The 72,089-nt window shown below is 32.7% G+C and overlaps 1 protein-coding gene and 1 long non-coding RNA gene across 2 annotated transcripts; one reads left to right on the top strand and one right to left on the bottom strand.

Moving 5' to 3' along the window:
• The first annotated feature begins 11,857 nt into the window (after positions 1-11,857).
• On the top strand, positions 11,858-15,718 carry LOC120351784. The gene is made up of 5 exons (XR_005571525.1): positions 11,858-12,066; positions 12,651-12,725; positions 13,531-13,608; positions 14,758-14,843; positions 15,329-15,718. It is a non-coding gene; the product is annotated as an uncharacterized LOC120351784 (long non-coding RNA).
• A 5,595-nt stretch (positions 15,719-21,313) lies between these two features.
• Positions 21,314-56,587, bottom strand: LOC120351783. The gene is made up of 6 exons (XM_039430065.1): positions 56,449-56,587; positions 54,607-54,709; positions 39,778-39,862; positions 26,116-29,504; positions 25,900-26,001; positions 21,314-25,764 (listed from the first exon to the last, which is right to left on the bottom strand). The coding sequence occupies exons 4-6, from the start codon at positions 29,345-29,347 to the stop codon at positions 23,594-23,596; spliced, it is 5,505 nt and encodes a 1,834-aa protein (XP_039285999.1). The 5' UTR covers positions 29,348-29,504; positions 39,778-39,862; positions 54,607-54,709; positions 56,449-56,587; the 3' UTR covers positions 21,314-23,593.
• Positions 56,588-72,089: the final 15,502 nt, after the last annotated feature.

Genomic DNA, 72,089 nt, shown 5'->3' with positions numbered 1-72,089 from the left:
CATTTTTTTTATTGATCTCTATATTGATCACTTCCACTAGGGGATGCATTTTTGGAGTCTAGTTGTATAGTTTATTGAATATAATAATTGAAGCATAGTTAAGAATCTGTAGTTTAGTCATTCGATTTTAATTCTTGAAATATTTTTGTTAAAATCTGTGCAATTAAAGTACAAATTGCAGCCGCCGTGACGAGGTCAGTTATCTGCCAAAATACTAACCTTAATTATTGAATAGACTTAAAATGTTGTAAAAAATCCACTTTATTTAAATAAAAATCAATATTTTACAGGAGCATGCATTTGTGTGTGCTCACAAAAGCATGCTCCTGTAAAATATTGATTTTTATTTAATTAAAGTGGATTTTTGACAACATTTTAAGTCTATTCAATTATGGAAAAGTTCCACAACATCAACATTCACGCTACAAACTTAATTAAAATACTAACCTATATTCCATACAAAATATTACTTTTGACTTGCTTGGATATGCGGAGAAGAGAAACGTAGGGATACAGCTGCGGCAATGTAGCCGTTCTAAATAGCATCCAACAATCTCTAATTTCTAGTGACAAGTGTTCCAAGTGTTCATGATACACATACAAAGTTTCCTCTCTGGAAGCACTGAGTCGACTGAGTCAAATATTTGATTATATGTATACAAGGGTATCAATACTCTTTAACGTATCCATAATCAAAGGTCTAATCTACAAATTGACAATTGCGCTTCCTATGACTCTATTCATCACTGTAATTGGGATTTCGCCCGCCATTTCTCTGCTCTGCATATCTCTCCAATTCAAAAGTAATTTTGTAAGGACCATACTGTCATAAGTCGAGAGTCAACTATCGTAAGTCATTGTGACATGGAATTCCGGCACCACTGAAAAGTGGCTCAACCATATAGAACATCAGTGGCATACCGGTAGCCATTGCTTGAACCAGCTGGTTGTCCACATTTCGCATCGAAAGTGAAAGAAAGCTCTTGCATGTGTGTCAAGTAAATGTTTTCAAAATTTTTGACCTATGTTTTCAAAATTTTCGGCCGAAGAACAGAAAGATGGTCATGATTCAAGATCATTTTTTTATAATATTATGATTTAGCATTTAAATTTACCAGCTGTATAATAAACATGTCACCCTGTGATAAATTGTGTACTGGTATTAAAACGGTAGTTTGGAGTTGAAGTTAGTGTAGTTGATTGGTACCTACCAGATGTAGATATTCGTTCCTTAGAAGACCTACACAAATAATATTATCACTCCCCCATCATTGAGAAACTGGAAAATGTTGGAAAAAATTATCCACCTCATGAAAGAGAGGTTGTTCATTTTGTATTCATTAATTAGGCTACTGAAGAATGACAGGCTAGTTTACATTTTTTTGAATTTAGCTTAGCTTATACTCATCCTAAAATGGAAGATGGAAAGAATATGGAATTCTGTGCAATTAAAGTACAAATTGCAGCCGCCGTGACGAGGTCAGTTATCTGCCAAAATACTAACCTTAATTATTGAATAGACTTAAAATGTTGTAAAAAATCCACTTTATTTAAATAAAAATCAATATTTTACAGGAGCATGCATTGTGTGTGCTCACAAAAGCATGCAAATGTTATCTTCATCCTAAGCTGCTCTCCTAGATTTAAAAGAGGATTTTTTCTATAAAGGAGACAGGCTGCTTATAGATGGCTATTGATCTGTATGATATCAATACAGCTGGTTATGTATTGATATCCATGGAAATGTATTGATGTGTATGATATCAATACAGCTGGTTATGTATTGATATCCATGGATATGTATTGATTTGTATTGATATCAATAGGTATTTGGGCCAAAACACATCAATAGATATCCATGGAAATGTATTGATGTGTATTGATATGAATACAGCTGGTTATGTATTGATATCCATGGATATGTATTGATTTGAATTGATATCAATAGGTATTTGGGCCAATACACATCAATACATATCCATGGATACCTATTGATGTGTATTGGCCCAAATACCTATTGATATCAATACATTTTTTTATTGATCTCTATATTGATCACTTCCACTAGGGGATGCATTTTTGGAGTCTAGTTGTATAGTTTATTGAATATAGTAATTGAAGCATAGTTAAGAATCTGTAGTTTAGTCATTTGATTTTAATTCTTGAAATATTTTTGTTAAAATCTGTGCAATTAAAGTACAAATTGCAGCCGCCGTGACGAGGTCAGTTATCTGCCAAAATACTAACCTTAATTATTGAATAGACTTAAAATGTTGTAAAAAATCCACTTTATTTAAATAAAAATCAATATTTTACAGGAGCATGCATTTGTGTGTGCTCACAAAAGCATGCAAATGTTATCTTCATCCTAAGCTGCTCTCCTAGATTTAAAAGAGGATTTTTTCTATAAAGGAGACAGGCTGCTTATAGATGGCTATTGATCTGTATTGATATCAATACAGCTGGTTATGTATTGATATCCATGGAAATGTATTGATGTGTATTGATATCAATACAGCTGGTTATGTATTGATATCCATGGATATGTATTGATTTGTATTGATATCAATAGGTATTTGGGCCAAAACACATCAATAGATATCCATGGAAATGTATTGATGTGTATTGATATGAATACAGCTGGTTATGTATTGATATCCATGGATATGTATTGATTTGAATTGATATCAATAGGTATTTGGGCCAATACACATCAATACATATCCATGGATACCTATTGATGTGTATTGGCCCAAATACCTATTGATATCAATACATTTTTTTATTGATCTCTATATTGATCACTTCCACTAGGGGATGCATTTTTGGAGTCTAGTTGTATAGTTTATTGAATATAGTAATTGAAGCATAGTTAAGAATCTGTAGTTTAGTCATTTGATTTTAATTCTTGAAATATTTTTGTTAAAATCTGTGCAATAAAGTACAAATTGCAGCCGCCGTGACGAGGTCAGTTATCTGCCAAAATACTAACCTTAATTATTGAATAGACTTAAAATGTTGTAAAAAATCCACTTTATTTAAATAAAAATCAATATTTTACAGGAGCATGCATTTGTGTGTGCTCACAAAAGCATGCTCCTGTAAAATATTGATTTTTATTTAATTAAAGTGGATTTTTGACAACATTTTAAGTCTATTCAATTATGGAAAAGTTCCACAACATCAACATTCACGCTACAAACTTAATTAAAATACTAACCTATATTCCATACAAAATATTACTTTTGACTTGCTTGGATATGCGGAGAAGAGAAACGTAGGGATACAGCTGCGGCAATGTAGCCGTTCTAAATAGCATCCAACAATCTCTAATTAATAGTGACAAGTGTTCCAAGTGTTCATGATACACATACAAAGTTTCCTCTCTGGAAGCACTGAGTCGACTGAGTCAAATATTTGATTATATGTATACAAGGGTATCAATACTCTTTAACATATCCATAATCAAAGGTCTAATCTACAAATGACAATTGCGCTTCCTATGACTCTATTCATCACTGTAATTGGGATTTCGCCCGCCATTTCTCTGCTCTGCATATCTCTCCAATTCAAAAGTAATTTGTAAGGACCATACTGTCATAAGTCGAGAGTCAACTATCGTAAGTCATTGTGACATGGAATTCCGGCACCACTGAAAGTGGCTCAACCATATAGAACATCAGTGGCATACCGGTAGCCATTGCTTGAACCAGCTGGTTGTCCACATTTCGCATCGAAAGTGAAAGAAAGCTCTTGCATGTGTGTCAAGTAAATGTTTTCAAAATTTTTGACCTAGGTATGTTTTCAAAATTTTCGGCCGAAGAACAGAAAGATGGTCATGAATACAGGAAATACATTATTAAAAATTATTACAAAAAAATAGATATATATAAATACTAGAAAAGTAATAAAAGAGAATGATTAAAATGGTACATGTGAAAAACAGAAAAGAAAAATAGTATAATAGCTACTCTGAGAAAGAAAAGAACAATGTTAAAGGTAAATGATAAAATTTGAATTTTGATATTCAATAAGATCAATCATAACCACATAAAATAACAACATATAACCTACGTATTACATATGGTTCTAAGAGAAGTGATAAAATAACTAGACAAAAAGGGATCAAAAGGGAAGTGGAAAAAATATTAAAAGTTAGTTAGTGGAAAAAGGGTGACCATGGAGAGAACAAAAAAAAGGCCATTGTGAACCAGAGTAAATTAAGAACAACAGGTCTATATTACTCTTCAATTGAAGAATGGAGACATTTTTCTCTTGAAGCTCCATTTAGACAAGCAGAAGAGATCCACCTGACCATCACAGCAGAGGAATATACGAGGAATACGATTCATTGGTGAGTAATAATGACCAACCGTGTTACATCTACAGATTGAGAACTCTTGCCGATTACGATTATTGAAGACAGGAACCTTAAAATTCAGCCTTGCCAACAGATTAGGACTGCTCACGGAACCGTTCACAAGACCATAGAGGAATAAACAAGAAAGTACCTTCCGTCTGGATGCCAAAGTCTCAAAGCCGAACATGCTGCGCAACACACCAGTTGGAAACCCCAAAGGACAAGGACGATTCTGTTTTCTACAAAATAACAATCTCAAAAATTTATTCTGAACAATTTCAATCTCATGTATCAGACCCACCTGATGGGGATCCCAAACCACCGCGCAATATTCAAGCAAGCTCCGAACAAGGCTAGGAAAGAGAGCCATCAAGCCTTCAACATCTCTAAACCCAGCCGTAGATCTCATGATGAAACCCAGCATCCTATTAGCCCTACCAACCAAAGAATGGACATGGGGAGCAAAACTCAGAGAAGAATCAAACAATACACCCAGATCCTTGAAACTATCGACTCTAGAGAGTTGAAAGCCGTTAATTCTATAATTGAAAATAGGATAATTCAGCTTACGAGTGAAGACCATAAATTTACATTTGCCAACATTGAGATCGAGGCCGTTATCAGTGCACCACCCCGAGACAAAATCCAGGTCACTTTGCAGCAGAACAGAGTCATTATGGCAATCAATCCTCCTGTAGATCTTCAAGTCATCAGCAAACATCAAACAATTGGATTGCAACAGGCAGCCAGGTAGGTCATTAATAAACATTAAGAACAACAAAGGACCCAAATTACTACCCTGAGGCACACCAGAGGAACTGACATAAGTGCTAGATTTCAAATTCAAGACAGAAACATAATTAAGACGATCACTCAGGTAGTCAGAAAAGAAACTAACAAGCTGAGGCACCAAACCAAAACTAGATAATTTGCAAACAAGCCGCTTATGACTGATTCTATCAAAAGCCTTGGAAAAGTCAGTGTATACTACATCCACTCTACCCCCAACATCAAGCGCCTCTGAAACATCAGCTGTGAACTCAAGCAAGTTAGTTGTGGTTGAGCGACCCCTCAGGAAACCATGCTGACTATTAGATAAAAAGGGACCAATATGACAAATCACACAATCATAAAGCACTCTCTCAAATACCTTAGCAAAAGGTGACAATTGAGTTATTGGGCGGAAGTTGGATATGTCATTCCTTCTTCCAGACTTAAATATGGGAATAACCTTACCAATTTTCCATCTGGTGGGGAACACTGAAGACCTCAAGGACAGATCAAAGATGAACTTCATGGGAGGGCCCAGTATTTCAGCACAACCCTTTACAATAAATGCAGGAACATTGTCAGGGCCACAGCCAGAACTAGGTCTCAGATTACCTATTGCTGCCAATATTGTACTCAGGTCAATAGAACCAATTGAAAGGGAAGGGATATTAATTCCAGGATTGATGTTGCCATCGTCGACATCAGCCAAGTGTGTGTCATCAGAAAAAACTGAAGAAAAATATTGAGCGAAGCCATCCGGCAAATCATGCAAACCAAAAACCTGGTCACCCAAATGCATACCTTCATGAGTAGAGCCATTAGTTCTCCTTGAGTTGACAAAACCCCAAAAGCTCTTGACATCACTTTTGATACCCGACTCCACCCTGGATATATAGTTACTATATTGCCGAGCAATCAACTGCTTGACCCGAGTTCTCAAGCTTTTAAATTGTTCCAAGTGGTATAAAGAGAAACTCTTCTTTTTAGCACACCTATCCTTCCTTTTCATTAATCCTATTATTTCAGCATTAAACCATGGTGGATATTTAGTGCCTCCCGGCCTGACCCTCCTCTTTGGCACACAATTATCAAAGCACTCATAGATGAAGTTGTAAAATATATCAACAGCTTCATCCAGAAGAATTATAAATAAGTTCCCAATGACAATCTATCAACTGAGTATAAAGCATGAGATAGTCCGCCCTCCTGAAGTCATACAGTTCAATACAATTCGAACGGGAATTAGGAAATGTGGACAACATCTGAACTGTAATGACAAGCGATGGATGGTGAGCATCCTCTGGAACCAGGAAATAATCACAACGCTCGACATTAATTCAATGCTGGAAAAGACCAAGTCCAAGATACGATTATTACAATTGAGAACTGTATTACAGAGAGCCAGCTCATAAAAGTTAACGAAAGAGGCCAATCTTCTGGCAGAAGGAGAGCCCAGCTCCAAACAATACCTATCATTGGTAATTTCAGGTAAGTTAAAATCCCCCAAAAAGATCAACTTATCACCAATAGCTGCATAACAAGATTCCAGGTGACTCAAATAGGTATCGAAGTACTGAAAGCTAGAAGAGCAAGGAATGTAAACAGCGATTACTGTATGGCTAACACCCTCAAAGTTGATATTGACACCAAGACTCTCGTACGGATCAAGAGTTAAACAGGGACATAGATTAGAGCGAACCCTACGATTAACAGCAATCAGGACCCCACCGCCCATACCTTGTGGCCTATCTCTCCGATAAATAATATAGGAGTCGGTGAACAACTCACTGTCCATGATTCCATTACACAACCACGTCTCAGTGATAACAATAACATCATAATCAGAAGCCAAGAGTGAAGTCAGAAATGAGTGTGTCTTTGTCCTCAAACCTCTAACATTTTGATAGTATATTGATAAATATTTATGCTGCTCATTCACTCTCTCCATGAAAGTAACAATTTTTAATAAATAGAAGAAAAACAAATAGAATGATTGGATGGTAATAGTACTATTAAAATTGAAAGTACAAATTAAAATAGAATAAAAACAGTTAAGATATGGAATAAGATGAACGGATAAACCCATTCCGCACTCATCACCGATAATTGAGTAAACAAAACTAAACTAAATCTAGACATAACAACCAAAAATGAAATCCAAAATAAACATAGAAGGAATGGATAAGAAAAAAAACAAAATAAAGCAAGGGTTTGCTGACCCAAAATTAAATAACTTGATAGATAGAAACTCTGTGATAACTAAGTACCCCAAACCATGTACACTCTCTCATACTCCTTTCCTCGCTCACTCACACACACACACACACACAACACACACACACACACACACACACACACACACACACAAACTCACAACCAGACATAGCTAGCGCTCAATAGAAAAATATTTAAATCATGCAGAATTCAACAAAATAAAAAAGACAAAAATTTCAGTATTTAATTATTCATTGTTAATGCAGAAGATGAAGGAAGAGGCAATAGTAATAAACAAAATTGTAAAGCGAGAAACGAGAGAAAACTTATAGGAGTCAAAACAAGCCAGTCAAGATAACACTGAATGAAATGATAGAGATAGTGATTGTACGCAATTACGAGTTCAGCTATTCAACAAGTGCATAATAGTGGTGTTAATTCATTCCATGCACGAAACAAACTAATTTATAAAAATCGTTCACCTGCAACTGCATATTCACTCTCATTAGCATGGAAGAAAATTAATGAAGAGATCCACTAAATATGCACATAATATGAATAACGAGATATACAAAAACTGCTGAACAATAAGAATAATCATTCAAAATAATTCACTCAATGCACGAAATCAAACCGATTGTTAAAACCATTCACCCTCAACTGCATGTCCAAAGCATAGAAAAAAATTAATGAGGGGATCCACTAAATATGTGCATAAAATAGGCTAATTATATAAGATATATAAAAACTGATAAATAATGAGAACTTTCATTCAAAATAATTCATTAATGCATGAAATCAAACTGACTGATAAACCATTCACCTGCAGCAGAATATTAACTCTCATAAGCAAAGAAATAATATAAAAAAGGGAGCCAATAAAAATGAAACAAGATAAATACTATTATGAGATATTTAAAACAAATAAATAATAATAAGAACATTCATTCCATGCATGACATCAAACAGATTGTTAGAGCCATTCACCTGCAGTTGCATATTCACTTTCATAACCAAAGAAAGAATATTAATTATTAATAGAGACAGCCCATCAAATATGCATGCACACAATATAAAAACAAGAAATAAATAAAAACTGATAAACAATAACAAGAATACTCAATCAAAATAGTTCACTCAAAGCACGAGATCAAACTGATTGTTCATTTTACAGTTTATTCAATTAGAATAACCAATTATTGCGAAGTGTCAGCAAATCGAGAAAAGGGCAGCAAATCGTCGTCCGATTGAATCACAGATACAAGTCCACCGTCCACAACTCTTGCCTTGATTCTTCCAGCTCGATCCACCCACAGGTATTTGATTTTAGCGGCTTTCACCAGCTGTCTGGCCTTCCCGAACAGGACTCTACGCTTTGCCGTTAACGATGCGTTGATGAATATGTGATTGGATCCAGTCAGACCAATATCACGTGTAGTTAGAACTCCCTTATCCTTCTTCAACTGAATGAAGTCCTCCGCATCCTCCCTCCTCGTGAACTTTACTATTATCCCAGGTGTAGCTTGATTGTTACGCTTTTTCAGTCGATGACAACAGCTGACTGCCTCGTAGCCCTTTTTAAATTTAATTGCTTTCCCTACATCCTGGAATAGCTTTTGCAAATTTTCATTTCTCGCCTCGGGAACACCGTGTATTTCGATACATTCTCTACGCGAATATTGTTCCAAATCATCAAATTCACTACTGAGTTTTTTGAATTTAGCTTAGCTTATACTCATCCTAAAATGGAAGATGGAAAGAATATGGAATTCTGTGTAATTCATCGTACATCGCAAATTTCCAGGACCATCTATTGACAATTAACAACTATGGAAACATTAAATTTATCTTTGAAACACCGATATTTAATCCATCTATTTTTTGTTTTAATTCAACACTTTACTGATAGATATTACTACCAATTGATTGAGAAGAATATGTTTTCGGAATAATAAATGCTACATGACTAAGCAAATAGGAAGTCCGTACTGAGATGTAAATGAAAATATTGATTGTCAGATAAATTTCATGATTCACCAAATAATAAAGTCAAGTGTGACATGAGATAGCCTACATTGACTTTTTGGCGGTATGAAGTTCGCCAGGTAAGCTAGTTATATTACCGTATAAATTGAATGCATCATATCAAAGGGTTGCAGTTTCTTCTAATATTAAACTTGACCTAAAAGGCTGTATGAGCCTGTAAATTTCTATCCAATGAGGGATAGCTGAAAGGTTAAGGTTTTTGCTTTTAAATGGCGATATTATAATGCTGGTATCATTCCAAATTTTCCAATAATTTTAGATAATATACACACAAGAAACGGAAACGTTGACCAAAAAGCTGATTCGAGATAGAATTGATTTCATCCTATTGAAGTTTCTCCGTAGCTATATTATATTCTATTCAATAATGTTTCACCATCTGTTTCGAGTAACCAATAAGGCTGTCAAAGTTTCTGACGGAGAAATTTTTTGGCCACCATTCTTTATAGTTGTGCCACTTTTCAATGGTACGGTACCGGAATTCAGATGATTCTATTAATTATTACGAGCATGAAACTTTGGAGCATGCCACCACAGTATACATACAATAAGGAAACTTGGCTAGTCCCTGACGCCAAAATCCGCCATCTTGTTAGGAAGCGCCGCATTGTAATAGTCAGTGAACTCTAAACTAACTGGAATGGACTAGCAACACAAAAAAAGTGAGGCAGCTGGTAAAGATAGGCAACCCGCATTGCTGTGGGATTCGTTCATTTTGTTACGCATTGGCTCTTATGGGAGAATGCATTGCACAGTCTCAATTTCTATTTTATTTCTATATTGTATGTCTTATTCCATGGAAGCGTTATTTTTCCTTCATTAAACAGTTCATTGTTAACTTTTTGAGAGCAAAAATAATGAAATAGGTTGAATATTAATAAAGAAAAGAATTTTTTTATTTGTGACTGCTGTAGTTTTAGTATTGTCAACTTTTCACAAGCATGGGAATAACTTTGGGCCAGATTTAAGAGAAGCGTATTATTTATTTATTTTTATTTATTTAACAAGGACAAATATAAACTGTCATGAAATGATTGGAATGAAAAAACAGGCTCATAGTCCATCTCACATTTTTCACAATGAAAGTAGGTAAATAAAATAAATTATGATGATTCAATAACACAGGATTATTAAATTATGTAATGATAGCAATATACTAGGTATTCTGATAACATTTCAAATCAGTGTGGGAGTTTCAGAAATGATGCAAAGAAATCTATGAAGAAACATTATATCAATTGTATTATAATTATGACCATATGATAAGCAAACAGTAAAATATGCTAAATAATAATTATTTTATAATTATAAATTATATAAACAATAATACACATATAATTAAACACATAAAATTATTTTATAATTGTAAATTGAACAATTATTAAATTTATTTGAAATGGGAAAATTTCAAAAATTAATTACAATTCAGCTGATAGCAATATCATATTTTTCAAAATAAAAGTAGGTACCTAAAATGAATTATGTCATCTCATGATGATAACACAGAATTATTAATCATTATTGTAAAGCTGTGTTTACACAAAATTCATAAATGTTTATTTTTTCGTACTTATAGATTCTATTAGATTATAGTATTATACTATTAGATTCTATTAGTATTATATGCTGCTACTTACACTAAATTTATATATACATTATACATAAAATGTATGATACGCCTACCTACATAATATACCATATACTATTATGATAAATATACTATATTTATTATATGCTGATGCTTAACACCAAATTATATCCATAAATTACATCACATAGAATGTGTGATAGAATGAATGATAGTCTTTGTAGGGAAACATTCACAATTTCTGCATCGGATATTATTTATTCTTTTTTGAATAAGGATTAATTTGTTCTTCAACTATGTTTTTTATTTTAGATGCTATAAAGTAGGCCGAAATTTTCAATAAACATAGAAACTATCACAGTACGGTATAACTTACTAGGAATATAACCAAATTTGTTGTTTTATTTTTGGTCAAATAAACTGATCAATATAGAAAGAAGTATTGGAAATGTACCTATGTAAAACAAAAAGATTTCTTCAAATTAATTAACAGAATAAAAATGTTTGACTTACCTGTGAAATGGTATTTCATTTCCTTTAACATGCCCATTCTTGCAACCAAATGCAACACAATACATCACCATTTTTCGGTCGTATTTTTACAAAATGATCATGACAAATACATCACAATATTCAAGAGAAAAGGTTGTGATCTAATACTAATAGCCCTAATACTCATTCAAATCCGTTTTTAAACTTTAAAAATGAAAAATCATACTCAAGAGCTGCAAAAGCCTGCTTGAATGTATGAGTACGGAACGTCATCATTTTATATTATAGCATATACACTAGATCCGTGACGTTTTGAAGATTGATACTAGCGCTGCCTATAACATTCTTACCAGCTTTGTCTCTCTACATTTTTCTACTTGTTTCTATATTAAACTAAATTATTTTCATCATAAACAAAGCAATGGATTCTTTTCGTCCAAAGCTTCGATGTGATATTTTATTAAAATTTCAAGTTGAAAATTAGTTTTAAAGTTTAGTAACGTGTATAGTAAAACAAGATTTATATTACAATAATTTTTACTATTTATGTGGTTAACATAACAACACAGTGAGGTTAACAACAACAACAACACAGGTAACTCAGTGTTAGGCTTAGGCTAGAATTTTTTTCTAATCAGTAAGATTAATTTATTTATAATATAATATATTGTACAAAAGGTGAGACATGAATTATGAAATCTTCTAAGTAGAAAGAAAGAATAGAAAACACTAAATTGATCAAGATGGCCTCACTTTTATATATTTTTGTTTACTATTGTTGGACTAGCCCACTTTTAGGGATCCTACTGTTCATATTATAGCCAATAGCTTTTAGAAATTTTACTAATAAAAATATTCCTTTGCTCGTGAAGCGAGCCTGACGGCTAGTAAATAATATATCAGTTGAAGAATTTTACAGTCTATGATCACTTAGAATGAGATGAACAATTGCTTTGGTTAATGAGTTACTTTGTAGGTATTGAATTACTTATATAATTTTTTTAAACTATATTATATCATGGTCAATCTTATTGTAAACACAAGATGTATCTGTCATAGGCTACATAAAATTAAATAGGGTTTGAAGATTTTGTGTGTTTGTGTCATTATTGAAATAAGGCCTATTGAAACAGTAAGAATTGTCTAGAAGCTGTAAATCAAAATGATTTTTTTTTTCAGGTCTATCTTGTATGATGTGACTATCTTATTCAATATTTCTGGTTTTGAGGAAAGCATTTTCCCATAATTTCAAATGTAAGTAATATTTGAGGAGACATTATGCTTCTTTTACAATTATTATTATCAACACCTACTATTAACTATTGAGTTATAGTTATCAATAGTAACAGTTACTATTAACCATTTATGGCCTATCAAGCAGCATACTAAAACTAATATAATAGAACGGAATGTTCATTAACTTGCTGTATAACTATAAAAATGAGTGCCTAGAGGCAGTGGCGGCTCCAGGGGGGGTCCATAGAGGCCATGGCCCCCCGACAGCTCAGAAAATTTTATATTTTCAACAGGACTCTATCAAATGAAATTAATGTTACAAAAAAATTATTGTTTCATACAATTAGTACATAACAATTTTATAAGTATTCATAATTTGAATATAATTTTTTTAATAATATAAAATTTAATCCATTAAATAAATTTGCGAACCTATTCATAAAAATGTGATTACTGAGATTTTAGTTACGGTAATTCTGAAAATCCATGCGTGAGCTAAAGAAAATGATTCCTACCATTTTTCACTAAGCTGCAAGTTGTATTCATTATTTGTTTAGTGTTTCACCTTGTGATCCTTTGAGGATCACATGATCAAGAGATCATAAGTTTTGGTTCGCCTAATTTTTTCAGTTTACTGCAATTCCCGTGTCCAATAAAACTGGCGGACAGATAAAATTATTCCTGTCCCATCCATTGAATTTCAAAGAGAGAAAGAAATCTGTTGAATTCATCTCCATAAATTTAAAACTTTCAAGAGTAATAAGTTATCATTTTTTACAAGAGTGTTACATTTTCGGAAACCTGAATTAAGATATTTTTTCAGGTCTACCTTGTATGATGTGATCACCTTCTTATTCAATATTTCTGGTTTCGAGAAAAGCATTTGCCCGTCATATCAAACGTAAGTACTATTTGAGGTGACTTTAAAATGCTTCTCTTACAATTGTTATCAACTGTTACTACTAACTGTCAAGTCAATTGTAACAGTATTAACTATTAATTTATGGCCTATCAAGCAGTATACTTAAACTAATTGAATGAATGAATATTATTTGCCAAAAACAAAATACAAAAAAGCTTTACAAAAAATAAATATAAGTATATGCTACTACACTTAATCTAAGATACATACATAAAAATTAATTAACATCTGATGTCAATTTATTTAATTAGAAATAACGAAATTATTCATGATATTATAAATAATATTTATTAAATGAAGATTCAATTTATGCTCACATGCATACGTAGTAAGGAGGTAAAAAAAGTCCCCACCCCTACCCACTGTGCTAAGGGGGTGTGAGTGGTTCAAAGGTACCATTTTTTGGTTTCTCACATATAAACGAAAACTATGTATCTTATGTACATAATTGTTATTTACAAAATTGAAACTTACATAATTTCCTACAATATTCATCTCACAACTTTTTCTATACGGTATCTTCTCTAGTTTTCGAGATATCCGCTCTTGAAGGTGTAAAATGTTTTGAATATTGTAGGAAATTATGTAAGCTTCAATTTTGTAAATAACAATTATGTACGTAAGTTACATAGTTTTCGATTTATATGCGAGAAATCAAAAAAATGTATCTTTGAATCACCCATACCACCTTAGCACAGGGGGTAGGAGTGGGGACTTTTGATATGTTTACCTCCTTAATACCCTAAACAGAACTGCGGGGTCAAATCGAATCAAATCAAATAGTTCTTTATTTATCATTGCATTTTTACAATATAAATAGTGTCATAAAATAATAAAATAGTTAACAATAATTCACAATAATCAGTTGAGAAAGTCTTGTGTAGAATGAGGACTAATCGAAATTGAATATCTTTTCAATTCATTTTTGAAAATCGCACCATCCTTCTCTCTGATATTAATTGGTAGCTGGTTAAAGAACTTAGCTCCCATGTAGGAAGGACGTTTCTCAAAGAATTGTCTTCTATGTTGTTGAAGTGCATACGCTCTTCTTGAGCGTGTATTATATTGATGATTGACATATCCTTCATTTTTAAATTTTAGAGTCAGAATGCATTCTGATGCTTTCAGGGGGTGAAATTTCCATTGCTGAAACAAGTGTCAACTCAGCGGTTCCACACCTTCAGCAGAGGGGATGATAAAGATGCACACTTTCGGTATGTTCACTCACTAACTGGTCCAAATTAAGCTGCAAAATCCAAAATTGTTCCACAGACACTTCAAATGACATTTTCAAACGATCAATTTTGCAGCAATGAAAATTTCACCCCCTACATTAAAGCTGCTATGACAATGAAAGAAAAAGTTGGAATAGTGAAATAATACATCATTTCAAAGAGAATTGTTGGAGAGTTATAAGCCCTTGTATAATTCGTGATATACTGCTCTTGGAATACAATTTTGATTCAATTGGAATAGTGAAATAATACATCATTTCAAAGAGAATTCAATGCTCTACAAACCTGCGATAAGCATCAGTTTTTACGATGCATTGTTGGAGAGTTATAAGCCCTTGTATAAGTCGTGATATACTGCTCTTGGAATACAATTTTGATACAATTAATGGCACAAATGTTGGTGGCTGCCGAGATAGAAGAAAATCATATTAAATTTCTGGTACTGATATCAATTTATTTTTCAGATCAAGTTACTGAGGACAGTGGATAGAATTGATATGGTGTTTTGTGACAATGTTATGGAGGGTAATGGTGGATGAGTGAGGGATGACACTAGCAGGACAATAGGAATCGCGTTTGAGAGAACTGAAATGCATTTCAAGTGAGTATATTTCATCTTGGTCAAGTATTCAAGTGTATGAAACTACTGTCTGTAAGACAGGTATTACGAAGTAAGCAAATACAGTTGTAGCAAATAATATTATATGTTTGCTAAGTAAAATTAATTTAAATTCATTCATATCTGTGTTATTGATTAATATATTATCCTATTCCATTCTAGCACCTCTGTGAATTTAATATTCACAAGTCATATATTTTGATTTGTGTAAAGAATACCTTGACAAAAATGGAAATACATTTTGAAAGCTTGAAAAAATATATTGAAAAATTATACTTTCAAAATGTGTTCTGAATTTTCTAAACAAAAGTTTAAAAGTTAATCATACTCTGAATTTGGTTATGATATTTGCGCGCCTTTTTTGGAGAACGAAGCTTGGAACAAGGGATTCATAGAGCTACATATTTTGAAAGCAAATTATTCCACCTGGAGCGCTGAGAGCTGCCTACGTCATGGATTAGCTATATATAGTTTGTTTACAATGTCGACAGAGTGGTAAATGGTTTGTTTACAAAGTCGTCCGAGCGCTCCGTCGTCCGAGTGGCTGTCTCCCTATTAACGAGCATTAGTATCACAAATCGTATCATTGAATGATATTCGACTATCGGAATGTAATTCAAACGTTGATAGATTATAGGCTAAACAAAGTAGTTGTTCCCAGCCAAACAAAGAGGTATTATAGTACGGTATCACGATTTGTGATACTAATGCTCGTAATAATAATAGAGTCAATGGAATTCCACCTAGCAATCGTTATCAAAGAGAAAATAAATAATTTTGAAGATCAAGAGCTTTTGATATACAAATCCACATTGTTAGACAATATGCTCATTTAACTGAAATGTGTTGAATCTTTATGTAATAAGCACAACAAAAAGTTTAAGTAGGCCTATTCGCACTATTATATGGAGATATAAGCTTATCACACTTGGGAATGACACCCACATTTTTATTATAGTCCACAAAAAATTACTTTTGTACCCTATTTGGTTAAGTTTGGCCTAAACAACTTTTGACTTTGAGGAATAATATGTGGAGCATAGAAATCGATGAACATCAGCCAACTACAGTGATGGATAGTCATAGGTAGAAGCACAGCAGTTGCCAATTTGTTGATTAGACTCAGTTGACTCAGTGCTTTCAGAGAGGAAACTTCGTAAGTTTCCTCCAAGTTTAACCCAACCTATCCCACTGTGAACCGACTCAACCTAACCTAACTATACCAAACCCAACCCAACCTCATCGAATAGAAACTAACTTAACATGAGTGCTTGAACACTCACTAAAAAATAGAGGACACTGGCCAATTCAGAATGGCAACATCGCCGCCACTGTAGCCTATCCCTACCGCTGTATGCCTTCTCTGCTGCACATGTTCCTCCAAGTCGAAAGTAATTCTGTATGGACTATAGTAGAGTTACTTTATTCATTTATACAATAACTAGGCTACATTATCAAAATGATAGGAAGAGGGAAAATAAGGTAACTTTGTGCTATTGCTCTCCCAAATTTATATAACACATAGTCAAAAATAGGTTGTCTTGTAGTTCTTCAATTCACAAAATTTTCTAGTCCTCAAGTATTCAGATAATATATTATGTGTATATGAATTTACTTACCTGTTTCAACATATGGTATATACATGGTTGGATCAACAGTCAGAGCCGTATTTAATCGCTCAGATTAGATAAGCAACGTGCTCTCAGTTCTCTTGTTGGAAAGGTGTCTGCTTGAGACCAGCTCCACTGACATTGAATTTTTAGCTTCAAAATAGCTCCCCAGTGCTTCGGAACACATCTAAAACTATAGATCCATACACATCTCTCGTCATTATCAACATAATATTATTCTCCCATTACTCATTTTATGAATTGAATCTAATCAATTAGTCCTCCTTTGATACCTTTTACTACCAACAATATCATAGCCACCTGTAATACAAGGCCCCGGCCTACGATATTGCAACGTCGCAGCGTAGGTCTAGAATCTATAACAGGGTACCTACATGATTGGTGAAAAAGATCAGCTGGTATTTTTAAAAATCTTTTTCACCAATCATGTATTAGATTCTAGGCCTACACTGTGACGTTACAATAGGCTACCGTAGGCCGGGGCCTTGTATTAGAGGTGGCTATGACAATATACATTCTACTTGGACCACTACCGTAGGTACCTTTAATTAGGTACTATCAATAAGTTACCGTTTACCGTAATAGGCTACCTTCTAAATTTAATTAGGCTAGGTACTGTACTTTTATATCGCATTACTGTAAGCCTACTTTTATATTACTATAATACTTTGACGATAATTTATTCTCTACATCTACTGTAATACTTCAGTTTGACTACTATTAAATTTCGAACTGTCTACTTTAGTAGGCCTAATGTGGAACTCCTAAGCGACAACTGGAGCGACTCCAGCCGCACCGTTGCAGCAGCGTGGTGATAACAGTTGTAACCTTCAAGGCTAGAGTCGTTCCAGTCATCGCTTAGGAATTACGGTACACCTAAAGATTTAAGTTTTTCAGTCAATGACCCAGTTGTACAAAAGCCTGTTACATTTTAATCATGATTAAATTCCAGGAGAGCCAATCTGAGGTTCATCGGAGTTTAGTTTCTCGTGGCAGTTAACCAGGATTAAAAGTTAACTGACTTTTGAGCAACCGGGTGAATGGATTTCATAGGACAGCCTTATTGTGTTATTCACTGCCTTCTATTATAGAGAGTTGTGATTCAAATCTAATTTCAAAATAATTGTATCCAGTGTATGCCCTACATCCTACAATATCGAAAACATATCAGGCCTGGGTTGAATTTGAATGTCCAGTGGATATCCTTATTTCAAAATAATTATGATATGCAAAATATGTTTCTGTCATAGTCATTCAATCTCAGCTGTTTTCCATGCATGAAATCAAGCCGGTAAACAGCTATTTGTAGAACAAATAAGCATAATTATGATTCTCATTACAGCATACTCTACTGTAATGAAACCATATGTTTTCATTACAGTCTAGTATGTTTCCTTTATAGTTCCGAAATAGCAACAGCAAAACTGCTACAAAAAACACCTTCAGCGCTCCAGGTGGAAGTTTTGTCAACTTCCTCAACATTCCTGATTCCCAATTTGTAAACTAGGTTATGTTTATAGAATACATGTAGTAACTTAAGCACAAGCAGGTAATGTTTTCTATTTCTCAATAAATTGATATTCTTCTTTAGATTATTATGACAAAAAATAGTGTAACTTACTTGGACGTGAATGTCTTTTGCAGTGCTTGAATGAAACTCTAGTCTCGGCTGACGCCTTGACTAGAAACATCATTCTCGCCTGCAAAGGCCCCTTCCCGTCCATGTGACGTAAGATACTATTACAATATCCATGTCTAAAACATGATTACTATGTTCTACAAAATGCCAAACATGTCTGGTTTGGATCAAATTTAGAAATGTGTGTTTAGCTTTTGAAGGTGTGTGCTTAGCTAAGGAACACTATATTTTATAAATACAGCCCTTGATGTAGTTTTAAACAATGTTTTTGCAACTCAATACAGAAGACTAAGGGCCAAGCCACACGAAGCGTTTTTCAGACGAGTCGGAAGGGCAGGAAGCTCCCTGATTGGTTTAGCGTTTGGGAGTTAGCTGATTTGTCAGCCAATCAGGAAGCCTTCTGCCTTGAGGACTGTCTAAATACGTCTGGAAAAAATTCTTCGTGTGGCTTGAACCTTCCAAGTTGTGATTCTCCTGAATATAGTACTTGTTCAATATACAGAGTGGTCCAAAAGTACATGATCATCCTATCATGCTAATATCAATCATAACTTAGGCCTTAGGTTAGGCCTATACAACCCAATGACTTTTAGGCTCGGTTGCACAAAAGCCTGTTAAATTTCAACGTGATTAAATCGACAAGCACCAGTCAATCAGAGAAGGCTTCTCTGATTGGTTCTCGTGGCATTAATCACGGTTAAAATTTGACCGGCTTTTGTGCAACCGAGAATTTGACTTCAATGACTTCCAGAATAATTTTCATGAAAATAAACTAAGTAAAAATTTTTTATAAATAAAAATACAAATCTCAGTACCCTTTTTGAATTATTTTATCACAACATGTTTCGGAAATTCATGGCATTTTCAAGTCAAAAAATGTCCGAGACATGTTGTGATAAAATAATTCAAAAAGGATACTGAGATTTGTATTTCTATTTATATTACAAGTAGCCTTAAACAGAAAAGAGACAAAAATGTTTTGTATGCAATGCAGTAGGTTTACTAGGTGTAAAAAATACAAGTATTAGAAATAGAGAATATACCAAATTTATTACGTCTTACATACGTATTTTATCACAATGAATACTGTAATCAAGTTTTCAAAAATTAATCTTCTTTCATATCAGATCCTTTTGACTGAAGATGGACTGTATTATATTACAAATTTACATGGTAATATTATGTAGGCTATACATGCAGATGGAATGTACTGTTTAACAAATTTACATGGTAGTATACAAATAATTAATCATCTTTCATGTGACATCCATCCTTTGGACTCAAGATGTACGGTTTTTATTACAAATTTACATGTTATTTTCATGATACAAGTACAACTATTGAACACATCATGTTATTCACAATATTATACAAAAATTACAATATTTGGAAACAAGATCATTTGGTTGACCAAGATTCATCCTACTAAAACCGATCATACTGATCCTACAAGATAAGGCAAAATAATGGTAACTTAGTTACAAAACGCTCTAATCCAAGGATTAGCCAACTTTTAAGCATGGCTTTCAAATGAATTTCTGCTCTGTTGGGTAATAAGATAATGCCCATTGGTTTTCACACATTGTAGTCTGCTATTGTGTGAACTCTCTCATAAGAACCCGTGGTATTCTTTTTCTGGCTAACGGCAATTCATTGGGAACCTTGTAAGCTGCGTCTACACCAAAGTTATTAACAAAATGTGTCAATAACTCAATCCTTATAGATTCTATTAGATTGAACATAACCATACACATGATGAACATATGTGTTTGTCAAGTTTCATTCAATCTAATAGAATCTATAAGGATTAAGTTATTAACACATTTTTTTAATAACTTTGGTGTAAACCCAGCTTAATAACAGTTTTCCAATGAATTACCGTTAGCCAGAAAAAGAATACCACTGGTTCTTATGAGAGAGTTCACACAATAGCAGACTACAATGTGTGAAAACCAATGGGCATTATCTTATTACTCAACAGAGCAGAAATTCATTTGAAAGCCATGCTTAAAAGTAAAAGTTTTCTAATCATTCATCGGTTCAGTTATTCATTTTTATTAAACTCGTTGTCATCGTCAAGTAATGAAACTGCGAAACTCATCTTTGGGAAGACATGATTATCAATATACAATGGAGAAATCAAATTCTTTCACTGAGAATTATACATCATATTATAAAGAGTGTTCTGAAAAAAGGTGCCCATAAGCCAGGGGATGATTTCTCACATCAAAAGAAGAAAAAAGTTCTAATTAATATAGATTCGAAAATGCTTGGTTACCAAGTTATACAGAGTGAAAGATTTCGTCTGAATTTTAGTTCCCTACGGGTATTTGTTGGCTGTTAATTAAGATGTTAAATTCAGCGTACTTTATGTAAAATGAACTGAAAAATTGAATAAAACCGTTTCCAGACCGTTAGCTAAAGTAATTTCTAAGATATGTGACGAAATACGCGAAACTTGGTCCCGAAAAACAAGTTCCATGAAGGTTTGAATTAGATTTACTATGTTAAATGTACAATAAATAAATACAGAATATTTTCTTACAGAACTTGTAGAAAATATAATTTCGAAGAGAAAGATGTAGAATAAGTCTATAATAGGCAAACGTAACCATGAATAAATAATCCTTAATTACATAAAAAACGAATGAAAAATAGACATTTTTTTGAAAATTTCAAGCTCTCTATTTTTACATAAAGTTCGCTGAATTAACATCTTAACAGCCAACAAATACCCGTAGGGAAGGGGATCTGAAATTCAGACGAAATCTTTCACCCTGTATAACTAGGTAACCAAGCATTTTCGGACCTATGTTAATTAGAACTTTTTTCTTCTTTTGATGTTGGCTTATGGGCACCTTTTTCAGAACACTCTGTATATGGTGATGAAGAAAATAATCAAATATAATTTCAAATTAAACTCTTAGCTTAAAAAATAAAAAGATGACAATTCCATTTCAAAAATGACAAATACAATGAATAAGCTATATTTAAAGTAATTACTGTAAGGCTAGCTACACACACATCGATTTTTGTTCGTACGATATTTTGCCGTCCTTTCTTTCAGATTAAACGTCAGGTTCCGCTCAATCTGATAGAATTCTTAGACGACAAAAAATTTTACGTCCAAAAATCGATGTGTGTGAAACTGGCATAACAGTGGTTTCTCTAAATTATATTAAACAAATCAGTCGAGTAAAATACAAAATACTCTGGTATGAATTGACCAAGGTCAATAACATGTAAGGCTACCGTAATTATTATAGAACAAGGAACATTTAACCAACATAATTATGGTCATTGAAGAAATCAAAACACTTCTTAGATAATAATTATTAACAAAATTGTGAACTATAGGACTATAATCATAATCAGTAATGAACAATAGTAGTAAATTAACATGTATCTTTAGTAGATAAAAATAATCTTTACAAGAATAAAATAAACCTTATAACTTTGTAATTTACACCAACAGATGTATATATCATAATATATCATAAGAACAATTGGAAAACTATAAAATTCATCTTGACAAATCCTTAAAAATAACACACTAAACCATAAAATGAAGCTCATAGCTTTGTGATTCTCATCAACAGAATAATAAATCATTACTTTTCAAGAGAGCAGTTTAAAACTTAAATTCATCTCAAGAAACCCACCAAAATAAAAAGCTTGTACAAACTCTAACTGCAAGTTAACTAGAGCGACATGATTTAGATTAGAAGTTGTGAATATATATATAGTACAAAATGAGCGTATGTTGACTTTGAAGGTTTTCTATAACCTCAATTAGCCAACCAATATGCTAATAGAATATAAAATTAATACTGATTAGTAACCTAGAAACTACTTAGTATTACAAAAACACTGTATTACTCCATCTGATTTTAGGAAATTTGTTGTAAAGATGTCTAATGATGACTTTAAGAACAAGATTTCCACACTAATAAATTGTCAATTTTTATCAATGAAATCAAGAAACAACAGTTGATATAATCAGATAATTACAGTAGATACAGTATTACAGTAATAATTACAGATATAGTAGATAAATTCTGCTTTCACCTGGATTTCTCACAATATCAGTACCAGTTGTAATGTGACAGTCCAAAAGTACCCATTGTTTAAAAATTAAAAGTGTCGAAGACGGTGAAAATTCATGACAAGTAAAATTGGACTGAAAAATGTAGGCTATGCCTCTTGGCAGCTGGGCCGGCTATCTGCTGTAGATAGTACCAGGTCTCGTCCTCGTAACCGTCTGCCAAGAGGCATAGCCTACATTTTTCAGTCCAATTTTACTTGTCATGAATTTTCACCATCGTCGACACTTTTAATTTTTAAATAATGGGTACTCTTGGACTGTGAAAATGTATGTAAAATAATAGGCTACATTACACAGTGAACGTGAAAATATCATTTCCATGAGTTCTTATAGGAGTATTCTCACCCAGCAAGACAGAGCAAGTATGAATTGTCGCATTATATCTTATAGGAGTAACAATCTCACTGTATCAGCTACCTACACTGAAACTACTATATAGTAATCCAGTACACGTATACACTGTCAGTACACATATTATATTCAAGTTTTTACAAGATTTCCATAATAATCAATTATCAATTCTTATTAATAATATCAACAATTGATATTTATATCCAAGCTTGAATTAAAACATTCGACATTGAATCCAGCTGATTGGATTCAGATTTAAATCTGATTGAATCCAGCTTTAGAATTACTGTCAGTACACAATCATATATTATTCAAGTTTTTACAAGATTTCCATAATAATCAATTCTTATCAATAATATCAACAATTGATATAGAAATAAATGATTACCAATCATTACTAAAAGATAACCCGAAAGATAACATATACTCCGGATTGTTCTTTAAAGCTTCAATCACTTCAAATTCGGTCTTCTCTTGCTGTGTAGTTTCCTCGGGACTTTTTATTGGTTCTGTCGTATTTTCAGGATGAGTCGTGATGGATGCTTCCAGTGGTGGAACTTCTTTCGGAGTATTTGTTGGATCTGACGTATTTTCATGATGATTCATGATGGATGTTTCAAGTGGTGAAACTTCTTTTGGAGTATTTGTTGGATCTGGCGTATTTTCATGATGATTCATGATGGATGCTTCAAGTGTAGAAACTTCTTTCGGAGTATTTGTTGGATGTGACGTATTTTCATGATGATTCATGATGGATGTTTCCAGTGGTGAAACTTCTTTTGGAGTATTTGTTGGATCTGGCGTATTTTCATGATGATTCATGATGGATGCTTCAGGTGTAGAAACTTCTTTCGGAGTATTTGTTGGATGTGACGTATTTTCATGATGATTCATGATGGATGCTTCGAGTGGTGAAACTTCTTTCGGAGTCTCAGTCGATACTTTCGGTACCTTGGTTTGGTTGCCTTTAGGCAATTCCGGTTGTTTTTCGAGGCTTTGTATATCCGACGTATTTTCAGCATAATCAGTGACTGAAACTTTTTTCGGAATTGTTTTAATCGTTACTTTCGGTAAGTTAGTTTGGTTGCCTTTAGACACTTTCGGTGATTTTTCATGGCTTTTGGTTGATTCTGACGTTTTTTCTGCATGATTTGAGACAACAACTACTTTGAATGGTGAAACTTTTTCTGGTGGTGTTACTTTCTGTACAGAAGTTGGTTGACTCACTGACTTTTCAGCAAGATTCGAGATTGATATTGATGGAGCTTCCTTCAGTGTTACAGTCGTTGTTAACTTGGACGCATCACTTGGTAAATTAAGAGAAGATGATGGAGGTTGAATGCTGTTTGTAGGCGATTGAGTTGCCTGCAGTCCAAGTGTTTTAGTCAACCTCACCACACTTTGATTATTTTGCAAAGACACCAACTTGTCAGTCTTCCCCATCGTTATCAGGACTTTATTATTTCCCTTACTCAACATACTCTGTATTTCTGTGGCAGACAGTGATGAAGTACTGGGCAGTGATTGTAGAAACTTTTTGCCATCAATTTGTACCACGTGAGCCATTGGTTTGTCTGAAGGGTTCTGCTTCGTTAGTCCGACCGATTTCTCACCAGCCGACTGAGGCGTATCATCATCATCATACGGTATCAGATGCTGTATGGAGAACTTTTTCTCTTGACCATCTGTTAACGGAGACAATAGCAAATATTGTGGACCGAAACTTTGTTTGGTTGCTGCGTTTGGGTTTAAAATTCTAGGTATTTGAATGAGTTTTGGTAGGGCTTGAATTTGTATGGGGGAACCATTTGCTGCGTTTGGAATTAAAAATCTGGGTATTTGAATGACTTTTGGTAGGCATTGATCTTTGTTCGTCGAATTAGTAGTTTCAATGACTTTTGTTGATGGAATTTTATTTGTTGCTGGATTTCTGGTTTGAAATTGTATAGTGAATTTAGATGCTGCACTCGAACTTGTAGTTGGTAGGACTTGAACTTGGTTGGTCGACTTAGGAGGTTCAATGACTTTTGTTGCTGGATTTTTAGCTTGCATTTTTATAGTGAATTTAGATGCAGCACTCGAACTTGTAGTTGGTAGGACTTGAACTTGGTTGGTCGACTTAGTAGGTTCAATGACTTGTTGCTGGTTGATTTGTTGCTGGTTTTGATTTGTTGCTGGTTTTTTAGCTTGAGTTGATTTGTTGCTGGTTTTGATTTGTTGCTGGTTTTGATTTGTTGCTGGTTTTTTAGCTTGAGTTCGTGTTGTGATTACAGGGTTATGCACTTCAACTGCTTCAGTTTGTTTGGCGGAATTCGGTGTCTGAAGTTTTTCGAGATTGAGTATGCTTTTAGCGTTATCGACTCGGAAAAACATTTTTGACGTACCTTTGTCGAAAAAGAGAGTAGTGGGTTTTGGCTCTATCTTTCGGAAGCCAATTGTAGGGTAAATTTTTCTTTCCACTTTAGGTTGCTTTTCAATACTTTTTGCAACTTTTGCACTTTTTTTACTCATGTCACGCTCAGTGGGCTCAGCACGAGTTTCTGTCAACGTGACATTTGGAACAGTTGGTTCACTCTCGCACAGGTCAATTGTTTCGATAACCTTTGGTTCAATTGGATTCGTATCCTTTCTATTAATAGAAGTGTGGTCAACTTTTTTTTTTTGCAAGAGAGTATTTTTCTTCGTGACATTTGGAACAGTTGGTTCACTCTCGCACAGGTCAATTGTTTCGATAACCTTTGGCTCAATTGGATTCGTATCCTTTCTATTGTTAGAAGTGTGGTCAACTTTATTTTTTTGCAAGAGAGTATTTTTCTTCACAAGTTTTCCTTTATCGTCAATTACCCAAATGACTAGGTCACTTCCTTCTTCCACTGCATTCTTATTATTAATTTCTGTTATGTTATCACCTTTTCTAACTATTTCTAAATCTTTGCGTACAGATATAGCATTTTTCCTTACCAAGCAACTATCAATTTCAGCAGCATTACTTTTCTTCTCGACTTCTGAAACAACTTTTCCTTTCTCATCCACATTTCTAATGATTATATCAAAGTCTCTTCCTCCTGCTTCCACTGCATTCTTATTTTTAATTTCTATTTTGTTGAAATGTTTTTTGATTTCTAAATCTTTGCGTACAGATAATGCATTTTGTTTTATCAAGTGACTATCGATTTCTGCAGCATTATTTTTCTCAATAACTTCTGGATTCCCTTTATCAAATCCAACGATTTTGACATCTTTGCGTACAGGTAGGGAATTTTGTTCTACAAGTTCAGTATCAGCATCAACTTTCTTAGGAGACTCAGGCATGACTAACAACAATTCATCTGCAAAAGTCACTGTCTTCTTTTTCTTTTTAGCAACAGAGGTGAGCTCCACATTATCTTTGACTGACTGGTTCATTTCGTTATTTTTGATGGACAGCTTCACACTATTTAGCGCCAAAGTGTTCAGCTTCCTAGCAAACTCAAAGAACTGTCTCTCTTTCTCTATTAGATGGTCAGATAGTGTGGGCTGCTCAGAAATCGGGGTTACTGATTTAGACTCTCTCTTTGCCTCTTTAACTTTATCTGTAGTACATTCTCCATCCTTGTTCGGTGTTCCAGCTTCAGGCTCACATCCATTGTCGTTCACAAGTTGGTCACCAGTTTCCGGGTTTTCAGCTTCTGCCTTTTTCAAAGATCTGACTTGAGTGTTTTCACCATCTTCAAGTGGATCGACATCAACTTTCTTTGACTCCGTACTTTCTAGTTCAACCGGTGGAGCTGGTCTCAAAGATCTGACTCGATTTTTTTCACCATCTTCAACTGGATCGACATCAACTTTCTTTGACTCCGTACTTTCTAGTTCAACCGGTGGAGCTGGTTCGGCACACAAGTTTCTTGTAGAATTCAAGGTCTGATGATTGGAAACATACAGTGATCTCCTGATGATGTTTATAAATTTAGGTTGTGGCTTCCGTGTCTTGTAGACATAGGCACGATTTGCATAGGCATATTTCACGATATGTTTCAAAAGGACTTTGTTGTGGCAGTTCCAAAACGTGTCAAGGAAATCTTTGTCCTCACACCATTTGTTGGCCAGTGTGACACACACTGGATTGCGACCCCGGTGTACAAATATCTGGGGGTCTTCGTTCATTTGAAACGGTCCCACCATCACAGTGTCGGGTGAGCCACGATGAAAATACATGCCGAAATACCCATCCTCATTGTGCTTCATGTCATACGCATACGGCATATACACCATTTCACTGACACTGTCCCTTTTCAGAATGTGAATGCCAAACTCATACTGCGAGCGACTCACAACATCTTTGTTATTGTAAGTTGTCTTTTCAAAGTCGCCCGCAATTTCCTTGAACCGAACTTCAGTTTTAATACGTTTTGGAGATCCGTCTTGGCCAGGAGAGGGTAACGCTGGTTGCAGAGTTTTAATACGTTTTGATGATCCGTCTTGGCCAGGAGTGGGTAACGCTGGTTGCAGAGTTTTAAAACGTTTAGGAGACCTGTCTTTGCCAGGAGAGGGCAACGCTGGTTGCAGAGTTTTAATACATTGTGGAGATCCATCTTTGCCAGGAGAGGGTAACGCTGGTTGCAGAGTTTTAATACGTTTTGGAGATCCGTCTTGGCCAGGAGAGGGTAACGCTGGTTGCAGAGTTTTAATAAGTTTTGGAGATCCGTCTTGGCCAGGAGAGGGTAACGCTGGTTGCAGAGTTTTAATACGTTTAGGAGATCCGTCTTTGTCATGGGAGGGTAACGCTGGTTGCAGAGTTTTAATACGTTTAGGAGATCCATCTTTGTCAGGGGAGGGTATTGTTGGTTGCTGATCAATTTTTCTTGGGGTAAGTACAGGTTTCAATGTTTTAATGCGCTTCTGAGCGTCAGGTACATCTTTGGAGTTATGAGATGAGTTATTGTTCAACAAAACGCGTTTCTGTTGCACTGCTGGCAAATCTGAGTTACTCGAAAGTGATCCCAGTTTCAAACCATTCAAATCTTTGGTTCTAACAATGCTTGACAATGGGCTGGAATTAACCATTTCACTCTCCTCAATTTTCCTCTTCTTGCATTTTGAAGGACCCACATCATTTGTGCTTCCAATTTTATAAAGAGGTGGTCGTGTCACATGTTCTGGAACCTTTAGATTGAACTTAGGTAAACTACAAATTTCTTCAACGTAGTTTTCTTCAGAATTATTTACAATTGGAGTCGGGTTTTCAGAGGTTTCATCTGAATCATTTACAATTGGACTCGGTTTTTGAAGTTGGTCTAATTTAGCCTTGACTAGTTTCACGAAGCAATCTCTGATAGGTGGATTGGACAGCTCGTGTTCTACACTTGCTTCCACCTGCCTGATCAAGTCAGTATTGTACTCTTTGGCGGGGTCTATTCTACTACGCTTTGTGGCCTCCTCCTCCACCTCATTTTCTTCTCCCACTTCAAAGACATGGTCATCCAACTTCATCGGACACCTTCTAGCCCGCTTATTATTACCCTTCATAAAGATAATTTTGTCCTTCTTCATGAAAACAGTTTGGTGGTACTCTTTTTTGACTTTGGCTAGGTTATTGTCGGCATCATCTGGGGGTCTGGCTGCCTCCTCTTCCACCTCAATGAGACTAGCATTCAGTCGTTTCAGTTCCCTGCTGACACGACGTTGAGACACTACTTTATCAAGATTTAGATCCTCTTCGTCTGCAACTACAGTATCGACAAGTTTAGCGACGACGCCTTTCACTACAGAACTGATTGCTGATTTCCGTTTCACTTTCTTCTTCTTCTCCTCCTCCTCCTCCTCTTCCTTCCTCTCTTCCTCCTCTTCCTCACCATCCACATCAAGCCTCTCCATTCCATACTCCACATTCTTGTCGAACTTTTTAAACTCATCTTGACACTCGATCAGTTTGACCAGCTTGTCACATTGCACAGGGATTAGTAAACGGGACACCTTGCAGGTGGTTGGTGAGGGCTGCACGGCGGAAGCAGCCAGTTTCGCCCAGTCCGCACTGATGAAGTTGGCGTTCTCAAAACTTTGCAAATATTCAAACTGCTCATGGTAGAGGGGTCTTTGCCGGCCGATGTTCAATATCATGCCCACGTTCTGGGATGACTTTTCATCGTTCTTTTTCGACATTTTTTTACAAAATCTGATACTTCGTCTGTGTAGGCATATGTTGCTTCTCCTCGCGTCTCCTCCTTTGATGACTTCTCCTCCACCTCCGTTGGTGTCTTCTCCTCCTCCTTCGCTGGCTTCTTCACCGCCTCCTTGATTCTGAACCGATGAAGCAGATCTGCAGGATACACAGAAACAATTAATGTCTCCATTAGTCCTAAAATGATACAATAAACTTACACTTCTAGCCACATTCCAGTCACAGCATGCAAAGCTATGTTAAATTCACCTTTTCACATGCAGGGTTATTCCAATTGTCCGGTTTATAAGTTCAAAGTTCATAGTCATTCAACTGTGTTCAAGGATATAGATCATTTTTTACAAAGTTGCCAAACAGTTTGGAAGATAATAGGGGTATTTTCACAATGTTGGAGTTAGCTGGCTAAGTCGAGCTATTCCTTAACTCCTGCTATTTGCTAAGTCTGTGTTAACTCAATGCTATAGTAGTACATTAGAAAAAAAATAGCAGACGAGATAGCAGATAGCGCAGGTTTGAGTCCGCTAACTCTAGCTAACTCTGTTAAAACGGCGGCCATATTTGTTTTGATCATATTTGGTAGCAGAAGTTATAATCTTTGAGTTACACAAATTATCCGCTTGGAACGCTATTGAAGTTAGCTCAAAGCAGTTGGTTTTAGATGAGGCGTTCACAATCTAGAGTTATCAAATGGCACTTTAGCTGGCTAGAACAACATTGTGAATACCCTATTAAAGGTTTTGGTATTATGTTGAAGGAATATGTGGTATGCTTATCACTGTATTTGTTACAGGAGTTTGATAATAATTGATGTGTATGACATTTGTTTGTTATTAGTATTTAGGCTACATACAATTTTATGACACTTCATATGTATTTTTACATGTTTAATAAATAAAGATATTTTCAATTCAATTCAGTTCTCCGATTCAAAGGTAAAAATTTAAAAACCTCTTATCATTAATTAAAAGCTCTTAAACTTTTCCGATACAACAGATGAAAGCTCTTTAAATGCAAAGGTGAACATAGGGCGCGTAGTAGAGTTTATCCATTTAATGAACCGTTTAGGAATTAAAATAAGAATCCATGTAAGCTTAGAACCCATGTGAGGGGTTGAAATATAATAGACTCATAATTTTTGAAATATTATAATATAATGGTTAAAAATGTTTAAAATTATTTATCAATTGCTAACCTCAATTTCTGGGGTTGATTGATGTAATATTCTTTATTGATTCATACAATAAGTCCATCATCAAAATGATAGGGACAGAAAAAAATAAGGTAAACTTGTGCTATTCCTCTCCCAAATTTAAATAAGGTTACACATATGGGTTAAATGGGTTAAGTTTGTAGTTGTTCACTTCACAAAGTTTCCAGTTCTAAATTATTTTTACAAAGTAGATTTTCAAATTTAGATGCTTCAAAACTAAACATAGAAGAAATATTCCACATTGTTATTACTAAAATAGGAAATATTCACATATTAAAGAAATAATTTTGCAGGACCAAAAAACAAACTTAATGATTATATGATTAATGGATATAAAGTTATGGGATAGATTGTGGGTTGAATTGAAATTTCTTAAATTTTCTCAATTTAATAAAGAGATTTCAAACATGCTGTCAAATTGCTAATTTAGTTTCTACTAGCTAAGCCAGTGAGTCACAAAACAATGATCTTAATATTGGGACGAATATAATCAATATAGATATTTATTAGCTGAATTTCACAACAGAAATTTAAGAATTTTGTTTCCAAAAATTACAATGTTTGAAAGACAAACATTTTATGAATGAGGGAGTTTTCTGAATGTATTTAAATGTAATATTTACTATTTGTTTGTGATTGTAATTGACAAAATAAATTCGAATTTGAAATTTAACAATCACAGTTGCATATTCTCAATGTTAAATTCTACTAAAATGGTGTGTGGAAGCAATTTTATCTAACTTACTGTACTGTAAACACGATGTTATCACGAATATAATTTAAAACAATAAATAATATTCAAGGGACGAACCGTTTCAACATAATTTCAAGTTTTTTTTTATTACATGCATCACAGGAATAAATTAGAAGTGAGATCATTCTCAGTAAATCAATCATTCAATAATAACCCATTAATTTGTAATGCATGGATATTTAACTATATGTCATTAATTGGCATGAATAATTTTTATTTATCACGAATAAAAACAATGCCACTGAACAAGACAACACAATATCCAACACACAAACAACATTATCAAGAGACAATGTATATAAAATAAATAAATGTTTATTTCCCAAAAATGTATAGGCGATGTAAGTGATGACGTAAGCCGTTGCTACAACGCCATTTTGGTTTCTAAACAAACCGTTGCTATGGAGGGAGCATGTTATTCAAATGGGACTAAAACATCACCTTACATTTACGAGTATATCAATGAAATAATAGATTTCTAAGAGTTGAGAATATTTTTTTCAAGTTCTACACACTCAAATCATCAACTCTCAGTATTTATTCAGATCAAATAATTTTTTTTGGTACAGCCAAAGCAGAAAGTCTTACGAAGTAGAACTTAGTACTATGTCTGTAGTCTGCTATGGAAAACCTACCTGTAGAGAAAGTTGAAGTGCAATTTGAATTATTACCTAGGATTTCATTAGATTGTTATAAAGTTGTAATTTAAAAATTCATATGAATATATTCTGTTTTCCTATTGTTTAGTGTAACTGTTAGAGTAGACTAAAGCTTAAATATATAGGTTAGGTGTTTTGGTTTAGCCTAGGTACCCAAATATACTACCACCAATCAATACACTACCAATCAATATACTACAGCAATATACCATCACCAAAGCTACTACACAAACAAGATCAATTATTTTTACTAAAGCTAGGCACACAAACTCTAAGGCTGGCTCTAGGCACTGGCACTAAGTTAGTCAAGACAAGACATGATCAGACACGTTCAGTCACAATACTTCACATAGCTGCTTATGAAGACATGTCTAATTTCAATGACTAATCAGTGTGTGTTGCGTCATAAGCAACTATGAGAAGTATTGTGTCTGACCATGTCTTGTCTTGACTAACTGGTGTGTGCCTAACCTAAGATTGTCAATTTAAGGTCCGGTTGCATACCAGACGGTTAAATTTTAATCGTGATTAATTTCACAAGAACCAGGTTTTTCGTAAAGAAGGCTTCTTTGATTGGTTCTTGTGAAATTAATAACGATTCAAATTTAACCAGCTTTTGTGCAGCCGGCACTAAGATATAAACAAAATCTCTAGACGGCAAGGTTGAAGATGTGCTTGAAACAGATGGACAATTCTCTATTTATGATGAGAAACTTTACTGCAATCTCAAATATATACACGATAGGATTAATATCTTGAATAATATAATCATAAAAAATAATAGGCACTTCAAAGAAAGCAAAAGAGAAAGCTCTGAGCTCTGTAAGGGAAAAGATAAATTACTCACAATTAAATATAATTTTGTTCATATAGTTCATTCATCCATTCATTTAATTATTGTACGAAATACTACAATCATAATATTATAATTATGGCATTGAAGGAAAAACTAGACTGAACCTGTACTATTTCTCTCCAAAATTTTGATAAAAAGTTAATGTTGTCCAAAGATTGAGGTTATAATATCACACACTGCTTAGTCACTTGATTTTTGGTCCAGGAATTGAAGATTTAAAGATTTTGAATAGTATAGTTTTTTTGGTTAGTTACTAGTTTGAAGCACTCAAACTAAGTTTTGCTGTTACATTAGCTCCAAATAATTAATAAAAAAGATTATGGGTTTTATATAAAAATGACAAAGCGGTTTTAGGATGTAAGACATGTGACAGCTGAATCTGCTTCAAGCAAATAAAAAAGTACTTCGGAGAACGTTTTATTACATGAATGAATATGTCAGGAATCGAATGGAGAGAAAAATGAAAAAAGAAATAAGTTTCACAAGCTGAGTGAGTTCATATACAAATTAAATCTAAGTGCCGATTGCACAAAAGCCTGTTAAATTGGAACCAATCAGAGAAGCCTTCTTTTCGAAAAAGCCTGATTGGTTCTCGTGGCATTTGATCATGATTAACACTTAACAGGTTTTTTGCAACCGGGCCTCACTCTTAAATGAAGCAGTATTTTTGAATATTCATTCAAAGCTAATCTAGGTTTACTAGAGGATAATATGATCGCATCTATTAAAGCATGCTTCATTCCGGGTTGAAACTAAGAGCTGATCAATCTCCGTTAATGCATTTATGACAATTCTATTGACAAGCTAAAGAAAGGTTCAAGCTACAATTTTATTAATAGAAGTGTTCATAAACATGCTATTCTAAAGTAGGGTTTACATTAGTCAAGTTCATTTGAATTTAGATTTTCATGACTTCGACAACCTAGATTAAAATATCTAATATATCTCAAAGTTTTCTTCTTTCTTTTCATGCTTTTCTTGTATCATACATTTCTATCTAGTTGTTTTTATATTTCTACATTGACTGAAAACTATTTTATCACTTTTGAACAACTAAATTACGACATAGCAGTCAGGTATTTATAAATGAAAATCCATTTGTGGAGTGCTTTTGGACACTAGGCCTTTCATCATGTGATGAACAAGTTGATGATCAACACGAGTGATGATGAAGGGCCTAGTGTTGAAGGGACTCGTGTTGATCATCAACTTGTTCATCACATGATGAAAGGCCTAGTGTCCGAAAGCACGGATCAAGGTTAGAGGTTTTGAATGAAAGTCCTACATAATTTCGCTCCTGGGTTTTGGAAGATTTTGTGTTATAAATAGTCACAGATAAGTACAAATTTTGTGTTAATTTCATTATTAATTGTTTCTTGATCACGTTTTATCATTTTGTTTTAGATTTTAATTCCTAATTCTATTTTAATAAGCCAAACACCGTTTAGAGGTTAGTTTGAGGTTAGGTTTTCGAGATTTAAAAATAAACATAGATAGTTTACTTGACTAAAATTATAACAAAATTAAAATCCTATCATTTATAAATCAATTATTATTATTGCAAGTAATATAATTTCTTAGATAGGAAGATGAGCTCAAGTAGAACACCGAAGGTTAGTAATAGAAATGTACACATAGCGGGAGTACTTACACGTTCCCAAAACCAAAATTCAAAAACGCCAAAACCAAAAACCCCAGTTCTTCAAACTACTTTAGCCGAAAAAGTTGCTCAACTACAAAGTAGCCACACTAATTTAAAAAACCAATTAGAAGTAACTCTAAAAACGTCTGAGGAAGAAAGGTTAGGGATGGTAGAAGAAATTAAATCTTTGGAACTGATTATAAAATTACAAGATGAAGACCATAAAAAAGAAATACTAAATCTAAAAAATCAATGTAGTCTAATGTCGGAGGAAATAAAGAAACTAAAATCTAAATTTGATAATACTAAATGTATGATAGAACCTCCGTCAAAATGCAAAAAAAATAGAATCTAACCTAAATGATGGGAAATGCTCTGAAAATGGTCGAAATAAAACGTACAGTGAGGTTTTGAAGACAGCAACCAAAAATATAGCTGAGGGAAATAAAGATAGGAAAGGGAGAGTTCTGCTACTGACGTCCAGTCATGGACGTGATTGCAGTGATCTCCTTGATAAAAGATTAAAAAATAAATTTGATGTACAATGTTTTTTCAAGCCAAGTGCATCAATCAATTAATGCAGTTGTAGAGTCAGCTAGGGAACAAACTAAAGACTTTGATGAAAATGACTATCTAATTGTACTTGGTGGCTCAAATAATATAAATGAACCTAACTTGAATCATCTTCCTCAAGTAACAGAAAAAATCAAGGAAATTGTGCCACTCAGCAAAAAAACAAACTTAATAATAAGTACTATTCCTAATAGGTTTGATAGGCCAGAATTAAATGAAGCAATCATTTCGACAAACAAATCAATCCATAATACAATCAACAGCCTAAAAAATAAGAATTCTAAACAACTGGGGATTTGTTTTCTAAATGAAAGGCTGAAAAGACATAACTTCACTAATCATGGGTTGCATCTAAATCGATCTGGCAAAGTAATCTTTTGTAATAGATTGGCAGAGCTGATTGAAAGCCGTTTGCAATCCTCTGGTTTAAAAACAGTCAAAAAAACAAATAACGATTTTTTAGTAAATTGGCTCAAAACAGTGAAAAGGAAATAGCTACAAATGCTAGAGATAGAGTAGCACAAGATGGTAAGGTTTTTAGTATTTATCATCAAAATATTCAGTATCTTCGCAACAAAATTGACAGATTAGAAGTATTTCTTAAACAGGAGGATCCTGACATTGTTATTTTCACAGAGCTTGGCTTAAAAATAAAGGAAATAAATCAAGTTAGGATTCCAGGCTATTCACTGAGATCAGAATTTTGTAGAATAGCTCATAGAAGTGGTGGTGTATGTATATTCACTAGCAATGCTAAACATACCCAAACTTATGAACTGGATTTTGTTAAGAGATTTTCTGTTGAGATGGATTTAGAGGTGACGGGACTAAGGTTAAAAATTGATGATCGATTTGAGGTAGCAGTGTTAGGTATCTATAGGTCACCAAATGGAGACTGGCAAAAATTTTGTGAGCTGCTCCATACACTTTTGGAAATTACAACCGCTCGTTTCACAAATGTTATAGTAGTAGGAGATTTCAATACCGATTTTGCCAGGCAGGATAAGATGACAGAGGATATTAGAGATATTATTAATATGAATAATTTAGAAATTAAGGTCCACGAATATACAAGAGTAACTCGAACTTCACAGACAATTATTGATAATATCCTCACAAATATAGAAGGTTGTAATGTCAGGTTAGGTAGCTCAGATCTATCAGATCATAACTATCAAATTTTAGATGTTAAGTTGCAGGGCCAGAATCCAATCAGAAAAAAATCTTTTGTGAAAGAAATTCAGCAATATGAGCTAGGAAATATAAATTGTTTGAAGCAGGAACTGCTTCAAGAAAATTGGAGTAGTGTTTATAACAGTTGTAACCTAAATTACAAATATAAGCAATTCATTGATACTCTAAGATTTCACATTAGTGTATGCTGTCCGATAAAAAAAGTCAAAGTAAAAAGTAAATTAAACAAAGTAGATGAATGGATAACTGAAGATATTCTTACTCAAAGAAATATTGTTAGGGAAGCTTATGAGGAATTTAAATTAGTGAGGGATGTTCCGAGTGAAGTCAAATACAAATGTCTAAAGAAAAACTATGCAAAAGAAGTGAGGAAAGCTAAGTGTAAGAAAACAGCTGAAATATTAACAACTAGTACCAATTTTAACTCTGCTGTTTGGGAGGTGATTAATAGAAATAGGAGAGCAGCAAAAAGATACAGTTACTAATGTCCCTAGGATAATCGATGAACATGGAAATTATATGGATGATAGTATAGACATTTGTAACTTTTTCAATAAATATTATCAACAGGTTGCATATAATCTCCAAAAGTCACTGAACACTAATACTTATAATACAACTACATTAAATGCTGAGCCAATTGAAAAGGTATTTAAATTTCATCCATTATCAAGAGATGAGTTGTCAAGAATAATAAAAAATTTGAATAACAAAAAAACAGTAGGATTGGATGGGGTCTCAAGCAAAATTTTAAAAGAATGTGAAAATGAATTACTGGACCCTTTATTGCATCTCCTTAATACTTCACTAGAGCAGGGTATTTTCCCTGATGATCTGAAACAAGGAAAAATTTTGCCAATTTTCAAGAGCGGTGATTCTGAAAGAGTTGAAAATTATAGACCCATTAGTATTCTAAATGTAATAAGTAAAATTTTTGAAAGAGTAGTTTTAAATAGGTTATTGATGCACCTGGAAGAAATTAATTTCATATGTGATGAACAGCATGGGTTCCAGAAAGGGAAATCTACTAAGACTGCAATAGTATCCCTTGTTGAAAGACTAATAGAGATAATAGATTCAGGTGAGAAGGCAGCCGCAATATTTCTTGATTTATCCAAAGCTTTTGATTGTGTGAACCATAGAATATTATTGGAAATACTAAAAACTGTAGGTGTGAATGGTATAGAACTAAAATGGTTTGAATCATATCTCATAGGTAGAAACCAGTGTGTTGAGCTTACCAAGGTGGATGGGAATGAAATAGTAAAAATTAAATCTCAAAAACTGGAGGTCCAGGCTGGAGTACCTCAAGGCTCAATTCTGGGTCCCTTACTGTTTCTGTTGTATGTGAACCAATTACCAAAAGAGTTAAAAGATCACAGAGCTCTGTTGTTTGCTGATGACACATCGCTTATCTTTAACAATTATTTATTAGATAGTCTAGAAATAAATGCTTCTACTGGAGTACAGTCAATTGTCCAATTCTTGAAGCAAAGGCAATTAACAATAAATAGTAAGAAATGTCAATTCCTACAATTCAAAAGTAAATATAATTCAGTAGAGGATAGAGAAATAAATGTGTTTGTAGAGGAAAATGAATTAGACCAAGAAGAGAAAGTAGCATTCTTGGGAATTTTATTGGACAGGAAATTAACATGGCATCCTTACATTGAGAGGATATGTAATAAGATATCATCTGGGGTATTTGTCCTGCGGCAGCTTGCTAGGCTGAATGATAAAAAACTACTGTTAACTGCTTACCATGGACTTATACTATCTCATATTAGGTATGCTATTTTAGTATGGGGTAATTCATCTCAACAAAATATAGACAGAGTGTTTAAGATTCAAAAGAAGGCACTCAGATGTATAGAGAAAGTGAATAGGTTAGACTCTTGTAGGCCTTTATTTAAAAAGCTTGGTCTATTAACTGTGCCATCTTTGTATGTATATGAAGTTGTAATGCATGTGAAAACGAGTGGTGTGATTCAGAATTCAGATGTTCATGAGTATAATACGCGAAACAGAGCAGATTATCATATAATGGGTCACAATAGTAGGTTATTTGATCAAAAACCAGATTATATTGGTAGGAAATTTTATAACAAGCTACCTCATATCTTGAAAAGTAATGATGATTTGAAGATTTTCAAAAAACAAATGAAAAAATATTTAGTTGATAGAGCTTTTTATAGTGTACAAGAATTCCTTTCAAACCTAAACTAGGTTGAACTACTTAGTGTTAGAATTATTATGTAATAACATGACTTGTCTTATACTCCATGACTGGAGTCTTTAGGACGTATAATCTAAAAAAAAAAACTCCACAAATGTGGATTTTTATTTATAAATACCTGACTGCTATGTCGTAATTTAGTTGTTCAAAAGTGATTATTAACAATCAGTTCGTAATAGAAACAAACATTGATGAGAACTATTTTATCTCACTTTCCCATTTGTAGGTTGGATTGTTTCTTCAAGATTCAAGTTGAATTCAAAAGTCAAACATGTTCAACATCTACAAAACTTGAAGAAGGGTCTACATTGGTGTTGAGGATTCAACCTTCTGTCCTTCTTAACTTGACTTCAAGTTTCCAAAATACATTCATTTTATACAAAACTTCAATTCAAGTAAACTTGACTAATGTAAACGCACCTCTACAGCTACCTGAATGAAATAAAAAGCATCATCTATGAAAGGTTTGTTTTGGTCTATTACTGATTGCGGGCCGCAAATACGGACTCCTTTTGGAAAGGGATCATGGAGGAAAAAATTGTTTATTGCTCAACAACTCTAGGTAAATAAATTTTCATGTCTTTCAAACAAAATCTCTTTGAATTTGATCACTAGCAGGTAACCCGTGCTCTGCAAGGGTCTAATCGAAAACTTGACCTAATAAAATCTTAAAATAGGCCTATAATCATCCTCGGTAAATTAAAAATCAATATGCAAAAAAGTTAATCAGTTGAGAAGTTTAGACGTGATGATGCGTCATTAGTGAATCTACTATCCCGTACGTGTATAAGCCAATCATTTCCTTTATTATAGTAGACTATAGTGTAGTCTAAGTAGACTATAGTGTAGACTGTAGTGTAGTCTAATCTAGACTAATAGACTAGCCGTCAGGCTCGCTTCGCTCGCCATATCCGTCTAGTATTATATAATAGATTATGGATACAGATGGAAATTACTAAGATATTGCATTTATTCAAATGCTAATGAAATTATAATTATTATTAAACGAAAATCCAAATTGAATGCTGTAAATCACCCCAAAAACTTCTACTACTACAAATATTGACTACAGGGTAAACAGCTAGATGGAAATTCGATGAGCGCTACTATTCTATCTAGCTGTTTACCCTGTTGTCAATATTTGAGTAGCAGAAGTCTTCGGAATTTGGATTTTCGTTTGATAATAAAGATTATGGATATTTCATACAGTGTAAAGTATCTAACTGCAACTAAAACACAGGAAATATACTACCACTACACACTACACTTTCTAAGAATGTGTATTACCTTATTGGCAGGATTCAGAGAGGCCGCATCACTTGAACAATTCTGGTCTCAGCTATATCCGTATCATCAGTAGCAATTTCATATTCTGAAAACAAAAGATCTGGTTTATTTCCAATCCGTGTACTAATCAAAAGTACTATAATTCATATTGGTTCATGTTTGAATTGTTGGTTTCAACACAATCAATATTTGGTTTCCAAGGTTGAAGAGAAAGTTAAAGTGCCACATGAATTCTTACATGAAATTTTTAATTATTATTTTGTTTTCAATATAAGTTTACTGTCACAGCATATGCTGGAAGTTTTACAGTCTGCTGTTTCACATTAGAAATGTTTATTTGAAAATGTATACAGTCTGATTTCGATCAAAAATGAAAATGGTTTGAAGCAAACGAACATTTTCTTTGTTCCTGACTGTAAACATTACAGTGAAAAGGCAGGCTACATACCATTTTTTTAGATTTCCTGAAAATCCCAAGGTCTAGCTCGCCTCTATAAGTTCTGTACTACATTTTTAGGTTATGCTATTGTTAATAAAAATAATATTTATCAAATTTATCTAGAATAACTACATTAGTAAAATTATTAATACAATTATGTTTACAGTGAATGTAGCAAATAAAATACTTAATTATTTGCTTTACTCTACATGTTTACTTACCCCTTTTGAATTCTTGTAAACATCATCACCGTTTAGTTAGAATATAGGAACTTAGGAAGTATACAACATGATTAGTGGTCACTGCATCTACATCTTTTTTATTGTGTTGAGTTCATTCCAATATTTTACGATTTCACGTAGATTGAAAACAATTATATAGGTACTTCAGAAAACCTCACACCAAACTTATAAGTACCTAGGTTATTTTGCTAAACGAAAACACCTAACCTATAGTCTACTCTTACAGTTACACTAAACAATAGGAAAACAGAATATATTCATAGGAATTTTTAAATTACAACTTTATAGCAATCTAATGAAATTCTAGGTAATAATTCAAATTGCACTTCAACTTTCTCTACATGTAGGTTTTCCATAGCAGACTACAGACATGGTACTAAGCTCTACTTCGTGAGACTTTCTGCTTTGGCTGTCCCAAAAAAATTTATTTGATCTGAATAAATACTGAGAGTTGATGATTTGAGTGTGAAGAACATGAAAAAAATATTCTCAACTCTTAGAAATCAATTATTTCATTGATATACTTGTAAATGTAAGGTGATGTTTTAGTCCCATTTGAATAACATGCTCTCTCTCCATAGCAACGGTTTGTTTAGAAACCAAAATGGCGTCGTAGCAACGGCTTACGTCATCACTTACATCGCCTATAACCGTTAGCGGTTGAATTTTTCAACGTTTTAAATGCAACGTTGTTTTCAACGGTTGATCTATAGTTGAAAACACGTTGAAAACGAGCTTCCAATTCCACCACTCACAGCGCTACAGTAGTCCTTACACAAAAACGGATCTATCAACGTATCAACGACGATCGACTGATCAACGCCATTTCATGTTTGAATTCTCATCACGTTGATGAAAGCTGTGAACTCTTTTAGAAGAGTCTACCTATTCCACTTTGACTTGGTAAGTTTATTTAATTTATTATTCTTATTTAAAAGATGAGATTGTTTGGTGATTTATTGTATAAACTTCAAAACAAATATTGTGTGTTGAACATAATTATGTTTACATTTGAGGTTAGGGTTAGGTAAGTTATATTATGTTTTAAATTAGAGGGCTCTAATTTAATATAATTATTAAAAATTAATATAATACAATAAGCTTGGTTTTAAGTATTTTACATGTAGCCTACTACTTAACTTCCAAATAAATTACTATTACTTTGATTCCTGCACAAATATTTTCATTATGCTATCTATGTATTGTTTTTGTCACAGGACTGCTTGTGTTGAGAAATTCCATCGAACTTAATATAATAACATTGAACTTAATATAATATAAATCACTTAACATCAAAGTGATTGCTTTTAACAAGTTCAGTAATTAACTCGGTGATCCAAGAAATTGAAAACGGGTGTCTGGAGTTCAGCTCATAAATATTAACATTTTCCAAATATCGTCATTCCATGGTGACGAAATTTAGCTTAAACTTGTTCATTTTAAAATTAAATTTTTAATTAATTTATGCATGTTTACAACCCATATATGTCAAGGATATTTTTGATTAATTTCATTGTGATTTTAAACTTTTGGTCTAGGTTTACAAAATTTAGTAGGCCAATAAAAAATGGTTGAAATATCGGGATACAACTGTTTTTTTCATAAAACTAAGTATGTACCTACAGTAACTATTAAATTTTACTCATAAATTAAAAAATAAATTTTCTACCGTTTTTATATAGAGCCTTATTTGTTTACTTCTATAGGCCTAATGAAAGAGGAGTATTTCAAGTTAAAATTCGTCTATGCTACAAAATTTGGAAACCCAATATTCTTACTTTATTCTTAGTTCTTTTGAATGTTTGAACGAACAGCTTGTGTGACTTTCTCGTCTGACTATTGTATAGTAATGGACTATTTTTATCTAAAAAACAATCATCACCTCGCCTTGTGATTCAAAATATCAATGTGTGTAACAAAATATCAAATGTATAACATTATTAGATGTGCACTTGAGAAAAATTTCTGTACTTGTTGTTAAAAGCAATTCCCTTTTAACCATGCAACATCTGTATCAAATAATAACTCCTATGTAGTGGCAAAATTTCATCTGCCTTCATATTATAGAATTTCTTATTAAAATTTATATTACCTTATGTTTCAGATTCTATCAAAAAATCTTGTGGGTCGACTGTGGGCATTGAGACCCAAATTGAAGACGCTATTAAGGATTGGCTAAAATATGCGGCAGAGTATTTTCAGTGGAGAAAAAACAATCTAATTTCGTCGGTAATTAAAAAGTATTATGAAATGAAAGTGGAAAGTTATTTTGAAAGTCCCTTTCTATTGAAACACTGTAATAAAATATTTGTTTCTCTATTGCATAAATCACAAACTATCATCATACCTGAAAACTAAAATGTAGGCGGGTTTATACAATGCCAATTGACAAGACAATAATATTGTCTTCTGAAATTTATAGCTGGTGTAAAGTATCAATTGAATCTTTTAATTCTAGAACCATCATCTAGGCATAGCTAAATAAAAACTAATTGACAATTATTATTGTTTTGCCAATTGGCATAGTTTAAACCTGGCATAAATGTCAAGTAAAAATTTAGATATATATTATTTCCTAGAAAGAATTGAGCTATTTTTGCTCACCACAGATAAAATTATCATACTAAAAATTCAAGATTCTTAAACAACTGCTAATTCTTGAAATAATAGTTTTAATTTATGTTTCTTACAAACATAAAAGTTTTTGAGCTTGGCAGAGTATATTAAATTACCATGGTAATTTGGTTGTAACCATCTTAGTTCTTTAAACAACCTTTCATCATACTATTTTTGTGGATCAAAATTGAAGTAATATGGAAATAGAAAGAAAAATAAAAATCTCAGTATCCTTTTTGAATCATTTAAATAATGATTAATAATAGTGATTAAATAATTCAAAAAGGATACTGAGATTTTTATTTTCCTTTCTATTTCTATAAAAAGTAGCCCTATACAGAAAATAGATGAATATGGTTTTTATTGTGTGTTTTTAATGTCAACTTACCAATGTACCGCATTGCAGGGTAATATTTCTGTTACATGAAATCATATGTAAATAAATGGAAATATGATTTCGTATTTTCATCTCTTTTCAAATGATTTTAGAAATATTACCATGTAATTGATAAGGTACCGGTTCAAAAGTATGGCTAATTCAACGTCTATTTATAGTTGAAAATAATGGTTGTCACAACGTGCTTTCAACGTCTATTTATGGTTGAAAATAATGGTTGTCACGACGTGCTTTCAACGTCTATTTATAGTTGAAAATAATGGTTGTTACAATGTTTTTTCAACTATTATTCAACGTTGAAAATAACGTGGAAACGGCGGACATTTTCTCGTGTTTTCAACGTTGAATTTAAACGTCTTTTCAACGTTAAGGTATTACGTGTTTCTAACGTTATTTCAACGTTTCTGTGCTACCTGGGATCGCTTTCCAAAAAAAAGGTACCCTAATTTCAAGTTTTCTATACGTTTCAAGGTCCCCTGAGTCCAAAAACATGATTTTTTTAATATGTTAGGACGAAAAACGCATTTTGACCATTTTGTGACTTGTCTGCTTATGTCGTAGCACCCTAGATATATACTGGCTTACACACGTTGCTTTCAATTTTCTTTGTGTCAATTTACATTGAACGGCAATAGCGCTAATTATTAATACGTATAATGATACAGCCTGGATAAATTGGAGGAATACTTTGTGATAGAAGAATGAATGAAAAACTAAAGGTAAAAATCTATAAAACAGTCGTGCGGTCGGGTAGCCCTTGAACACAGACTGGAGCTCACTGAAATGAAGATACTGAGGGGGAGTTACGGCCTAACTAGAAGGGATAGAATCCGAAATAAAATGATAAGAAACTGAATGAAGGTTACAGAAATATTAAAGAAAATAGACTGCAGTGGTACGGACATGTGGGAGGACGATTATGTGGGGAAAAGATCGACCACTTAGATGTCGAAGAAGACACTAGGAAGAGGGGAAGATCTAGGAAGAAATGGGAAAATTTTATCGCCCAAGATCTTGTAGAGAAGGGAGTAACTCCAAACGAAGCCCATGACTGAGACTCCTGGAAGCAACTGACCCGAAACGCCGACCCCACCTCAGTGGGAAAAGGCTTAGAAGACAGTATTGCTAATAATTCAACGGATTTTACAAAGCATGAAAAATTAATTTTCCTACAGTTACCTTGAAAAGTGACGATTCCTGCACTGATTACAGAACGCAAAGATTCACTTTTCCGCTTTAGTGCGGGAAAAAAGTTTTCTGCGCTCCAGATTTGCATCATGGCAACACAAAATAGTTGGTGGGTTATATGGAGGATTAGTGCACGAAAACAAACATTAAGTGAGTAAAAATGACTGTGGTTAGATTTAGATAAGAATCATTTCAATGGCAAACCCTACATTTATGATAAAATCCCAATCTAGAAATCCAAAACAAGAATAATGTTCATCTAAATCATAATTAAATAATCATCATTTACGAATTCTCATCATTAAATAATAAATAATAGTTCTTTTCTATTGATAATTATTATTTCAACTCCAAGAAATGAGAAAAGTAGCAAATATACATTATAAAATTCGAATTTTGAGGTTAAATGATTACCATTCGATATTCATATAAATAAAAATAACACTACTACAATAAATATTCTCTGTTGTCTATGTTATTTTTATAAATATTTTTCAGTTTACTTTGAGCATTTTTCTCGTTAATTTGAGCAAAAGTCTAAATTTCTGAATCGTGTTTCAGTAATTTTTAGCTGGATGAAACAAACTTAGGTACGATTCTTCCCGCTAGGTCGCGCGCTTGTCGGTTCAGCCATCTTGCATCTCGGTTCAGCCAACAAGCTGTTGACGTGTATTTTGAATGTGAAGTTTTTGTTCGAACTGTATTTTTTCTGATTCTTGAATGAATAAAAATGAGAACTTTGGCTGAGAATTTTCAACTTCAATTGGATTATTAATTTTTAAATGAATTAAAGTTGCTATTAATAACAGACACACAACACACAAACATTTCATGGACTTCAGCCATCATTTTACCCATAATCATTCAATCAACCACTTCTCATATTCAATGGTAACTGTAGGAAAAATTAAATGTGAAATACGTGCGCAAAGTTCCTCTGCTGCACTCAAGAAGCCATTCCGCCCTCGCCTACGGCTCGGGCGTAAACGTTTCTTTCGGTGCAGCAAACTGTCACTTTGCGCACTAGTTGCACAAATAACTATAACGAGAATAGAGATTGAATGCAATTAGAGATAGAGATAGATATGAATGATTTTAAGTGACTTTTGTATGAACATTGTTTCTTGATGACTATGTCTATTGCACTATGTATTTATGACATAAGTATTTTTTTTCAAAAAATTTTTTATTTTGCTCTACATTCAAGCAGTATTTATCAAACTTGAAGGAAGAAACTTGGCTTCATGTATATTTACTTGGGTGTATAAATCCAAGTACAAGGTATTACTTAATCGTCTTGTAGTTTGTTTATACATAGGAGTAGATAGTATGATGAGAGAGCTAGAGCACTTTTGGAGTGGCTGATATGCTATTTTTCAAATCATTAAAATTAACTCATTTTTACTAATTTTCGATAAAATTCATTACATTCTAAGAGAAAATATCATTTTTTCAATGAATTATTCATAAATAACTCAAAATTTCATAATCAAAAATAAGTCAAAAAAATCACTGTTAAGTATCAGAAAAATTTTTTTGGAGTGACTTATTTTTCACTCTAATTCCATTCCACTCACTAGAGACACAGTTTCAAGCAGAGTAATTTAATTATCAAATTTCTAATTCAATAAAATGGAGACTTTTGGTCTCCAAGTAAAATTCAATTTTCTAAAATTCTAAATTAATTACGAATTTATTAAAATTACGAATATTTTGTTTTTTTTTAAAAAAACAAAATATGATCATATTTTCCTTTCATCTCCTATCCTTACTTCATGATCTGTACGCATGGCCTTTTACGCAATCACATATTAGCGTTTATAGCTATGGATCTTTAATTACAGGCATGATGAAATTTTTGCATACAGATCATGAAGTAAGGATATAGGAGATGAAGGAATTTTGGGGGTTATTTTTTTTTAACCCCCATGAGGAACGACTCCTAGGTAGTCTCATAGATTTTTAGTGAAAATACCTACTTAAGATATCCGTTGGGCCCATTGGATAACAGTTCAGTAATTTCACATTTACTATGTCCTCAATAATTAATGGGAGACATCTAGATTTGAACCAGAGTCTCCCATTTATTAGTCAAGCATTCTAACCACTAGACCACTTGATCATTTTATAAATTTGAATTTAATTCTTGATGTTAAGTTTCAAATAATTTTCATTGATCAAAAAAATTTGGTCCATTCCAGGATTTGAACCAGAGTCTCATGTGTGACAAGCAGACATGCTATCCACTACACCACAGAGACTCATAGTAACAATGCTATTTGATTCTTGATCTTAGCTTACTTTATTATGAATTAATTAAGATTTATGAATAAGGTTGATCTATTATTTTATAAATTAATAAATTAAATATTATATTGAATTATTAAAATATTTTAATAATATAATTCTTTCATTAATTAAGATTCATGAATAAATTATTATTATTAATTAATTGAGATTCATGAATAAGGTTGATCTTATTGAATCTAATTTAAATAAATCTAATTTATTTAACTTAAAAATAGGATCTAATTCATGAACTCAATTAATACAATAATATTCTTAAGATTTATCATTTTTAAAGAATATTTATCAAGAAATTATAACAGAATAATTTTTTCAAATACCTTAAATTTTTCTCCTATAAATAGTAACTGAAAATCATGAGTGATCAAAATAAAATCTATTGTAAAATTTGTGATGTTAATTTTACAATGAATTATAATTTTAATAGACATTTAAAATCTAAAAAGCATCAAGTTAATTCATCTATAAAATATAAAAAATTCTTAGAATTGAAGAAATGGGCTGAAATGAATCATATTCATGATTATGATAGATTAAATGAAAAAGCATTATTAAAAATTAAAGAGGATTTTAAAATCAATGAAGATAATTATCAAATATTAAATTTTGAAAAACTTAAAGATATTGGAAAGAAATATGATGTTAATAATTTAAATAATTTAAGTAGAGAACAACTAATTAATAGATTGGAAAAAATTAAAAAATATCCAAAAATTTTAAGGTTAAGAAATATAAATTATATTAAAAAATTAGCTGAAGAAAATAATATTAAAACAAACTAGCCGTCAGGCTCGCTTCGCTCGCCATATCTGTCTAGCCAGGGGGCTCCGCCCCCTGGACCCCCGTCTGGATCGTCCAAGAATGAGATCAGCAGGCTCGCTTCGCTCGCCTGCATTTTTTCATTTTTATCATATTATAATAGGACAATCCAGTCGGGGGTCCAGACTAAACGTCTGGCTAAACAGATATGGCGAGCGAAGCATGCCTGACGGCTAGTAATATAATATTCCCAGGATTGAAGTAGCAGTGCCCAATCAATTTTTCCGCAATAAATTCATTTAAATCTTCATTTGGTGCCAACCTAACAAAATCAACTCAACTTAATGCCAACCTGACAAAATTATTGATTTAGTTGCCAGTTAACAACTGTTTTGAAGAGGTACTCTATCTAGATTATAGTTCTATAGTAACATATGATATGGAAATTTCAATTCTAATTAAGAGATTGGGAGAAGAAGAATATACATGCTAAAAGACGAACTTTAAACCCTTAAAAACAACCCTTAGAGTTGAAATATTGCCAAAAGATTTCTTAGTGCGCCTCTAAAGGGCCAACTGAACATACCTACCAAATTTGAACATTTTTGGTCCGGTAGATTTTTAGTTATGTGAGTGAGTGAGTGAGTGAGTGAGTGAGTGCCATTTCGCTTTTATATAAATAGATAATAGATCAAAGAAATATTTAATAAAAGAATTAGCTAAAAATATAAATGAATCATCAAATAATTATATAGTGGATATTAAAAATATAAATTCTAAGAATGATTTATTCAATAAATATATACTTAAAGTTTCTCCTGAAAGTAATAATATTAAAAATTATTTAGAGATTTGTAGAAAAGATTTAACATCAATAATTGAAGAAAATTTTAAAATTCATAAAAGTATGAAAGGTCAATTGAATCTAGGTTGTACTTATGAGAGAAATTCTCCAACAGATACCGTAATACAATTCAAAAAACCATAAAATTTTTTCCAGTAATAACAGATCATATTTTAGATACAAATGAATTTATTGATAAACAATTTGAGAAAACTATTTTAAGAGAATCACAACATCAACCTAATGCAGGATCTGGATGGTCATTAGTTAGTTGTGATAAATTAATTTTAAAATCGAATAAAAACAATTCATTAAATGCAGGATCATATATTGATTTACCAGAAAAAATAAAAAATAAAAAAGCATGTATTAATTTTAAAAATAAAGATAATTATTGTTTTATTTATTCATATAGGTAAAATTGCTATCGCATTATGCTTTGAGCTACTTAGTTTCAGCTACTTTTTATTTTTATAAAATTCATATAATATTTACAAATTTTAATATTATTTTTTTTTATTTCTATTTGTTATCTTATTTTTTATTTTATTTTAAAATAATTTATATAAACTATATTTTTTTAATAAATTACATCGAAATTATTATTAATTTTTATAATATTTATACATTTTTTACTAAATATATTTTTAGCTACTTTTATAAAACCTATTAATTTTTTTATATAATAAATGGATGCTGAAAATAAAAATGATGCTACTTCTAAATATTCTATTACAGAATAACTTTGTAATAAAATTAAACCAACAAATGAAAGATTTGGATTATGGTTACTTACAGAAAATTTGAATAATAATAATTTAGTTACAAATATTGGAGATATTAATTATGTAGAAGAAGAACAAAAATTGGAAAAATTTATACCAATTACTAAACAATTTTGCGATAATATTAAGTTATGTTAGTAAAAATAATAGATTTTATAGATTGTACAGGAGATTTGAAAAATGGAAAATTTTTAGTAAAAAAAGAAGCTTGTGGATCTTTTAATAGTTTATTAAGATCTAGATTTTCTCATTTTAAACTATCTGCACATGGAGTTAAAGCTAAATTACCATATTTATTAAACACCAATTCTAAAAATAATTATATTATTAAAGGAGTTAAACAAATTATAAAACAAGATATAGAAATTATTAGGCTAATAAAAAATATAAAAATCCAGTAGTTATTCCTTATAAAATAGAATTAGCAGATGTAGAATTAGAAACATTATTAATTAATTTACCAAAAATGTTAGAAGAATTGAAAAAATAACATTATTATTTATTAGATTTTGATATAACACAAGATTTTGCAGGAATTTTTAATAAAGAAGAAATGATTAATTATTTAATAAATAATTTTAATTTTTGTATACAAGGTAAATTTAAAAAAGAGTGTAATAATATAATTGTAGATAATAATAAAACTGTTGGAAGAGATTGTTTAACTTGGATTAATAATAATTCTTGAGTTAAAATTTATAATAAATTTATATGCCAATTAACAAGTCCAGGAGTAAATAAACAACTTGGTAACCATATTATAGATTTTTTAAATTGTCCAGATAAAAGATTAAAAGAAACATTTACATCTAATTTAGCTAAAGAAAATGGAATAACAAGATTAGAAGCAACTATTTATAATTATTTTAATAAAGAATTCCAAGAAACTAAAGAATTTGATCCATTAAAAGATTGTATAGAATTATTAGATAATAATAGAAATTATTTTGAAAATGCACCATTTTATTGTGTTCCAATACATAGAATGTGGACAAAATTAACAAATAATCTATTAAATAGTTGTTGTATTGTTTCTAAAAACTTATTACAATATGCATATTGGGGAAATAAAAATACAAGAAAATTAACAGGAATACAAATAAAATTACCATTAATACAAGAAGAAAGAAATAAAATTATTAATTATGTATTATCTGCATTTAGTTTTAATCTATTACCAATCAACTATTTAGAATTTTAGAAGATTTAGAAAATCCAAATAATGTATCTGTAATACAAAAATGTTTTATTAAAAAAGGAGAAACATATTTTACTAAATCTAATACAATTTATTCTTGTTTAGATAAAAATATTTTTATAACATTTTTAGTTTTTACTAATCCTAATTCTTCTATATTTTTATCTAAACAAGAATAAATTGTATTAGATTTAGTAAAATATGTTTCTCCTTTTTTAATAAAACATTTTTGTATTACAGATACATTATTTGGATTTTCTAAATCTTCTATAAATTCTAAATAGTTAATTGGTAATAGATTAAAACTAAATGCAGATAATACATAATTAATAATTTTATTTATTTCTTCTTGTATTAATGGTAATTTTATTTGTATTCCTGTTAATTTTCTTGTATTTTTATTTCCCCAATATGCATATTGTAATAAGTTTTTAGAAACAATACAACAACTATTTAATAGATTATTTGTTAATTTTGTCCACATTCTATGTATTGGAACACAATAAAATGGTGCATTTTCAAAATAATTTCTATTATTATCTAATAATTCTATACAATCTTTTAATGGATCAAATTCTTTAGTTTCTTGGAATTCTTTATTAAAATAATTATAAATAGTTGCTTCTAATCTTGTTATTCCATTTTCTTTAGCTAAATTAGATGTAAATGTTTCTTTTAATCTTTTATCTGGACAATTTAAAAAATCTATAATATGGTTACCAAGTTGTTTATTTACTCCTGGACTTGTTAATTGGCATATAAATTTATTATAAATTTTAACTCTAGAATTATTATTAATCCAAGTTAAACAATCTCTTCCAACAGTTTTATTATTATCTACAATTATATTATTACACTCTTTTTAAATTTACCTTGTATACAAAAATTAAAATTATTTATTAAATAATTAATCATTTCTTCTTTATTAAAAATTCCTGCAAAATCTTGTGTTATATCAAAATCTAATAAATAATAATGTTATTTTTTCAATTCTTCTAACATTTTTGGTAAATTAATTAATAATGTTTCTAATTCTACATCTGCTAATTCTATTTTATAAGGAATAACTACTGGATTTTTATATTTTTTATTAATAATTTCTATATCTTGTTTTATAATTTGTTTAACTCCTTTAATAATATAATTATTTTTAGAATTGGTGTTTAATAAATATGGTAATTTAGCTTTAACTCCATGTGCAGATAGTTTAAAATGAGAAAATCTAGATCTTAATAAACTATTAAAAGATCCACAAGCTTCTTTTTTTACTAAAAATTTTCCATTTTTCAAATCTCCTGTACAATCTATAAAATCTATTATTTTTACTAACATAATATTATCGCAAAATTGTTTAGTAATTGGTATAAATTTTTCTAATTTTTGTTCTTCTTCTACATAATTAATATCTCCAATATTTGTAACTAAATTATTATTATTCAAATTTTCTGTAAGTAACCATAATCCAAATCTTTCATTTGTTGGTTTAATTTTATTACCAAGTTATTCTGTAATAGAATATTTAGAAGTAGCATCATTTTTATTTTCAGCATCCATTTATTATATAAAAAAATTAATAGGTTTTATAAAAGTAGCTAAAAATATATTTAGTAAAAAATGTATAAATATTATAAAAATTAATAATAATTTCGATGTAATTTATTAAAAAAATATAGTTTATATAAATTATTTTAAAATTAAATAAAAAATAAGATAACAAATAGAAATAAAAAAAATAATATTAAAATTTGTAAATATTATATGAATTTTATAAAAATAAAAAGTAGCTGAAACTAAGTAGCTCAAAGCATAATGGGATAGCAATTTTACCTATATGACTAATAAATGGGAGACTCTGGTTCAAATCCAGATGTCTCACATTAATTATTGAGGACATAGTAAATCTCATGAAATTACTGAACTGTTATCCAATGGGCCCAAAGGATATCTTAAGTAGGTATTTTCACTAAAAATCTATGAGACTACCTAGGAGTCATTCCTCATGGGGGTTGAAAAAAAAATAACCCCCAAAATTCCTTTCATCTCCTATATCCTTACTTCATGATCTGTATGCAAAAATTTCATCATGCCTGTAATTAAAGATCCATAGCTATAAACGCTAATATGTGATCGCGTAAAAGGCCATGTGTACAGATCATGAAGTAAGGATAGGAGATGAAAGGAAAATATGATCATATTTTGTTTTTTAAAAAAAAAAAAAAATATTCGTAATTTTAATAAATTCGTAATTAATTTAGAATTTTAGAAAATTGAATTTTACTTGGAGACCAAAAGTCTCCATTTTATTGAATTAGAAATTTGATAATTAAATTACTCTGCTTGAAACTGTGTCTCTAGTGAGTGGAATAGAATTAGAGTGAAAAATAAGTCACTCCAAAAAATTTTTCTGATACTTAACAGTGATTTTTTTGACTTATTTTTGATTATGAAATTTTGAGTTATTTATGAATAATTCATTGAAAAAATGATATTTTCTCTTAGAATGTAATGAATTTTATCGAAAATTAGTAAAAATGAGTTAATTTTAATGATTTGAAAAATAGCATATCAGCCACTCCAAAAGTGCTCTAGCTCTCTCATCATACTATCTACTCATAGGCTTACTTTATTGTGCCTTGAGTGTAAAAGGAAAAGGTAAAGATATTTTGCTTGTTGCAATAGCTTTGATTTGAAATAGTAGTTCAAAACAGAAATACTTTAAAATAGTATACGTACAACTTCTCACATTCACAGGAAGCACAGAAATAGAGAAACAATAGCATAATTAGATATCCCATGGCATAGGGCGTTTATGTCGCAACTTTTAATTTTATCTCAAGCCGATAGTCCACGTAGTTCTTTCCCGTGAAGCTGTGTGACGCTCGTAGTCTCTCATATTGTGCCGTTCATACACTCTTACCCGGTGAAAACAGTAAAAATCAACAATAGTCGACAGTAATCGGCTTGAGATAACAGTAAAAGTTGCGACATAAACGCCCTATGTCATGGGATATCTACTTACGCTATTGTTCCTCTATGGCACAGATGAAATGACCACCATTCATAGATACTATTTTTTGTTCAAAGTTAAACTATTTCGGTTTTATTGCAACTTAGTGGAGGCTGCATCAAAGTTACATATTAATGATAATATAAAAGCAGTAGCAGTGCTAAAATCTATCAAATTTTATGACCCTATAAAATGAAATAATGCAGTGCTTGTATGAATTTGAATCACAAATTATTAGTTTAATTTTAAATTTGATATTATATTCTCAAGCTCATGCCGGCGCTTCACTCTCGCCGAGTGTCTACTTCCAAGCTAATGCCGGCGCTTCACTCTCGCCGAGTGTGTCTACAAATGACGACGAGCGTGTGGATGCCTACTATGCCATCGCTCACCTTCACTCACTACCTCCGTAAACAAAGCCATAGTGCATTTGTGTGACGTCAGCATAGGTAGGGTTCCTACACCAATAAAAATTTGTTGATTTCAGCTGATCTATATCAGCTAGTGTTTTTATTGGTGTAAGAGCCCTACCTGTGCTGACGTCACACGAATACACTATGACTTTGTTTACGGAGGTAGTGCTTCACTCCACTCGGCTCGACATCGCTCACATTTTTGGCGAGGGGTGACGAGGGGAGGCAAGTAGCTCTTTATCACTGACGTCTTCTGGTCAAATTGAGGTGCGTACAGACTTATGCGCCACTAACACGCAAATTTCACATCTTATCAGCTGATGCTATCTATGCTCATTGTATCTGCATGCTACTGTCTCTGTACAAATACAGAAATAGTAAGAAAACATCAGCTGATGAAAGTAAAGTAAAAAAAGCACATTAAGTTCGTGGCGCATAAGTCTACACGCATCTTTGCAGTGTGGATCACGATCTGCTGATGTTGGCCATTCGGCGAGCGACTCGGCATAACATAATTTTCAAGTATAAATTTAAAACCAGAAAACACTTGATATTTTAACAGATATCATCAAACAACATCCAAAATTTTCACCACTAGGAATTCTAGTTTTTACGACTCAAGTCCAAAACTCACCTTATTGAAATTAAGAATTGAGAAATTTCCACAGTTATAAGTTTCGTTCCAACTCTCAAAACACGTCTGATTACTTCCAACAAGAGGTTCACTGTCGTATTGCCTATAAAACGATAATAGAAACACACATAATCAACTATTAAAAATACTGAATAAGGTATTACATTGAACACAAACTAACATCCAAAAAGTTTATATAAGAAAAAGATAGTTAAAAACATATAAGAATACTAAATAAAGTTGTTCAATGTTGTTTTCCATCACAAACTGCTTACTATAAGATCACTTTTTTGTTATTAAATTAAATACTAGAAGTCAAATTTCTTAAAAAAGATTATATTCACTTTTTACTGTGATCTGTGACGAGATCTTTCGGCAGGTCCATGGAGGTTGCGGACCTGCCGAAAGATCTCGTCACAGTAAGTGAATATATAAATTTTTTCAAGAATTTTGACTGTAACGAGATTTATTGGCAGGTCAGCAACCTCCATGGACCTGCGAAAGATCTCGTTGTCACAGATCATAGTAAGTGAAAATATTAATTTTTTGAAGAAAATTGACTGAAGCTAACCGTTCTATGTAATAACAAAAAGTGACTAAATGAAGTATTAAACTACATTTATCAAGAATCAAAAGCCAAAAAATTTAGATAGATAAGATAGTTACATATTATTGAGAATATAAAAGCAATGCAAGTGCTAAAAAACATCAACGTTTATGACCCTATAAAATGGAATATAATGCAAGTGCTTGTATGAATTTGAACGAGAAATTATAAGTTTCATTTCAAAGCTGATATATTTCCAAGCTAATGCCGGCGCTTCACTCTCGCCGAGTGTCTACAAATGACGACGAGCGTGTGGATGCCTACTATGCCATCGCTCACCTTCACTCAGTACCTCCGTCACAGAATATACAGAATGGAAACTTGTAATCAATCGCCTATCTTACCAATGCTTTTTACATGACCCCAATACTAAACACGTCACGTGACCTTGGGAAGTTCCAATCCTGGTCTTCTGATTGGCTCGTGGCAGTGAATGAGATCAATTGATCCGGATCATTAAAGTGATCCGAACCTACCATCAATACTATTACAATGCGGCGCTTCCTAACAAGATGGCGGATTTTGGCGTCAGGGTATAGCCAAGTTTCCGTGCTGTATGTATACTGTGCCTCCGTAAACAAAGCCATGGTGCATTCGTGTGACGTCAGCACAGGTAGGGTTCCTACACCAATAAAAATTTGTTGATTTCAGCTGATCTATATCAGCTAGTGTTTTTATTGGTGTAGGAGCCCTACCTGTGCTGACGTCACACGAATTCACTACGACTTTGTTTACGGAGGTAGTGCTTCACTCCGCTCGGCTCGACTTTGCTCAGATTTTTGGCGAGGGAAGACAAGTATCTCTTTACCACTGACATCTTCTGGTGAAATTGAGGTGCGTACAGACTTATGCGCCACGAACATGCGCATTTCACTTTTTATCAGCTGATGCTATCTATGCTCATTGTATCTGTATCTTATTGTTGCTTTCAAACACATATATAAAAGTAAGAAAAGCATCAGCTGATAGATAGTAAAAAGGCACTTGTTCGTGGCGCATGAGTCTTTACGAATCTATGAAGTGTGGATCGCGATCTGCTCATAATGGCCATTCGGCGAGACATTTGGCGAGCAACTCGGCGAGAGAGTGCGAGTGAGAGCGACTCGGCATAACATAATTTTCAAGAATAAATATTTAAAACCAGAAAACACATGATATTTTAATAGATTTCAAACAACACCTAAAATTTTCACCACTAGGGTTTCTAGTTTTTACGACTCATGTCCAAAACTCACCTTATTGAAATTGAAGAATTTAGAAATTTAAATTGAAGAATTCTTTGAAAAATTCAAGAAATTTCCACAGTAATAAGCTTTGTTTTAACTCTCAAAACACATCTGATTACTTCCAACAAGAGCTTCACTGCCGTATTGCCTATAAAACGATTATAAAAACACACATAATCAACTATTAAAAATACTGAATAAGGTATTACATTGAACACAAACTAACATCCAAAAAGTTTTGGATAAGAAAAATCATTCGACACTAATATGCCTATCAGTCAGTGTTGAGCTAGCTCTCGATCTGAACGGATGACTATCTTATCGCTCTAGCTTTTGCTTCAACTCCGGTTTTCAAGTCGTAAAATCTTGTCTATTTCTAACCTAAAAGTACCGGTTCTTTTCGCTTTTTCATCATGTCTGATGAGTGTTTTGAGTGTAAAAATAAATTCGTTAACATAAAAGAAATTATCGAGTGCTCAGAGTGTAATAATGTTTACCACCCCACCTGCACTAGGCTTTGCACTATGGATAAATTCGCGAAACTTTGTGCGTAAGGCTAACTGGAAGTGTGAGAATTGTAAAGGTGAGACTTCTAGTGATAAAAATTCCGAGACTGAACACTCCTTAGACTCATTGAAAGACTTCTTCATCGAGTTTATAAATTCAAAGTTTAATGAACTGAACTCTAGTATTGCTGCTCTGAATATAACAGTATCAGACTTGAATGCAACATTGCAGACTGTTTGTACGGAAAATGAAAAGCTGAAGGGGGATTGTGAAAGGCTCACAGCTGAAAATTCTAGATTACAAAAAACAATAAATGAAATTAAACAAAATTCCTACTCTGATAACCTTGAGATTGTGGGTATTCCCACAAAGGTAAAAAGGGTAAGTTAGGGTGGTTTTACAGTTTGATTTCTACAGCTATGAAAGTTTGAATTTTGAGGTTAGGTTTTTGGTTTAAAATTGCAATATTTTGGCAGGCTATTTTCAAAAAAACCGTATAATTAGTCACTGTTGACTACTATGTCATCAAAGAATTCAAACAAAAGATATCCTAGGCCTAAGAAAACTATATTGTTTAGACAATGACTTAGTATAGGCCTACGGGATGTGAAATGATATGAATCTATGGATATAGTTATACTTGTCCTCTGAATTATAATTTCTCTGAACGTTGGACAACACATCCATAGGAGTTTATTCGTGACATAAATTTCCACACTTCTATAGAAAATCAAGTGACACGAGTTTTGTGAGAAAATAGAAAAATAGTTTGGATTGATGGATTTTGGAAATGTAATTTGGACATAACGAGTTTAGGAACGGTTTACTATTGGGAAATCAGATCAGGTACAGGCTGTATAATTATAAGTATTAGAAAGAAAATCTTTCGAAATAGAAACAATAGAAACAATAGAAACAAATTCATAATTGACTTTCGAGAAATATCACATTATATCACAAATACAATCAATTTTACAATTTTAGTTACTTTCTTGATAAATATTTGAATGATTAAGCTTACAACGTATTTCCAAGGTTTCAAGATTGGTAGACCTGCTTGCACTTCCCTTTCCACGGCATTAGGTCGTGACTTCACGTATTATTCGTAAAATTGTATGCTTTTCATGCCAAATAAAATAAAGAGCAGAATGTTCACGGCTTAATCGGTTTTACTCAATTTCTATATTTTAGAAGGAATTGAGCAATGAGCTAACACTATTTTATAAATTGTTAAGACTATGTAGATTACATTGGAACGTTTAAAAACGAATCAACTCAACACATTTCTATGCTGGATTTAGTCAACTTTGATCAAGCATTATTTCGTTTCGTAATGAGCGTTTTTGATGTAACTCCATATTCCTACCATTTCCCAGAATTATTTTGGCGCTGCGTTATGAAAAAGCTCTGTAAATTGAGCCACTACCCTATTCTATTATTGTTTCTAAATGTTTTCCTGAAAGCTGTTCATTGAGATGGGATTGGATTGATTTTGTTCCTTCAAAACTTGAAGAGATAAATTTTAAAAAATGATCTAAGATTATCATTTGAAGGAATTAGTAACGTTCACAAAAGCTTGCCTACTCAATCTCACTATCAATGATTAATGAAATTATTGATAAAACTGAAAGCTGCAAGAAGTATAATCTGAAGTTGATTCGACAAGATATATCTGATGATCTATTGTAAGTTTCTGGCTAAAGTAAGTGAGTTGCTCTTCAAATTGAAATTTTTCAAGCTGCATAAATACAGACAAACTGTATCACACGAGTTTGATAACATAATTCTCATAATAGAGAAAAATTGGATGGAAATTTCCATAAAATTTTATAGTAAAATTTTGATCATGATCTTTGAATCTAGATACTGTATGCTGACCAGGGTTATAGGTTATTTGAAGCAAAGCAACATTATTGTTATTAAGGAAGATAAGACCCTAACTAAAAATTTTAAGAACTATATTAATGTAATATATACATGTTGGAAATCATACCTGTCACTTGATGTTCTTTTCGTAATATATGTACATGACACTTGAAACTTTTAACACCACACAATTTTATCCAGAATAGGCACTAGCAGTGAGTCCATTTTAATATTCCGGTAATTTGGTAGTACACTTGGCTATTTACTTGAAGTAATACATAATATCGTCACCATGAGCCAGTCGCCAGCTAATTCACAAATTTCCTACTTTAGCGACCACCCCCAAAACCCTACGACCATGACTCCGGCCAATCAACAACCCCAGGACAATGCAGCGGAGACCCCACGAGAGAGAGAGGGTGGCAGCATATGCTCCATCAATTTCGACCCGCAAAGCCTGGCCCAATTGTCCTCTACTAAGATCAATAACGTCGTCGTCGTCATCAGGACGGGATGGAGCTTACACTTTAATTACTTCAAATACTGTAAAGTGAATTAAAATAACTTGAATCAATAATATTAATAATAAAATAGAATACTTTTTGTAAGACCGTAACGCCATACCGACCAAACAACGCGAAAGCTGAACCACTACACTACTAAATGAAATTTCGTAGAGCCAACTATAATATTTACTTCAACTATATATTCTACTTATGATAGAGAAAGAGAAGAGGAGAGAAATAATTAGACAGAGAGTGAATAGTGCTTTTTTATTTCTGATTTCTGAAGTCTTTTCAAAGTTCGGAATGCATTTCAAGGAAATGCCATCAGCACTATTGCAAATATTGCGCCGTCTAGACTGGTAATTGTGGTGCTGTGTAAACAGAAACAAGTGTAGAGACATAACAACCGATCAACAACCATTCTGTCAATTATGCGAACTGATAATGCGAATTCTATTAAGCCAGTAAAGAGCACAGTATACAATCAATATTATGTATATGCAACTGTAGACTGTGCCTGTAGAATAAATTATTTAAACACTTTACAATTAGAACAATAAATTAGTTATAAAAACTCATATTCATCACCGTAAATAAATTCCATATTGAATTGTTTTTGGAAAAATATGATGACGAGGCAATAGGTGATACAGGGGTCATCCTTCGGAAAATCTGATATACAGTACCTCCATTGCAGCAAACCTGCAAATTTCACACTGACCTGACATTAATTCTATATAATTATATATTTACACTTGAAAATGAAGTATCATAAGTCATAGTTACTTTTTATATCCTATAATCTTAATTGTGTAGTTAATCTTCACAATGTACGTTTTTTCCATGCTAGATGCCCATTTGAGTAATACTACCTCCAATACGTGATTTCGGGGAAAATATTATTGAAAGTGTTTTTTTTCTGCTCTCAATACCATCCACCTCGGGAACCCTTGATGATAGAAAATTGAATGCGTTCTCAAATTGTGGACCAGTATTCTTCCTTTCACGTGCATTCAATTAAATTACGAATAAATAGTTTTGAAATTAGTTACGTAAGTTTAAAGAGGCAAAAGATTTCAATGAATTTATCCTCTCTCCAGAGTTCAATCAAACGGCGTACATAGAGACAGATTTGAGACAACAGGGCTTCTAGAGAATTGAATAGACTTGAAACGTTGTCAAAAATCCACTTTAATTGAATAAAAATTAATATTTTACAGGAGCATGCCTTCTATTCAATTATGGAAAAGTTCCACAACATCAACATTCACGCTACAAACTTAATTAAATCTTCTAGAGAATATACTTCCTTATAATTCCTCATTATTTGTTTATTGGCTCAATCTCTAGTTAGTGAGTGATAATAAACTGATAATGATGGAAAGATAGGAGAATCTAAATTTCTTTCTTTTCAATTAAGGTACGTGTAACTTTTATTTTTCCATGATGAGTCAATTTTTGGTGAAATTTATTGGAACTTGAGGAGGACAAATTTCTCCAAAGACCTGAAAACTCTGACACCAGACCTGAGCCAGCCAGGTCACTCGATATATTATTATATTCACCAAAGACTGGCAATATTAAAAAAATGTTATCTTGAATATTCTCGAAATGGGATTTATTTAGAGTGAAACTGAATTATCGAACATAATCGCAACTTTCCAATAATAGGTAGCACTTTTCAATGCCGATTGGTAAATGATGGTTAGTGAGATTGATAATTTTTTATAATGATGAATATTATTATGAGTTTATTAACAGTTCTTTTTAGGATCACAGCGCTTCTTTTTCCCTCTTTCTCTCATACATATAAGCTTACAAACTTTCTGGTTTCGGTGGAATGTGGTAGCACTGTAGGCCTACCAACCTACTTCATAAGAGTAAAGCTGAAATCCAAGTTTTGTACGGACTAGCGATTTCATTTCTATAGTCTAGCTAACTAAGTGTAGACTTTTCTCCTTGTGTGAGTCTACTTCTATTTTTCAATCCCTGAAAAGCATTGCTCGATGACTCACAATCAGTTATAGTCTGTGTAAAAAAAGTTGAGATTTGAACCTCCATCCGAAGAAATTAGAAGGTTGCCAAATTGTGTAAAATTGCAACTTCCTCAAATTTCCGATTTTTCAAATCGTGTAAAATTGCAACTTACTCGAATTTCAAATTTAACGTCGGAATTGGATGTAGAATATCAATAGTTCATCCCTGATATCCCAGTAGTACTGAAAAATTCCAGGGTTGAAGGATTAAAAGGGAATTCAACTTTTTTGATGAAACATCGCGAAAATTTGTTTCTCTTTTCAATATCACTCCTCTCGGAATCATAGAGTGTCGTAATGCATGAGAATTTTATATCAAAATAACGGGGAGAATGTCACCTTTCTATTGGTGTTTGGATAATTTCTATCCGACCTATTATTTTTCAATTACCTAATGATTATGTTCGTCAATGTAGAGACATAACGAGCAGAAGACATGAAATTTTCGATATGCTGGAAACATTTTCGTTTCGAAAGATAAGTGGGTGGTGAAAGCGTGAAAGTTTCTCAGAAATAATCGGAATTATTTTTCCGAATGTCAAAAGTAGTCGGAAGATCGTATCTTGGCCTCTCAGGTGTTTCAAAGACGTCAAGGATAGCAGCTGAATGGTGTACCACTATGCTATCAAAAGCTGGGCCAACAAAAGCAACAAATCACACAGTACACAGTAACGCTGGAAAAATTCTGTGACTGCAAGCCAATGTTAGTAGACAGATGTCTACGGTAACGGTACTAACTTTGCCTGCAAGCCACATTTTTATTGACCGAGCGAAGTGAGGTCTAAGATTCAAGTCGAAGGTTTGGCATTTCTCTTAATGTTTAAATGTTTATATATTTAAATGTTGCGCATTTACGGCGAAACGCGGTAATAGATTTTCATGAAATTTGACATGTATGTTCCTTTTTAAATTGCGCGTCGACATATATACAAGGTTTCTAAAAATTATAAAAAACTATCAATAAAGGACCAAGAATTTCGAATAAAAAATAAAAATGTATGTATTATCGTTGAAATTATTATTATTTAAGAAATTATATTATAATGTCAAGTCTTATTGTAACTAACTAGGTCATATCATGAACAGTATATTATTGATAAAAACTGCAGAAATTAATTATAACAATCTCAGACATAATAAAAATTGTATAAGAATATTAATTTATTAATTATTACTTCAACTGAACCACATGGTAATTAAATCTCTTTGGCAAGCCTAAGCCAATCATAGTGCATAGAAATAGCACCAAAAAGGTGATCGTTTGAAAGCAACACATGTTAATCTACTATCAGACAACAAACCTGCCTTATCATATACGCTAGCACATATACATTGTATAAGAGGAACTATGTCGAGGAGCTTAAGTGGTTTTAAGAATTATATAAATTGAATTATTATCGTGATTAAAGGAATTATATTCTTTTGCTTGCCACTGACGTCATGTCTACGTCACAATCGTTCTACCAATGGCAAATTTTTATGCAAATTTACTACACCGAGATTATCAGAAGAAAGGTCTAGCCAAGAAGCTTAGAGAAAAAGACCTCACTTCCCTTTTGAAATCCTCACCGTTCAGATCTCTTTATAGTTACCAAGACCTATTCGTAAAAAATTCTCGTTCGATTTTATATGTTTTATTTGTGAGCCAATATTTTAGGCTATTCTATTTGTTATTCGTAAATCTATGTTCAGCAATCGATAAATTAAAAGTTTAAAGTTAAATCATCCCTAATTAATTTGGTGAAGGAAATATTAAATTACAAATCCCCCACGTGCTGAACCGAAGCCTGGATCCGCTGCCGATCAAACGATTTTTGATCTAAAGAAGAAAACCACGACCGCCAAGGAATTTCACGTGAGTTATAAGTTTAAAGGGGCCCCAATCTACGCTTCGAAAAATATTACAGTGCAGAAAACATAAATTTTTCTTCGTTAAATTATTGGCCATGCCGACAAGCGCTTATTAGTTATTAAGAGCCTAGAATTTATTCATATTGAATTTATAAGAACTTGTAGTTGATTAACTATCCTCCGCTGCCAGAACCACGATCCCCGAGCATTTTAAAAATATTTTATAATTCATTTTTCACTATTTTTTTTTTCAAAACTGTTAAATTTTATCAATTGTAAAATTCTGTCGAATCACGCATGGTATCATGCAAGCACAAGAACATTTTTAACTCTTTTGTCAATGCTAATTATTATCAATCTGTAAATCAAATTCTGAATCTGCACTGTATGATCATATATTTTATTATAATATATTTCAGTTTTGTTAATTCGTTTTCTGAGTTCGATTATTTCTTAAGCCTGTCAATTATTGTGTCTGATACGTTCTATATCATCAAGAACCGATCGAATACGATCATTTGAATAATTGAATTAAGCTGGATAATGGAACAGGTCTAAGTGGATGTAGCGAGTGGGGTCAGATCGAGATATTTACTCTTTGTCCTTACCTGCTCATATATCAGCTTTTATCTGTTACCAACCTCGACTTAGGAGCGAATACATCAACAGTACCGCAGATGCAGCCAGAGATCATATAATTTCCTACAATAGAGCTTAAAACCCGACAAGACTCTGTTCTCGAAGTATATTCTGAACGATATTTGGTCCAAGTACCGTCTTTTCATCCTCAGAACTTATTAGAGACGCAGTCCCGTAAATTATCTACATCGGGATTTTTGCTCGACCTGTATGATTTTGTATGCTCATTCTTCACAGGTAATAATTTTAAGGTATCCATCTTCAGTGTTTAGCGGTCGCTACACTGCTTATAAAAATTCCATCACTATACAATCTGTCATTAGAAGAATCAAGGGTGAGCGAGCGTTTAGGCCTCCCGCGATTCCGACAGTTGTATTGAATCTTGTAGTGAATCAATCAATCTGGTGTACACTCAGCGTCCACGCACGTAATTACAAAATTTATAACCTCAACACCATTGACTCAGTGCAAGATTCACTCTACATGTGTGAAGCCGTTAAAAAACGCTTTACATGATTTGCCAGCCCAACGTGAGGCATTTAGATACAGCACTACATGATTTGGCAAATCACCCTACATATGTGAGGCGAGTAAATTACCGCTCTACAATATATACAAGGTTTTTGGAAATTCTGCATTTCAAGGATAATATTAAAGGAAGAAGGAGCCTCCTTTATACGTCAATATTAGAGTGAAAATCAGACTATAGAAATTATTCATCATAAATCAGCTGTCGAGTTGACTATAAATTGCATGCCATGACGCATGCAATTCAATATCTCAATGTAACTTGGTAAAAAATTAGCAGCTATGTAGACTATAAATTGCATGCCTCATTGAATGCAATTTTTATGCACTATTAAATAAGATGCAAAGAACTTATAACAGCTCGTCTGGGTGCCTAGATGTCTTCTGGTTTTCTCGCGCTAAATTCCGGAAAGCGTTATAAATGATAATTAAATCTTGTGTAAGCATGATCTGATCAAATAAATAGTTAGTGTATCAGTGTGAATGTGCTTATGGATTGGGACGTCGTTATAACTGCGAGAGGTCTACTGCTCACAGAACTACTAGTAGATAGTGAAAATAATGACAACCTCGCCTCGTATAATCCAAGCAATGTTGCATTGCAACCTTTCTCATGGCAACCAGCTGCTTGCAAATGAAATAATTCAGTCAGCTGCATACCATGCAGCCGCTCTCCTAAAAGCTGCGTTTACACCAAAGTTATTAACAAAATTATAATACCTTAATCCTTATAGATTATATTAGATTGAACATGACTTATCATACACACGATGAACCTATTATGTATTTGTCAAGTTCCGTTCAATCTAATAGAATCTATAAGGACTAAATTATTAACATTTTGTTAATAAGTTTGGATGGTCTAAACACAGCTTAATTTTAAAATTCCTTGGAGACCAAAATACAATCTTACGACTACTTTTGACATTCGGAAGAATAATTTCGATTATTTCTGAGAAGCTTTCACCACTCACTTATCTTTCGAAACTAAAACGTTTCCAGCATGTCAAAAGTGTCATGTTTTCTGATCGAAATATCTCGACATTGAGGAACATAATCATCAATAAAAATATAACTATAGATCGGATAAAAATGATCCAGACACCAATAGAGAGGAGACATTCTCCCCGTTATTTTGATGTAAAATTCTCACGCATTACGACACTCCATGATTCTGAGAGATGTGATATTCGAAAGAAAAACAAATTTTCGCAATGTTTTCAATTTAAAAAAAAAGTTGAATTTCCTTTTCATCCTTCAATACTGAAATTTTTTAGCATCTACATCCAATTCAGACGTTAAATTGGAAATTTCAGGAAGTTGCAATTTTACACGATTTGGCAACCTTGTAATAATTTCTTTGGATGGAGGTTCAAGTCTCAACTTATTTTACACAGACTATAGCTGGTTGTGAGTAATCGAGCAATGCTTTTGAGGGATAAAAAAGAGAAGTAGCCTCACTCAAGGAGAAAAGTCTACACTTACTTCGCTAGACTATAGAAATGGGATCATCAAAAAAACAATTTGAGTTATAACTGTAGGCCTGTATAGTTTCTGCCTTTTTGCAACATTGAATCAACTATGAGACTTACCTAGGCAATAAAATATTAGAACATAATCTAACATACATAATCTAATTCTAACATATAAAGCATATTTATATGTTAGAATTATGATTTAATAGGGGTTTCACGTAATAAATGTAATATACACAAGGCTAGGATAATATTGGATGCACGCTTGCGCAAGTAATCTCGGTGGCCTACGCTTGTGCACACGTGCAGATGATAACAAAATCTGGAAAGAATCATAGGCTCAACTCACACTTAGGCCAGTTTCACACGGCAGAGACCTCGCTCCTGGAATATCATATTACAGAAGATCATATTTCATATTTTGCAGCTCTCCTGTACTTTCACATGGGGATCTTACGAATAAGCCGACAGATCTAACAACTACGCCGATGTTTGCTCAAAGTATGACTCATCACTTTTTCTCAAAGTCTAACATCCTTAAAAATATAGATAGAAGATTTCTGATTTCGGATTTGGATTCAGCGACCCCAAATTCTTTAAATTTTCGAAAACGGGACTTACGCTTTAAAAAATGTGGGGTCGCTGAATCCAAATCCGAAATCAGAAATCTTCTATCTATATTTTTAAGGAAGTTAGACTTTGAGAAAAAGTGATGAGTCATACTTTGAGCAAACGTCGGTGTATAGTTGTTAGATCTTGCCTCTGCTTGCCTCGAGGGGAAAAGACATGACAAAACGAGGTTCCTGGATAGGAGTCACCATGTGAAAGACACGATTTGACTCAATGTACTTCGACAAAAAAACGTGAACACTGTTCAGTGTTCAAGTTGCACGTCTCCTATCGTGTGAAAGTAGTCTTACGCGACTCAGGTCGAGAAGAGACTCGACTCTAGTCAAGAGCATGTGTTTCCAAATGACACTCAGACTATGTCGATTCTAGTCTCCTCGACGTCACCACTTGGAAACACATGCTCTCCTGAATAAAATTATGCTTATATGAATCATAACTTTTTTGGGTTTAGGCGCCTGCTGGCGCCTGCGCGGTAGATTCTATTAAATTCATAATTGACCAGAAATGAATTCGATTGTTTATAAAATAGAAAAATAGACAGTTATCAACTCTCCATTGTTCAGTTGTTTACAGGCCGTTGTACATGGTGATCTGCACTTGTTTTGGTGAATCAGGAATTAGGTACTTCTCGTAATATTTGCTACCGTATATTATCCCAGTTCTGAATCGTGCTAATACAGTCACAAGTACTTTGCTTCTGAATAAAACTATGCTTATGAATCATTGTAGCGTTATAATATTTAGCGTTGTTGTATGATTTGAATTTTTGTGCCCTGTTAATCATTCATTTATTTGATTACCACAAACAATATAATAATCGGGAAAGAAAAACAGGTTATTGCCCAAAACTTTTTCAATTTCCTAATTCAGTTTCAAATTGTGCAAATATTATACATAGGTTATGTCCATTTCAATTTTCTACACCAAATCACAATCTGAGAGTATAGATTAGAATAAAACAAACAATTTTAAATTTTGATAGATTGATAGTAAAACTTTTGTAAAAACATAAAAAAACGTTAAATTCACAAAATAAAGAATAAAACCACTTAAATTTTGAGCTCGAAAATATAACGTTCACCTTAGCTATATAGCCTAACAGCTGTTTCATGTTATCATGGATAATAAAAACCAATTTGATTTGATTTGATTTATTATATTATTGGAATCATTTTTTGTTTGTGATTTTCCCTGATAATATACATAAATACATTGAAATATTTGATAATGTACTCCAAACAATATTATCACTGGAAAAATTAATTCCTATCTAGAATCAAAAAAAATATATATATTTAAATCTCAAGAATGAAGAATCATGATTTTTATTTGTCTATGCATGAACCATTTTTACTTTCCTTGCCCTATTACCATAGGTAAGGAAAGTATTGCTTTCCGAAAAAAATTAAGGTACCCCAAATTCTAAATTTCTATACGTTTCAAGGTCCCCTGAGTCCAAAAAACTGGTTTTTAGGTATAGGTGTGTGTGTGTGTGTGTGTGTGTGTGTGTGTGTGTGTGTGTGTGTGTGTATGAGTGTATGTGCGTCTGTGTACACGATATCTCATCTCCCAATTAACGGAATGACTTGAAATTTGGAACTTAAGGTCCTTTCACTATAAGGATCCGACACGAACAATTTCGATCAAATGCAATTCAAGATGGCGGCTAAAATGGTGAAAATGTTGTCAAAAACAGGGTTTTTCGTGATTTTCTCGGAAACGGCTCGAACGATTTTGATCAAATTCATACCTAAAATAGTCATCGATAAGCTCTATCAACTGCCACAAGTCCCATATCTGTAAAAATTTCAGGAGCTCCGCCCCATCAATGCAGATAGATTCCCAATTATCAGGCTCCAGATACAATTGAAACAAAAAAAAATCAAGTGGAGTAGATTGAGCATGAAAATCTCTACAATTAATGTTCAGTAACATTTTCACCTAAAATTGAAAATAAGCTTTAAATTCGAGAAAATGTGATTATTCAATTGCAAATTATTGTTGATTCTATTAAATCATTCACTATGAAGAGATAGCAGACCTCATGTGTGTCTCCAGCGTTATTGCCCTGTCACCAGCTGGCTCAAATATTTGAATAGTAGACTTGAGATGCGCGGGAACACTAGCGTCAGTGATCAATTTTCATAACGGCAAGGAAAGTTGTGTGAGTGCGCCACACCAGATTTTATTAACAGCCTTCAGCACTTACTGTATCTATATAATACTGGTCGTCAGGCTCGCTTCGCTCGCCATATCCGTTTAGCCAGACATTTAGTCTGTACCCCCCGACTGGATCGTCGTAACATATGATAAGGCGGAGCTCCCTGGCTAGACGGATATGGCGAGCGAAGCGAGCCTGACGGCTAGTAGTAATATAATATTCCCAGGAATAGCTCTGATTGAAGTAGCAGTACCCAATCAATTTTTCCGCGATAAATCGGGACCTCCTAAATAGGTATTTAGGAGGTACTAGATAAATTGGTATTTAGGAGGTCATGGATAAATGCATTTCAATCTTCAACTTGGTGCCAACCTAACAAAGTCAACTCAACTTAATGCCAATCTGACAAAATTTTCAATTTGGTTACCAGAACAACTCTGTGGGTAGATGACACAAGTTGATAAGTCACATTTTTTGAACATATTGAGTTATGCATATGGTTGTGTTCAGAAAAATTAGATCTAAAAGATGGTATCTATATAATAATAGAGAGTAGGGTTGTGTTTGTTCGTGTGTTCATTTGTTCGCATCAAAACATGTTAACTTGTGGATTGCATACCGGAAAAACGGGAATTATTTCCAAATTTTCCACATAGATTCTAAAAATATCAATCTCGTGCACCTGGAAGCCCAAATTTTAATTTTCCTTTTAGATTTTTCAGAATCAATGTTTAAATTTCATTAATGGTACATTTGATTTCATTAAAAAATCACCAAATCATATGGTCGAAATTAAAAAAGGTACATCTGTTTCTATATTGCTTTCTACCTGAAAAACATAGTTTTGAAACTTCGTTTTCCTGATGCAATGTTTAGGCCTACACGTGGCATGGATTATTAATTTTTCAGCTAGAACAATTTTTGAGACAAATGCTAAATAAACGTCTACAGTTTCATCAATGCTGTATCGGCAATATGAAAACGCATGCAGTTAATATGTCTTTCAATGAAGGTGTTGTTATTTACATAAAGAAATTATATTCTTCCAGTTTTATTTAATTAAAATTTCAAAATTATTCGAGCCCTGATAGAATGACTGACTCACTGTACATAGGCCTATTTTGAATTCTTCTAGATTTCATTACGTCAAGTTTTAAGAAAGACCCTTGCGAAGCACGGGTTACCTGCTAGTAACTAAATTATGTTGTATCTCTTCAAATAGCTGAGATATAGGCCTTGCTCAAGCCTGATAGAGCATTTTCTTCCAAACCCCAAGTTGACAAATATTGATAAGTACATATATCTCAACACTCTTCTACCGGTATTATAATCCAATTATCAAAAGATGGCAAAATTTGATAAGTGTATGTACTGGTAGGCTATTATAAAATCTGAAAATCAATAACCTCTATTGAGAACTACATAACCCATACAACTTTGCAAACAGTTCAAGTTTGTTCAATTTGATCAATACTTGTAAATAATATCAATTAATTGTTAAAAAATATATTCAAATTTCTAAATAATCGATTTTTAAGATATTTCCTATACTGTTACATTGTGATTTGACACATTTGGCAGATGGCAAAACATGATATCTCTGACATCACTAGCAAAAATCCTCAATAGTTAATTTAAATAAATGTTTTATTCCTTGATATTTTATATTCAAATAGTCAATGATCAGCTTTATTAGTGTAAAATGGGTAAGAAAAAATATGATAGATAATTTTTGCAGCTATGCCAAACTTTCAAATTGCTCTCCTGAAAAGTTTACAAATCATGACTTATCAGCTTGTGTCATCTACCCACAGAACTGTTTCTCTCTAGATTATAGTTCTATATTAACATAATTATGGTATGGACATTTCAATTATAATTTTAAGATATTGGAATAAGAAGAATATACATGCTAAAAGTCGAACTTTAAACCCTTAAAAACCACCCTTAGAGTTGAAATATCGCCAAAAGATTTCTCGGCCTCTAAAGGGCCAACTGAACATACCTACCAAATTTGAACGTTTTTGGTCCGGTAGATTTTTAGTTATGCGAGTGAGTGAGTGAGTGAGTGAGTGAGTGAGTGCCATTTCGCTTTTATATATATAGATAGTGCACTCATATATTAATGAACTTGTATGTCGATTTAGAAGAATTAGTCAAATGAAGTGTTCTTTGATAACACTGTTGAAGCAATAGAATACAATCTATAGCCAGGCTACTCAAAAGCAGATCAGTCATGTTAGAACAGCCGCAGAATGAGTAGACAATGCAGTTTATAATAATAATAATAATAATAATAATGGACTTTTCTAGGAAGAGAAGACTGATGTGAGAGTGAGTGCGCGTGTCAATTGTGATAGTGGTGCTACTGAAGTAATGAACTTCTTTCTCTAGAAAGAGAAGACTGATGTGTGAGAGAGCGCATCGATTGAGAGAGAGTAGCGCTATGAAGACCGATGTTTGTGAGCCAGCATGCTTTTTCACTCCGTTCCCCATCTCATCAGTTAAATTTACCTAGTACTACACTTTTTGAACAGCCTTCCTAGACATGCCCAAAGGAAAATACCAGTACCAAAGAAATAATTAAAACAGCAAATATCCAAGGTGGTCATCCCGCAGAGACAACTTTTTTCAACTTTGAGCTCTCATAAAAAGTACAAAAACTTCAAACAAATTAACAAATTATAAGAATCTCATTTAAAATTTTTTCCTCCTTCCAACCATATCCTTGGAATTCGATCTCGACGAATAGTTTCCTAGTTAGTGACGTTTAAATGACGAAAAGTTGGCCTATTTCAAGAATATCGAAAAATAAGAGTGAGATATGGGAGCTGTAGTGATACGTGACCACTGGAGGTTTATTGAAGTGCATGTCAAGTTGGCCAATACATGATGCTAAAGTCTGCCTCAATAATTTAACAATCACCATTTTCACGAGAGCGTTTTAGATTACATATAGATCAGTAATAACACAGTGATTCGAACCGTAATAACACATTTCATAACCCTCTAATAAAGTTACGATAGGTCACCTATACTAAAGCTGCTATATCTCACTTAATATTCGTTCAATCTTGAAAAATGAGGTGCCAATCGATTTGTAATAAAATTTAGTAGAAAACGTTATTCCTGTAAGTTTTTTGTAAAATCAACACGTGAGCGATTTTGGATTATTTCAAGCAATAATAAAACGTTTCATAACCCTCTAAAGTTACGATAGATCACCTATACTAAAACTGCTATATCTCACTTGATATTCGTTCAATCTTGAAAAATTAGGTGCCAATCGATTTGTAATTAAATTTAGTAAAAAAGTTTTTCCTGTGAATTTTTGTAAAATCAACGGTTTTTTGGTTATTCAAGAATAAATATACCATAATAAATTTATAAACGGCCGCCATTTGGTTTCATGACTTTGGAAAATTGTCATTATTTTTTTACAGCTTTACCT

This window comes from Nilaparvata lugens, chromosome 6, assembly GCF_014356525.2.
Source record: "Nilaparvata lugens isolate BPH chromosome 6, ASM1435652v1, whole genome shotgun sequence".
In the NCBI taxonomy this organism is placed as follows: Eukaryota; Metazoa; Arthropoda; class Insecta; order Hemiptera; family Delphacidae; genus Nilaparvata; species Nilaparvata lugens.
This window is presented reverse-complemented; position numbering and strand designations above follow the sequence as displayed.

Excerpts from the sequence above, each read along its gene's own strand:
- LOC120351783 (XM_039430065.1), bottom strand. The coding sequence starts at position 29,347 with ATGTCGAAAAAGAACGATGAAAAGTCATCCCAGAACGTGGGCATGATA. Across the intron at positions 26,002-26,115 it reads AGAAATAGTTAGAAAAGGTG|ATAAAGTTGACCACACTTCT; the intron begins ATAACATAACAG and ends TCTTGCAAAAAA. Across the intron at positions 25,765-25,899 it reads GAGTGAACCAACTGTTCCAA|ATGTCACGTTGACAGAAACT; the intron begins ATGTCACGAAGA and ends CAACTGTTCCAA.